The sequence below is a fragment of the Pinus tabuliformis genome, chromosome 5_1 (genome assembly GCF_031772625.1).
Source record: "Pinus tabuliformis cultivar Carrire ecotype Pingquan chromosome 5_1, CPIR1, whole genome shotgun sequence".
Classification (NCBI taxonomy): domain Eukaryota; kingdom Viridiplantae; phylum Streptophyta; class Pinopsida; order Pinales; family Pinaceae; genus Pinus; species Pinus tabuliformis.
The window spans coordinates 847,713,923-847,786,011 of NC_142305.1; the positions used below are offsets into that span (position 1 = coordinate 847,713,923).

General features: G+C 36.9%; 1 protein-coding gene and 1 pseudogene across 1 annotated transcript; both read left to right on the forward strand.

Annotated features, from left to right (window-relative positions):
* Positions 1-37,476: 37,476 nt before the first annotated feature.
* On the forward strand, positions 37,477-38,789 carry LOC149167511 (heat stress transcription factor B-4-like). The gene is made up of 2 exons (XM_089431546.1): positions 37,477-37,706; positions 38,075-38,789. Exons 1-2 carry the CDS (start codon positions 37,482-37,484, stop codon positions 38,579-38,581), a joined length of 732 nt encoding a protein of 243 aa, XP_089287672.1. The 5' UTR covers positions 37,477-37,481; the 3' UTR covers positions 38,582-38,789.
* A 1,857-nt stretch (positions 38,790-40,646) lies between these two features.
* LOC149167512 (high mobility group B protein 9-like) lies at positions 40,647-47,567 on the forward strand (annotated as a pseudogene).
* Positions 47,568-72,089: the final 24,522 nt, after the last annotated feature.

Consider the following 72,089-nt stretch of genomic DNA (forward strand, 5'->3'; position numbering starts at 1 on the left):
TGGTTCCTGTGGCAATAACCTTGTACTTATCTTGAATGTCTTTCACTACACACTGTGATTTAACAAATTCCACCTTCAAATCTTGGTCAGTAATAGTAGAAACAGAAATTAAATTCTTTTTAATATCAGGGACATACATCACATTATGAATCTGTTTCTCTTGCCCATTAGACAAATTCACACCTATTACTCCATAACCTTGAACTTTAAGTGCTCTGTTATCTCCTAGGCAAACATATGTTCCATCAATATTTTCATGATATTCATCAAACCACTCCTTATTACAAGACATATGGAGTGATGCACCCGAATCAATGAACCAAGCATTCTTATCATCATTATCCATAGACAATGCAGCATCAGAAACAAACAATTTAAGATTTTTAAATCCATCATTGATATCTTTGTCCACAAAATTTCCATTATGCCTTCTGTTTCTTTGCCTAGTCTCATTATATTTCCTTTTATAGCAATCTTTAGAATGATGCCCAGGTTTGCCACAATAATAACACTCATCATTTTTCTTTGGAAATTTAGACTGTATCATACCTCTTTGCTTTGCTTGAAACTTGCCTCCTTTGTTCTTGTCCCAAGGTTTGCCTCTGTATGGATATTTTCCCTTGGCCACCAATGCCAAATCTGAACTGCTAGAGCCCAAAAAATTCTTCATCCTCTCCTCCTCTTGTAGAAGAATTCCTGTCAATTCATCAAATGAAGGGGGTTTCTCTCTAGCTGCAAGACTTGAAACAAAAATGTGATAATCTTGCACTAAGCCATTTAATATGATGGTGACTAAGTCAGTATTAGACACCTTTTCACCAATATCTCCTAACTTATCACTTAAATCTTTGACACGAGATATAAAATTGCTTATATTTTCATTTGCTTCCATTTTTAGAGATAAAAGCTTAGTCTTCAAAAACAAGATTCGGTTTGTATTTGCTGTCTCATACAAACCCTTCAACATATCCCATGTTTCTTTTGATGTCTTGCAATCTCTGATGTGAGGAATAATGTTGTCCTTTACGGACATACGCAGCAGCACCTTTGCTCTTGTCTCCCTTCTCTCCCAATCTGGAATAGAACCCGCAACAGTGGGTTTGGGCTCATTCCCACTCACAATGGACCACAAACTATTTCCTTCTAAAATAGTCATTAACTTAAATTTCCAATTCACATAATTTTCTCCATCAAGTTTGGTGGATTCATTCATATAATTATCAAGCAACAAATTTGCCATGATGACAAACTTTCTCCAATCACCAAATTTTTTCTATCTTTCACAACTTCAATATTTCCTTATTTGTTTATCACATCCACTAATGATTCAAAGCAAAGCCAACAAAGACAAATTGATCATAATCAACCAGATGCTGTTTTCCTCCTCTCTTTTTTTCTGTTTTTTTTTACTGGAATACCACTTCAAATCAAAAACAGGTCCACACTGTTATACCCATCTTCAGCTTTTGAAACATCATTAACAGAATCGCCAATTAATTGAGCATAAACATAACAGATTTCAGATATTTAGCTGGCTGGACAGTTTATCCCAACATATTTACAAGAAGTTTTGAACCATAATGATCTAAATCGTTCAAATACCATCAAATAGTTTTCAAGTTTGCCTTACGACTTAGCAGATCCATATATGTCATATATATGAAGATTAACTGGCACAAAATTTATTTATATCGAGAGCAAAATATCACTGCAAATCGCATGCTAACAGAATGCATGGAACTTTTACAAATCCGACTTACTCAGAGTTTTTCCGGCATGCTTACCACACCAATACAGAGAGAGCTCCCAGCAGGCTCACATACTCAGCGCTCAACCTTCGCTCACAGCTCACCAATACTTACTGCGCTCACAACCTGGCTCTGATACCATGTAAAGGATCAGAGGCGCACAACACTCAAGCACAACACAGAACAAGAAACACATTCAAGACAGCTGAACGCTTGCTTCATTCACAGATCAAACAGATATATATACATGCTACAGAAGTTTCTGGAGATTATTAGAGTCGGTGGCTTGCTGGAGAAGTTTCCCCATTGTCAATGTGATGAACCCAACAGGCTCAACAAGATTTCTTTCATCGACTACTTGGAACCAGAACTGTAAATATCTTTTGCTTAAGGAGTTTTCGATTGAGGTAACTTATCTCCATTTTTTCAGAGAGTTCGATATTATCATATATGTGTTTTGCAATTGTGTTCTTCAAAGGTTACTCATATTTTATGTCATTTTGTTTGCAGGTATATGTACGGTCTCTGGTTATCATTTAGAGTCTGTTTATCCAAGAAAATTCTTGGCCATGATTATTCTACGCGGATATTTTTAGCATACACCTTGCTAATTACAAGGTGTTGATGAGTTTATAGTTTCCTTCTGTCCAAAATTTCTTTTTATATATTAAAGTTTTAGGGTTTAGCTCCTCGGGTTTTCCATTGTAATTATTTTATTTTGGAATTCCCCATGGCCACTTCTGTGGTTAAACTTGGTGTATAAGTTTATTTTGAAAGTTTAATTCCTTCTTCTCTCAACTCTTTGAAAAGATAGATTGAGTCTCATTTTTTCGGTAAATTCTTGGGTAACAATGTTGCTCCTTTCTTAGATTAACTTTTCATTTTATTCTTATTACTTTCCATAATATTACTTTCCCTAACCCTAACCCTCAGGGTATATTTGTGTATATTTCTTTTTAATTTAAATACTTTGATTCCAAAATTATGTTCTCGACTAAGTGTTCCTGCGCGAACAATTATAATCTCTCTATATACTATAGAAATGTATAGGTTCTTTCTATTATAATAACATTTTAAGATTTTTAATGCTATAAACATAAATATATATATATAATCCCTCTATATACTATAGAAATGTATAGGTTCTTTTTATTATAATAACATTTTAAGATTTTTAATCCTATAAACATAAATATATATACATATATATTATTGCGCTTACATTTTTCCTCCAGTTTTATTCTAGGAATTTTATACATGTTTTAAACCCTCTTTCTGTGACAATACTTTTATGTAAATGACTCTTTTACTTTTTGTTATCGGTTTAACATGAACTAAGTAATTATTTCAAATTGTGATATGCTCTATATGTAATTAATATGGTTTCAGACCACGTTGTTATTGAAATATTTCCATGTAATGACCCTATTTTATAAACATAAATATATATACATATATATTATTGCGCTTACATTTTTCCTTGAATCTTATTCTAGGAATTTTATACATGTTTTAAACCCTCTTTTTGTGACAATACTTTTATGTAAATGACTCTTTTACTTTTTGTTATTGGTTTAACATGAACTAAGTAATTCGTTCAAATTGTGATATGCTCTATATGTAATTGATATGGTTTCAGACTATGTTGTTATTGAAATATTTCCATGTAATGACCCTCTTTTGGGTACTGTTCACATTACATGAACTAAATAAGTTCACTTACAATTGAAGTATCATTTTGAAGTAGAATTACTAATTTGTATTTTATTTTTTTCCATAGGTATTCACATTCTCAAGTTGGAATTTTGGAACTTTTTTCTTCCTAGCAATACTTTGGAGATTTATTTCTGCTCAAGAAGACTTTAGATTCTTCATTCTAGTTTTGATCACCCTAAACCCATTGAATATACTCTTTGTGTGTTCATGATTATATCTTCAAGGAATTTCACTAGGCTTTTCTGTTATTTAACTTTTAAGTTGTGTATTGAAGTTGTTAAGTCTTTTCTTCCTTCTTGGAAGGTCTTTAGTCTACAGGATTCTACATATGACATTGTACATATTCATGGGTTCTTCTAACCCTCTTGTCAACTGTAACTTATTGACGTTAACATCAACCTACACTATTCTTTAAACATATTTATATTTTTGGTAAGAAAAAGTTGTTCATGATATGCTTCATATCTATAAATGTATCAGTTTTATCGTGTATGGCTATTCTTTTATTTCGTACATTGTGACATCTTTTATTGTTCTCTTTTTCTAGTTTTAGTTAAACAAGTTTTACTAACCTAATTCTACTGTAATTTCTCTACACTATAGACTTACAACTCTAGTTCCATTTTTGTATAAGTATAACTAGGTTAACTCTAAAACAAAGTTAACTAATATCAAATTTAGTACTAGTTTGTTATAAGAGTCATACTTTAGCCACATATGTTTTTCATAAATTCCCATTATGTTTGCTAGTATCAACATGTTTGGAACAAAATTCACTAGAATGATCTAGATTCTACCTTATTCTCAGTTTTCTATTTCAGTTTATTATTCTATACATGGAAGTACATGTTTTGTTTCCATTCCAATTAGGAAATAAATTATAGTAATTTTCTAAATTTTTATTTACTATATTCATATCCAAATATCATTGAGTGTAATTTCAATAAATCTTATAAGAAAGAAGATTTATTTTTAATTAATCTTACTCTATATTTTCACTTATATTAACCATCTACAATTCTTTTTTCTTTAATTGAAATGGAAGGAAAAAATTACTAAGTGAATGTACAATCTTTCCATCACATAAAATTTACAAATTTAGAGTTTAGAATATCGACTTGAGGATTTGAGTTCTAAAACAAATATAGGATCTCACCAAATCCACCCAACCATTGACACTTTGTCCTGCAATACATTCCCTTGAGAACAAGTATGCAATTTATTTTATTTTAGTCTTTTCTCTCTCCTTTTTCATAGTTCAACATTGTGTATTCTCTTTTCTAGTGAGAATACAAATGTACTTACCCCTTACCAACCATTTGGTATTTGGTCACAACCTCCACCTCTGTAACATACCCAATTTTATCATACAAAAAAAATGTATAGTAGGCTTACCAATAGTGCAATTCTCTTCAATTTATGTCCCCGTTTAACCTTAATCATTTTCTTCATTAAAATTGGTTTCTCATTTCCCCTTTGTTATAATTATTTCTCTATCCCTCACAAAAAATTTTCATACATAATTAGAGTGTTATCATTAATAAAAAGGTACATTTTAGCCTCATAGCCAAGACTCATGTAATAACCTTGTTCTCTATTAAATCATTAAACAAATGAAACTCATGTATTATAGTCCAATTCTACTCACATGCATATTTGTTTAATGTGATTTCGTATGGGGATTTTGAATGTGGTATATCATAATATTTGGATCCTATGTCGGATAAATTTTATTTCCCTTTATGTTTAATGTATCATGCATGTCCACCTGGCCTACGGATTAGTATCCATGTGACCTTGTTCACATGTTTTTTTTTTTCTCAGTAAAATTAAACTATTTCTATTAAGTAAAATATAGTACAATCCAGAGTGACAAGAAACCGGGCGACCGGAAATGATGAAACTATCAACCTCGGTCCCAGAGAAGGGGTGAACCATTCATGGAGCTACAGCAATTAACTTGAGAGCAGAAACTGACAATTACCCCATAGGGGCAGAATTATCAACACAATGTTTTTTCCCTTTATTTTTATTGACTTTTATCCAACCATCTTGGGTAGTGTGAGCTAAAACAACTTGAAGACTGGAGTTGTCTATCAGGGGGATCTCCTTATCTGATTCAGAAGAGGAGGTCCCATGGACGCGTTTCTGGGCAACTGCTGTGACAGTCATGTGCGCTGGAGTATCAGTGGACGGATCCATCGTCTGAGGCGCCTGGTCTGGTTCTGCATCACTCTCCTCATCTTCTGAGCTTGAGGAATCAGAACTCACTGTTGGCGGCAGAGGACAAGGGGTCCAACGTTTGGGTTTGGTCTTTGCAAAGTTGCCATTTTTCGATTTTGCAGGCAGCGATGGGCAAGAATTCTGCAGGTACCCTGTTAGGTGACAGTGGCGGCAGCGGAAGGCAGTGTTTTTGTAATCCAGGTTCTGGGTCCAAACAAATTCATTGATCTTGAGGATGATTTGGTCTGGAAGTCCTTTGCTTAAATCCAGCTCCACACATATTTTGGCATATGTGTGGAGACCTTTGGTTTCCCGCCAGAAATCTCCACTGATGAAACTGCCCAAGGTGTTGCCTATGGCTCTATATACAATAGTATGCCATAAGTGGGCAGGTAAATTTGGGAACCTGATCCATACAGGTGTCCTGGTAATGACGGCAGTTGCTGGATCAAAATCTGGGAACCAAGGGGTTAAGAAGAGCCCTGCATTTCCCATGAACCAAGGGCCTTCTTCTAAAGCCTTTTTATAATGCTTACTGTCGTCAAATAGAACAATGAAGTAACCTTTTGAACAGAAACTGATCTTACAATGATGAGTCCAGTTTGTATGGATCCATGCATAGAGATCCCGAGATCATGGCCACAGTCCGTTAAATCTGCAAATGATGGCTCTTTCTGCAAATTTTTTAAGTTGGGTTGCAAGATCATCATGGGTAATTTCAACAGAGGGGACTTCGTCTATCTTATCAACCAAAAAGGGCTTAGATTTATGGACCTCCGGGGGTTTGGGGTTCTCAGAGTGTACTGCATCTTTGTAAGAGAAAGGAGGAGCAGAGGATGATTGTCCCGCTGCACCTCCTCTCAGACGAAGGGTTACCACCAAAGAGCTGTTCTTGGAAATGTTGTAAGAAGAGAGGGGAAGAAGGTCTTCAAGTTGCTTGCCTTGAAAGAGGAGTCTCTGAAGGCCTGAAGGGATCCCAATCCGTCGTTCTAGCTCCAACTTGAGATCCAGCACTAGATCTGAAGAACTAACCCAATGCAGGATGGTTCTGCCTGAAGGCTGAGAAATTTGGATCTGAAAGGAGTCTAAGAAGAGCCTAGACCTAGTGTCAGGGCTTCTTGTGCTTCTGGGAGCAGATCTGCCATGGCGATTTTCCATCTGGGGTGTCCGATCTGCAGGAACTTGGCCAATCTATCTAATGTGAGCCCAATCTGAAGGAGACTTTTTGTTATCTGTCATCCAGAGTAGGGTTTGGTGCGGACTGTTCTGCTTATTGAGCATCATGGCAGATCTAAGTGTCTAACCACCTTCCATGGTCCGGATACCCGCTCCAGCTCTATAAATCGGCCCTGCAGAGGCCTCGTGTACTAGATTTGGTGTAAAGGGAGAATAAGTAAAGAATGGAGTTACCCTTATCGCAGATATGTTGCCTTGAGGTCTACTTGCTTCGGCTTCGTCCTTGATCAGTGTTTCCTCCCGCTTCACATCTGCCCCAGGGGTCTGGAAACTTCGATCTGGGCTACGCTTCTGGCCAATCTCCTTAACGACTGTAGTCCTGTGCATGCAGGAGGCAAAGACGATTTTTCCAAGGTCGATGAGGTGCGCTGCTTTGGGGCTGATCTGGATGAGCCCAACCGTAATGAACTCGCCTTGCCCATGGCCAGATCGGGCATCGTAGCCATCAGATGACAGAACCTTGCCCTGGACAGGTTGCGTACAGTCAATCAGACTCTGCCGAGGGTTTTTCTGGGTCCCAAGATCCTTTGCTGGGGCTCTCTGGAGGATCGACTTGTCCGAGGTCGTGCATGTGATGGGCTTCAAATCGCATGGGACTATGCATTCATCATTGCCAGGGGAGTTATGCTTCGGAATGAGTGTGCCGTGGCCGCTGTAGTGAAAGAAAAGCAAGTCTCCAGCATTGGCACGACATATCATAGCGAGAAGAGTCGCATGAATGTTCTCACTAGTGGGCTTCGGATCCATCCTGTCGCAACTCCTAGTTGGAACCCTACGATATCTCTGAGGGCCAGGGCCGCCATCCGAGTCAAGAGACTCAAATTCTCGCGCCGCAAAGTGGCTATTGCGTTCAACGTCGGTTTCTTCTCTGAAACTCCTTCCTTTGGTCTTCTTAGGGCCACCATCGCCGAGCTGGGAAGTACCTCCCGTTATGGTGGATTTCAATTTGGGCGTAGGAGTAGTAGGAACGGCGTCCGCATTGCCGTCATCCATCGCCGTATCATCGTCCATCAGATCATCTTCTTCTGGCTCGAAATCGACCGCCTCAACCTCTGTGCCAGCCATTCTTCCGCTCTTTTGTGCAAAACCCTTGAAATTGAAATTTCGACCTTGTTCACATGTTATTCACATGACAATGTACTAGTATATTCTAATGTGCCGATTCATTTCTTGTCAATAATCAATGTTTGTGATTATGAGGAGGTAACTATAGGTTATATTTCCCTTGCGGTAGCATTGTTTTGAGTTTCATATTATTATGCAACTGTATAGGAGCGCCATTCCAAAGGTTTTAATGTCACAAGGCTTCTTTTAGGCCATGGCTCAAATTTGTTGGCATTTCGGCTCGAGTTAACCCTCTAGTTCCAATACCCATGATTCTTGTCTATCTTGGAGAGTTCGCTCATTTCATTGCTTAGGTATATAACAAGTTAATTGCAATATTTAAGTAATTAATTACTCCCCATTTCACTTTCGCTACTCTAATTAATTTTACTAGTTTGATTTGCGGGATAAGGGCACCTTGGGCATTCCTATGAAGGGCTTTTGTTGGCTCTTTTTGTAAGTAGAGGTTTCAAACCTCTCTTTTGATCTGTTGCCTCCTATGAGGTTGACAAGTTGAGTGGCTAAACTTCTATGACTCAAATAATGGTTATATCTAAGCATAAGTGTCTAGGGATTTTATGGATACATTTTTACCTAGCTTTTTGATTTCTCTATTATAAATCTTTCGATTCTTAAAGTTGGAATAGGTATGGTGACCTTGTCTTCAGACAATGAAAATATAGTTGAGGTTTGTAATTTGTTTTTGTCACTTTCTTCTGTATACCCAATGAAGAGATAGGGTACGCCTATGGGGGTTTTACCATTCCTATTTTTCCTTCGATTTATTACCTACATGACCAATTAATATACATATATTCCAAGGACTGCCTCCAGTTTCTTTTTGAATGGATATTTTTTTCATGGGTTATGATTTTGATTTTTTTTCAATTTGTATTAGTGTATTTCATAATATAATTATGTTACTGATTGCAAGGGCATTGACTATACCCAGGGTTAGTTCGTTGGTTTGCTTCACCCTTTACAGGTAACGTTATTCTTTCTCTTAAGAGAATGTTCTTTTCAATTATTTATAAGGTTTTTATCAAGCATTGTTTTCACACTAGGTGTCTAATATGCACTTGACTGTGTGGAAACATAGCCATGGTTTTGGTGTTAATGTGATTTTGTATGAAATATTTTCCCTCATATTTTGTCCAAGGTTCTGACTTGTGGCATCATGATGATACCAGGTCATGTTTCTACCAAAATCATCTCATCAACACTACACTAGGATTCTAATTCTTTGAGGACATGAATGTAAAAACCCTAACAAGGGTTACTTTTCCTTGGAAAATTTTGTTGTAATGTAGCCTAGGATTTGTTTTTATGCTGGTCTTCACGATCACAGTTACTTTCTCATAGCAAAATAATTTTGTTTAAGTTTTTTCCATGCTCTGGCATGACTATATGAATGTAACCCTCGTTGGGTTTTGTTATATCCTTTACACAACTACCCCATGCAAGGGGGCAATAGCCCCCCCTTGTCAGTTTCATCGAGCACTGTCAGGGGGGTGGCTACCCCCCCTATCAAGGAGTGAGAAGGGAGGCGGTAGCCCCCCCTAAAGAGGGTTTAGGGCAGCACCCCGAGAAATATTTTGGACCCTATATTAGGTGGGTGGACCTAACTATGCATTTTTGCATGGATTTCACACATGGTTTTGGGCATGATGGTTTTCTATCCATGGTATTTTGTAGATCTGATCAAGAGAACTACGGTTATGTTCTAATCTAGGGTTAATGGATTGGGGTTTATGGATGCTTCGACATGTGTATATATGTATTGTAACATTGAAAGGAACATAATGAAAAATCAATCTCGTAGTCTCGGTTTTGGGATCTAGGGGAAAATATCTGTGTATATTTATTTTATGTTTTATGATCTCTCCATTGTTTATTTTCTATTTTTAGAATTCGTATGCAGATAATTTCTATGCAGGGTTAAAACCTACATTTGGTATCAGAGATTTATTGGCTTCAAGGGGACACCTTTGCTGCTGAGGGGTTTTTGGTCGAGCCTATGGTAGACCCCATTCAATGGGAGATTTGTAGGAACGATTCTTGTGGTGAAAGAGGTTGGCAAGCAGTGGAAAGATAGAGATCGAGAAATTTAATGGTCAAAATTTTGAGTTGTGAAAACTCGAGATGGAGGATCTGCTGGTGGATAAAGATCAGTGTATCGTGGTAGATTTGGGTACTAAACCAAAAGCAATGTCAGCTGAAGATTGGGTGAAGTTGGATCAGAAGGCAAAGAGAACAATATGATTATGTGTCACAGATTCAGTATTGCTGAATGTATTAGAAGAAGCCTCGGCGAAGGATTTTTGGGACAATTTAGGGACTTTGTACTAGTCTAGGTCAAACTGTTCCTACGGGAAAAGCTGTATAACCTGAGGATGAAATATGGAGACTTGGTGACAAAGCATCTAAATGCAATTAATACTGTGGTAAGCTAGTTATTATTTGTTGATAGTAAAATTTCAAATGAATATAGGTGCGTCGGTTTGTTGTGTTCTCTACCAGATTCGTGGGATAGTATAGTTGTTGCAATAGGTAACCACACAACTGCCTTGCAGTTTGATGAAATAGTCTCATCCTCTCTTTCGAAGGATATGAGATGGAAAAATATGGAGGGCCAGAATGGTGATGCTTTATCTGTACAAGGACGGTCCTAGAACAAAAACAAAAATAAGTCATCGGGTGGGAGATATAAATCTAGAGGGAGATTTAAATATCCAAGAAAACCTGCAAAGGTGTGCTAGAAATTTGAAAAGGAAGGGCACTTAAAAAGGGGTTGTAAATCTAAAGCTCATGAGAAATGAAAGGGATCTCATGAAGCTCCTTTTTCAGAGGTGAACACCACCTCAGATGAAGGTGGGGATGTGTACTTGGATTCTTCTTCAAGTACACATCTAGATCATAAGGCATGGTTGATTGACTTAGGTGAATCCTTTAACTTCACTCCCCTTAAAGAGTGCTTCTGTAAGTATGAGAAATATGATGGTGATGATGTCTTCTTAGGGGATGGAAGGAAGGCTAGAATCATTGGTCACGGAAAATTCAAGTTGAAGTTGCAAGGTGGAAGGATTAGAACACTTTCAGGTGTTCTTCACATTCCTGCATTCGCTAGAAATCTAATTTCTATAAGTAAGTTGAATGATGCAGGTGAAAAAACAATGCTGGAGAAATATACTTGCAAGATGGTTCAGGGAGCACTGGTATTTATCTAGGGAGTTTGGATTAGAACTTTGTACAAGCTTCAAAGTATCATTGTTATTGATGAGTGCAATAGTTCTGTGGTTCCTGAAAGTGGAAGAGAAAATCTAGTGGTCTCTAGATAAAAGACCATGTTAGGGGATCAAAGGCTTGGACATATTGGAGAGAAGGGCCTTAAAATACTTCATGGTAATGTTATGGTAGAAGGTATGTCTAATATCTCTCTGGATTTTTATTTATGTGAAAATTGTTTATATGGGAAGTAGAATCGGGTGAGTTTCCCCTCTGGTGGTAAGATGGTGAAACAAATATTAGAGCTTGTGCAGAGTGATGTATTTGAACCTGTATCAGTTCTATCACTGGGCAATTCTATGTATTATGTATCATTTATAGATGATCTCTCAGGGAATACATGGATATATTTCCTCAGGAAGAAATTTAAAGTCTTTGATAGGTTTAAAGAATTTAAAGCTCTACTGGAAAAAAAGATATAGAAGAAGATAAAGGTGTTGAGGACAGATAATAGTGGACAATTTTGCAAGCAGGAATTTGAAGAGTTATGTAAGAAGTGTGGTATAACACGACAAAATACTACTCCATACACACCAGAGCAAAATGGAGTTGCAGAAAGAATGAACAAGATGTTAATGGAAAGGGCAAGAAGCATGCTCAGTGGTGTTGGGTTAGGACAAGAATTTTTGGCAGAGGCAGTGGAGACTGCATGTTACCTGATCAACAGATCACCTTCATCAATGTTGGAGGATAAGACTCCACAAGAGGTAAGGACTAGTAAGAAACCTTCTCTTTCACATCTAAGGGTATTTGGATGTGGTTCATATGTACATTATCCAAAGGAGAAAAGAACAAAGTTTGATAGTAAATATGAAAAATGCATCTTTGTTGGGTATAAGGATGGTTGAAAAGGTTATAAGGTTTGGAACCCAGAAACAAGGAAGGTTGAGTACAACTAAGATTTAGTGTTTAGAGAGGTGAAAGATGTTATTAAACATAAAGTCCTACCAAAGGAACCTAAGAATATGGAGTTTGAGCTAAAGGAGGTAGAATCAGACTCTACAGTGGAAGAGGAACCAAAAGATGAAGAGCCACAAACTCCGGTTGTGAGAGATCAGTTCGAGAAAGAAGGCATCTAGAAGGTATAGTCCATATTCTTTCTATTCAAATTTGTCCTTATCTATTACTGATGATGATCCCAAAACTGTCAGGGAAGCAGTAGATTCAAAGGAAGGAAAACTCTAGAAAGAGGCCATGGTTGATGAAATGACATCTTTGCACAAAAATGAGGCTTCAGATCTGGTGGAGTTGTCATATGGAAGGAAACCCATTGGAAGCAAATGTGTATTTAAGAAGAAGATGAATGCAAAAGGAAAGGTGGAGAAATGCAAAGCTTGGTTGGTAGCAAAGGGTTACTTCGAGGTGCCGGGAATTGATTTTGGTGATATTTTTTCTGCTATTTCCAAGGTAGCTTCTATTAGATTACTTTTATCTGTTGTTGTTGCTTTTGATTTTGAGGTAGAACAGATGGTTGTGAAGACAACATTTCTTCACGAGGATCTGGAAGGAGAGATATACATGAAGAAACCTAAAGGCTTTATGGTGAAGGGTAAGAAAGAACTAGTATGCAATTTAAAAAAAGTCTCCTTATGGGTTAAAACAGTCACCAAGAATGTGGTATCAAAAATTTGATACATTTATAGGGGGACTTGGCTTCACCAAAAGAAAAGTAGATCATTGTGTGTATTTTAAAATAATTGGTTATCGTGTTATTTATCTGGTCTTGTATGTGGATGATATGTTTCTGGTTGGAAATGACAAAGAAATTATCCAAGATTTGAAGACCCAATTGTCCTCCAAATATGACATGAAAGGTCTTAGTACTGAAAACTATATTTTAGGCATGGAGATTAAACGAGATCGAGAAAAGAGGAAACTCTGGTTAAACTAGAAGAAGTATGTGGAGACAATACCGTAGAGGTTTAATATGCATGATAGTAAACCAGTGAAAGTTCCTATTCATGTACGTGTAAATTTATCTGCTGAAGAGTGTCCCAAGACATAAGAAGATGAAGAGGACATGTCCTATGTTCCATATGCAAGTGTAGTTCGTAGCCTGATGTATGCAATGGTCTGTACTAGACCAAACATTGCACATATAGTGGGAGCATTGAGCATGTTTATGCCAAAACCAGGGAAGGAGCATTGGACATTAGTAAAGCGGGTTTCCAAGTATTTTCATGGCCCTAGTGATTATGGTTTTTTCTACCAAGGAAGACTGGGATTGGACAGAGTTTTGGACATCTGTGGCTTTGTTGATGCAGACTAGGCTGGGGATATGGATTAGAGAAGATCTACAAGTGGGTATGTTTTTAACATATTTGGAGGTGAAATCAGTTGGATCAGTAAGAGACAAATTGTAGTGGCACTTTCAACTATAGAGATAGAATACATGGCAACCAATCATGCATGCAAGGAAAAAGTTTGGTTGCATATATTGTGTTCAAGTATGGGGTTTGTGCAATGAGCTATAAGGATAGACCATGACAACCAAAGTGAAATTTTCTTGGCAAGGTACCTTGCTTATCATTCAAAAACAAAGCACATTGATGTTTAGTATCACTTTGTGAGGGATATGGTTGAGGAAAAAAGGTGTTGTTGGTAAAGGTGGACACTTTCAAAAATACTATTGGTGCATTGACTAAGTTTGTGAGCACTGAGAATTTCTCTTGGTGTAGATAAACAATGGATGTTGTAGGGTTGGATCAATGAATAAGATATCCTATGGCCCCTTGTGGAAAAACAACAAGAAGTGGGATAATGTTGGGTTGTGTTGTATTCTTTCCATGACTACCCCACATGTGAGGGGGTGGTAGTCTACCCTGTACGTTGTGCCAAGTAATGTAGGGGGGTCACGAGGGCGGGGGGGTGGGCGGGAAGATGTCCCCCCTGTCGGGGGGTAAGCAGGGGCATGGTAGCCCCCCTGCATGGGGTCTGAGGCAGCGCCCCAAGAATTTTTTTTGGATCCTATATTAGGTGGGTGGACTTACCTATGCTTTTGTGCATGGATTTCACACATGGTTTTGGGCATGATGGTTTTCTGTCCATGATATTTTGTAGATCCGATCAAAGGAACTACGGTTATGTTCTAATCCAAGATTAATGGACTGGGGTTTATAGATGCTTTGGCATGTATATATATGTATTATAACATTAAAAGGAACATAATGAAAAATCAATCTGGTAGTCCCGGTTTTGGGAACAAGCATAGAATCTCTGTGTATAACGGTTTTATGTTTTATGCTCTCACCATTGTTTATTTTTTGTTTTTAGAATTTGTATGCAGGAAATTTCTTTATAAGATTAAAACCTACAACCATTATATATATATATATATATATATATGTGTTAATTGACAACCTTTCAACTATAAATACATGTTTCCTTACTGTCAAATGTTTCCTTAATTCTTGTGGCTCATATGGATTCTTCATAGATGTAAGTTACATAGCTTACATAATTAATATTCTGTTTTTTTATTACAATTAAGATAGAAACATTAATTCAATTTTTATCTTTCCTTTTCTTTTCGTTTACGTGCTTATATTGTGTGACTAATTAAGGAGTTCCATACGATTCGAGAAGGAAATATCTTGTTTTTTTTCGTATTGACATGTACATATAGTGACTATATAACTTATTATACACATCACAAATCACAAATTCAAATTAGGAAGCTTTAGTTCATGCTTATACTATACTCGATTATCTCCATTTGTGCTCGGAAATTGTATTATTGATATAGTTAATCAGTGATTGTAACCTTGTTTAGTTATGCTTATCGAATGTAATGGTTATGTTCCTATATTAATTATGTAATACTCTTCTTTGCGAAATATTAGTTTGCCTCATTTCTTTCTAGACATGAATTTCATATTTCTTTCACAATCACATATAGCTACCCATCCAAATGTAATGTTATTGGAGACTAAACTCGAAATTCTAGTTTAATAGTACAAGCACAAAATTATATAATCATACTTGGAATAAAATATTAACTTAGTTTAATGGAATATTCATGTTTCCTTACCCAAATAGAAAACTAATACCCAATCTTGTATTCATGTTTCTTCCATGAGAGTACATGTTTTTTTGCTCAATTCAGAGTAATATATTAGAATCTTATTCTCACTCTTATTATTTCTATGTAAGAAATTCTTTTACAATTTTGAATATTGGTTTTATAATATACATGTTTAAATTAATGAACCCATAAGGCTATTATACATTAAGTACAACACTCTTTCATAACATGCTTCTTTATAAAATACCCATAATTATTCACTATACAAGCTAGACTCATAAACAAAACAGATAGTTCTTAAGCTTTTCAAGAACAACATGGACATACCATATCTAGTTTAGTTTTTTTTCTCAACTCAGGTTACGAAAATTCAAACGATAGTTTATACTTTTATATGGGTAATTAAAATGTATAGCAATTCTCTCCTATCCATTTCAGACATTCATTTCATCAATACAAATTATTTCTTTCTATTATAAGCATCTCTTCAAAAATTCTTGCTAATCATCCTTTATATTTGGATTCCATCTTAAAATATTTCTGAAGTTTATAACTCGTATATGCAATCATATGATCTCAAAGCTATAACTTATACATGCATGTAAAGTACAATAAGAATATGATATCTAGTATATCACCATTTGTCTGTTAGATCTATTATTGATTAGACAAAAATTTTGTAATATAATATACATTAATTTCATGCATCATCTGCCAATATACAATTTGTAATAATTTAAATCCAATAGAAAAAAATTAAAGAGAATAAAAATTATGCCTAACCGTAATAAATTCATTACGAAATATTTAGGAGATGAGCACATTCCACCCAACCATTAACTGCCTCTGTTAGTTCCCCCTGTGCTAATATTTCTTTTCCCTCTAGAATCAACAACCTCTTTGATTCATAGGTGGTTTATTTTATAGGATTTTTCCTAGCATATTTTTATAAACATCATTTTTTAAAGACTCCCAATATTTTTCTTAGGTCTTTTTGTTTTAGTTTTTTTAGAAAAGGTTCTTTAGTTTTACTTTATAGGGCATCTTTCTCTCCCACAATGCTTAATTCCACCCCACTTAGTATTTATCTCTGACTAAGTGATTAACATAATGTTTCTCTCCCATTATGTTAATTTAATTTCTTTCAATTATATTCTCATAGAGATTTTTATAAGAATTTTAAGGAAGTTCCATCATGTGGATTTGTCCACCAACAACATTTTCCAAGCTAGAAAGAAGTCTTCTAAAATCTAGTGCCCTTCCCTAGATATTTCCAAGAAATGTAACTATTTTTTAACAATCTAGACACTTTGGAAATATTCAACTACTTCTTTTTTCATACCAGACCAATATAACTCTTTCCTCAAAGCTAAAACCATTTTTGGTATCCTATATTTTCTACAAAAGGTTTTTGAAGATGCTCATTTAAGATAAGTTATTTTATAGAAGCTTCATTTGGAATATAAATTATATTTTTGCAGGTCAACAATTTTTTTGAATTTTATTTATACTCACGCACTTCCCTTTGCTACAATTTTTGTTGAATCTTTACATACTCTTCATCTTTCTGTGCTGAAATTCGGATATGTTTAGAAAAATATATTTTAACACTACTCACAGAAATTTCAATTAGTTAATTCACATTTCTACTTAAAATATTTAATATTTTATTTTCCTTTACATTTATATGATTTATTTCAAACTCAAGGTCACTTATAAAAGGCCATCCATCAAGCTTGCCTAACATTCAAATCTGGTTGGCTGAAATTTTTTTAAGCTAATTTGGTCAGTAACAAGTGTGAACTTTTTACCCAACAATTCATTTCTCCACGTTTTTAAAGTGTGAATAACAATAACCAACTCTAAATCATATACAACATAAATCCTTTTGTTCCATTTTCAACTTCCTTGACTCATAAGCTACTACATAGTTTTCCTGCATTAGGACACCTCCTAATCCTTCAAGTCATACATCATTACAAACTAAAAAATCCTTTCTAGGATCTAAAAGTTTTAGAATAGGGTAACAATTAGTATATGTTTTAGTCTATCAAATATTTCTTGGCACTTAGCTGTCCATTCAAATTTTGATCCCTTTTTCTCAAAGGAAGTAATAGGATAGGCCAACTTTGAAAAAACTTCAATAAACCTTCTATAATACCCTATGATTCCCATGAAGGACTTGACATCTGACACGTCCTTAGGTATGTGCCAATTTAAAATGGCCTTAACCTTCTTTGGATCAACAGATAGACCTTCCTTTGAGATGATGTGACCCAAATATTGTATCTTGCCTTTATAGAACTCACATTCATTGAATTTTGATGTTCTCTTAAGGATTGTGGCATCATTTTTAGATGTTCTTCATGTTCTTCTTGATTCTTAGAATACACTATAATTTCACCTATAATGAGCAATCAAAATTTATCCAAGTACTTACTAAGCACAATGTTCATTAAACACATAAAAGTTGCAGGTGCATTAGTTAGACCGAATGATAAAACTACAAATTTGTAGTGTCCATATGTGGTTCTCAATGTTGTTTTGTGAATGTCTTCATCCTTTATCCCTAACTAATGATATCCTATTCTCAAATCAATATTTTTTAACAATTTTTCTCCTCTCACTTAATCAAATAGATCATCAATGCAGGGTAACATATATTTATTTCTAATAGTTACTTTATTCAATTGCATATAATCTATGCACATTCTGAATGTACCATCTTTATTTTTCACAAATAATATTGGGGTTCCCCAAGGTGAAACAATAGGTCTAATATAACCTTTATCAAGTATTTCATGTAATTTCATCTTCAATTCTAGTAGTTTTGGGATACTCATTCAATAAGGTGCCTTACACACTAGGGTACCTCCTATACTGAATCAATGGAAAATTCTATATCCCTTCATGGAGGTAATCCTGAAATTTCTTCCGAAAATACGTCATTGAACTCCTTGATCACAAGTAATTCATCTAATTTATGGTTTTCAATTTTTTGGACATTTCCTTCAATTTGAACAAAAAAGAGTTTACACCCTTTTTGTGCACTTATTTTCAGCTGTAGTGCTGAAATTTGTCTAACAAAAACAAGTCTTGTTATGCATTCTATTAGTTGTTCAGCTCCCTCCTCATTAATAGAAGTCACAATTTTCTTTAAATAGCTTATTACAACTATTTTCTTCTCTAAAAAGTCCATTCCTATCAGTAAGTCATATGAAGCTAGAGGAAGTATATTTAGTCTTAACTCAATTTTTTTCCTTTTAAGTTTACATGGAAATGTTCTTCATAATTGGTTACTCTTCTCTTTGTTCTTGTTGCCAACTGTACTAACCATGACCTTTTTAATTTTCAGATTACATTTTTCCACCACTTATGCATTAATATAACTGAGACTTTCTCCTAGATCGATTAAGATAAAGAAATTTTGGTTTAGTATGTGACCTTCAATTTCTATCATTATGGACTCATACTCCACTTGCCTATCTTCCAGAGCAACATTTATTCATGGAATGCTTCTTGCAATTTAATTTACTTTAGTGGCTTCATGAATATTTTGAACATTTTTTACAAATATGATATTGTGTGGACAATTTCTTATAATATGGGTTTCCCCACACCGCCAACATTTTTAAGGCTTTCTCTCTTTTGCAGTGACTACCCCTTTATTGTTTAACTCCATAGTAGTTGAACTAGTCTGTGATTGAGCAGGTTGAGGATGATTGTTTTGGCTAAGTCTCCTCCTTTGGTGATCTCTTCCAAAATTCTTCAAAAGAGAGGATTTTGTTTCTTTATTGTTCCCCCAAACTTATTTTTATCCTTATTTTTCCATGATTTTAATCCTTCACTTTTGTTTTTAAATTGTTGATAACACAAGCTTGCCTTTCTCACTACTTCATCCCTTATTTTAGGATTTTCAAATTCAGTCCTTTCTTTATAAGAAATTGGAAAACAATTCAAGAATCTTTGTACCTTGGATTTCTCTTGTTTGATATAAGGAACATATCATAATAAATTTGTGAATTTTGTAACAAATTCATCCATTGTTAGTTGTCCCAACCTTAAATCATGAAACTCCTTTGCACGATCATCATAGTACCTTTCAGTTAAGTAATTGGATTTAAATTGTTTCTGGAATTCTTCCCATGAAACAATTTTATGTTCTAGGCTATGCACTATTTTAGCCTCCTCTCACTATAATACGACTCTCCCTTGCAACTGATATATTCCTAATCTTGCTTTTAAATTACTGTCATACTCATAAACTTGAAAATACTTGGTAATGTTTAACAACCAAGACTTTGCATCCTTGAACTCCATATTTTTTTTAATTCTTTTGGAGAAGCTTTTCTCAGACTCATTTCCACTCTCAAAACTTTTTGTCTCTTAGACCATGATTTTTCCTCTTCAATGGATCTACCTTATCACCATCTACCTCTGTATCTGTAGGTTTTTGACTTGACTTTTCAATCAAATACTTTATCAATTTTTTCCTATTCTTCACTTGCCTTTAGCAAGTGTTCATGACCAGCTCTGATATTGACCAATTCTTGGTGTAAATCTCTTATTATTTCTAATAATTGAGTGGTTGAAGGTGTGTCTTCCCATCCTAGATTCACATGCACTTCTCCTCCCTCAGTAGGAGGATGATTTTAGGCTTCTACCATCTTATATTTTTATTTTGTCTCACTTATGTACTTTATTTTCAACAAAATAACACACATTAGTTTTGCAAACATTACATAATATATCATGACATAAGCATTCTATTTTGTGGTTGTGATTTGCCCTTAGGCCTAGCTCTGCAACCTACAACTTTGATACCATCTATAACATACCCAATTTCATCATACAAAATATATATATATATATATATATATATATATATATATGGCTTATTCTCTTCCGTTTATCTCCTAAGTATTCCTTAGGTTGTATGTAGCTACGATTGGGGGATTTCCTAGTTTGCCTTGCATTAATAACCAAATATTAAAATTTCCTTCCTTTGAACCTTAATATTTTTCTTCATTATAATTAGTTTCTCATTTCCCCTTTGTTATAATTATGTATGTATTGCTCATGGACAGTCTTCATACATATTCATAGTGTTATCATTAATAGAAAGGTAACTTTTAGCATCATAGCCAAAACTCATGTAATAACCTCGTTCTCTATTGAATCATTAAATATATGAATCATGTATTATAGTGTAGTTCCAAGTGCATGCATATTCTTTCACTTTTATTTTATATGGGGCTTTTGAATGGGATATATCATAATGTTTGGGTTCCATGTGGGATAATTTTTGTTTCCCTTTATGTTTAATGTATCACGCATGGTCCATATGACATATGGATCAATGTCCACGTGCCCTTGTTCACATGTTGTTCACATGACCATCATACTGATTTGTTTTAGTGTGGTGATTCATTTCTTGATCATCAACAGTTTTGATTATGAGGAGGTAGCCCTAGGTTTTATTTCCCTTGCGGCATCATTATTTTGAGTTTCATTTAGCTATGCGACTGTAAAGGAGCATCGCTTTATATCGCTCTAAGGGTTTTGTTGTCACAAGGTTTCTTTGAAGCCCTAGATCAAATCATTTGGATCTTTGGCTCTGGTTCACCCTCTGGTTCCAGTACCCATGATTCTTGTCTATCCTAGAGAGTGCGCTCGTTTTGTTGCTCAAGTACATAATACATTAATTGTAGTATTTCTCTAATTAATTTCTTCCATTTCACTTTCGCTATCGTGATTAATTTCACTGCTTTGATTTGTAGGGTAAGGGTGCCATGGGCATTCCTATAAAGGGTTCTCGCCCTTTTTTTTAAGTGAAGGGTTCAAACCTCTCTTTTGATATATTTCCTCCTATGATGAGGTTGCCAAGGTGAGTGGCCAAACTGTTGTGACTCAAAGAATGATTGCATCTAAGCATAACTGTCCATGGGTTCTATGGATACATTTTTACCCAGTCTTTTTCTTTCTCCATTACAGACCTTTCAATTCTCGGGGTTGGAATGGATATGGTGACCTTATCATCAAATAATGAAAATATAACTGAGGTTTCTAATTATATATTTCTTTTCCACTTTCTTCTATATACCCAGTCAAGAGATAGGGTACGACTATGATGGTTTTACAATTCCTCCTTTTCCTTTGATTTTTTGCATAGATGACCAATTAGTATACATATATTTTGAGGAGTGGCTCTAGTTTCTTTTCTAATGGAGAATTTTTCTCATCGTTTAAAATTTTCGTTTTATTTTTCCAATTTTTATTAGTGAATTTCATAATATAATTTTGTTACTAATTACAAGGGTTTCAACTATACCTAGGGTTATCTTGTTATTTTTCTTCACCTTTTATAGGTAATGTTATTCTTTCTCTTAACATAATGCTCTTTTCAATTCTTTATAAGGTTTTTATCATTGATGTTTTCACACTGGGTGTCTAATTTGCACTTAACTGTGTGGCAATCTAGGTATGGTTTTTTTGTTCATGAGATTATGTATGGAATATTTTCCCTCCCATTTTTTCGAAGGTTATGACTTATGGAGTCACGATGATACCAGGTCGGATTTCTACCAGAATCATCACATTAGCCCTATACCAGGGTTGTTGTTCTTTGAGGACATGAATGTCCAAACCCTACCCAAGGTTTCTTTTCCTCTGGACAATTTTCTAGTAATGTAGTTTACGATCTTTTTCATGCGACCCTTAACGACCACAATTTCTTTCTGATACCAAATATATATATATATATATATATATATATATATATATATATATATATATATATCGATTCACAGCATTTAAACTATAGATATTTGTTTCCTTACTATCAAATTCTACCTTATTTATTATGGCTCATATGGATTTCTCATAGATGTAGGCTACCAAATTAATATTTTGGGTTTTTATCAGAGTTTATATAGATATATTAGTTCGATGTTTGTCTTTCCCTTTTTCTCTTTTCTACATGCTTATATTGTTTGACTTATTAACGAGCTACATATAATTAGAGAAGGGAATATATTTTTTTTTCCTACTAGCATGTACCTATAGTGATTCTATAACTTATCTATACATGTCACTAATTCAAATTAGGAATACTTAGCCCAACCCTATTAAAGTTTTTTGCGACCCACTATTGTACTTGGTTATCTCCAAACATGTTGGGAAGTTGTGTTAATGATATAATTAATCAGTCAATGTACCCTTGTTTAGTTATGGTTATTGCATGTAATTGTTATGTTCCTATATTAATTATATAATACTCCTCTTTGCAAACTATTAGTTTCCTTCATTTCTTTCCAGACATGAATTTTACATTTCTTTCACAGTCACATCTTGTTACCCATCCAAATATAATGTTATTGGAGACTCAATTGGCAATTCCAGACATTTCTTTCACAGTCACATCTTGTTACCCATCCAAATATAATGTTATTGGAGACTCAATTGGCAATTCCAGTTTAATAGTACAAGCATATAATTATATAACTCATACTTGGAATAAAATAGTAAATTATTTTAGTAGAATACATTGGTATTTCATGTTTCCTTATCCAAATAGAGATAAAAATAATACCGAGTCTTGTATTCATCATATTAGTAGTCTATTCTTACTCTTATTATTTCTATGTAACAAATTCTTTTACAATCAATATTGATTTTATAATAATAGGTTTAAACTAAATAACCCATAAAGCTATTATACATTAAGTATATCAATCTCTTCTAAACTTCTTTATAAAATACACATAATTATTCACTATACAAGCTAGGCTCGCAAACAAAACAGATAGTTCTTAAGATTTTCAATAACAACAAAGATATACCATATCTAGTTTAGTTTATTTTTCTCAACTCATGTTACGGAAATTCAAAGGACAAATTATATATTAATACGACTAATTAAAACATAAAAAGATTCTTTTGTATCCATTCCAAGCATTCACTTTTATCAATACAAATTGTTTATTTCTATTATAAGCATCTCTTCATAAATTCTTGCTAATCATACTTTCTATTTGCATTCCGAGTTTATAACTTGTATATGCAGGGATATGAGTTGTACATGCATGCAAAATATAATAGGAATATAAATTCTAATCGATCACTATTCGACTATCAGATCCATTATTAATTGGAAAAAACTTTTGTAATATAATAAACATTAATTTCATGCATCATTTGTCGATCTGCAATTTGTAATAATCTAAATCCAATAGAAGCAACTCGAATAGATTTTTTTTTTCCTAAACATAATAGATTTCTTGGGGAATATTCAAGAACCGAGCACGTTCCACGTAACCATGAATTTTTTTTTTTCTTTGAAGAATATCCAAGAACCAAGCACATTCCACACAATCATGAACTCCGTGAGCTAATATCTCATTGCCCTCCAGAATCAACAAATTCTTTCATTTGGTGGTTTATTTTATAGAATCATTCCCGTCTTATTTTTAGCAGTGCCTTGCTTTACGCTTTGCGAGACTTTTGCCCGGGCCTTTCTATTTTAGTTTTTTTCGAAAAAAATTCTTTTATTTTTATTTAAAGCATGTCTTTCACTCCCACAATGCTTTATTCTATCTGACTTAGTATTTATCTTCGAATAAGTGATTAACATAATCTTTCTCTCCCATTATGTTAATTTAATTTCTTTTAATTATTTTGTCCTCCGTATTTTTAGAATACTTTTAGGGAAGCTCTATCATGTGGAATTGACCGCCAAGAACTTTTTCTAAGATGAAAAGGAGTCTTCTAAACTCTAGTTCTCTTTCCTGAATATTTCTAAGCAATTTATTTATTAACTCAATTAAAAATAAAATAATAATTACATGTCATATAAGTCCCGTCATAGCTTCCACAGTCATTCGATCTAATAATATTTCAATGTCTAAAAATAGTAAATGTTCAAAATGCGAAGTCATAAGGGTGTTACAATGTCATCCAATAGGTGGCAGGTAGTTACTAGCTCATTTATGAGCTCTACTTTCCACTCCCAAAGACAACATCTTGTCTTTTAGAGAAGTTATGGATCAATCATATCCACAATCATAATTAATTTAGTCATGCAAATTAGATGCCTAGGACTTAATGAATGGGTAATTAAGAACCATTATTAACTTGCAACCTTTCTCTTTTTCAGCAAGATGTAGCTTTTGTCCTAATTTCCGGACTCCTTATTTCTATTAACAACATAATAATAATAACAAATTTACAGTTATCCTTTATCAGTTTTATCACACTAATAAACTCTTTCCAAATAAGTATTTGAAGCTAAAGCACAACCACACTTAACCATATATACATATTTACAATATAAACTCCAAGTTAGGAGATATCCCATCATCCTCTTCACTCGAGAAGATAATGTCTACTAATTGTCTAGTGAGGATGGTGAGCTTGTAGTCTTTGTTATCTAACTTATCTTTCGTTTCCTTGATTCTAATCGCATTCTCCTATTGTATAGGATCACCATAAGTTAAGACTTTTCACATAAGGATTTTGGTGTGCTAGTAGATCTTGAAGGATTGCATATACCATGAAAACTGAGAGTGGGAAAAGGGAGTCATGTTTGGTATCCAACCTTCAGTAGCATTCTAGACCTGCAGGTCATGGATAAAATGTCATCTGCTTCAATATTTCTTTGCGAGCCAACTGAAGTATGATCTCCTCGGTTCAGATAAAAGCATTGAGTGCTTCAACTTAATACCTATGTTGAGAGAATGATAAAGACTTATTATCAAAATGAATGGACATTAAAAAAAAAAAAACTATGACTATGAATAACATTAAAGAAAACTTTATTAAAAACATCATTATTTATCCGAATAACAAAATAAATATGATCCAAAAAAATTAATAAACCATCCAAATCGAGAATAGCCACCACCCATATTATAAATAGCAAATATACATTCTATAAATAACAAATAATTTTTATAAAACATTAAGCAAGGATAATATATGGCAACTTTTTAAAACATTAACTAGTGTTAATATATGGCTTGTTCAATGCAAGGAGATGAGTCTACCTTTTCAATACCCTTGACATAATTATCAACCAATCAATTATTTTCGAGGATTCAAATGTCTTTTATTAGTTACAAAAGTTCAATCCTAAAAAGTAACGGTGGCTTATCCATTTGTTTATTTGTTGAATAAACATAATAAGTTATATGATTTTTAACTAATTATATAGATAAATCTATTTATTTTAAATAAAAGGTTTAAGGTTTCAATGTAATTAGTAATCATTATTAAAGGAATGATAAAGCTTTAATTTTTATAAAATATTTTATAATATTTTTAATAGTAATTATTAATTAAAGTTATAGTTTATTTCAAAAATAAATAAAAATAAATAAACTGTAAATTTTTGTGATTCATAATGTTGAGTGTCACACACTATTACAGATCTAATTTTTTTTTTATTTTACCATCATACAAATAAGCATATATATGTATATCATATGGAATTTCTTGCACCGCCCGACAAATTACAATAGACCACTATCCTGAGCATTACAATCAAAGTTTTTACTTAACATAATACAAACGTTATGATTTGAATACATCCACCCGCTCATGCGAGGGTTAATAATTTCCCCTATACCCATGATTTGGTAATGTTTATGCGCTGGGTAATTTTATTATGTGGCGAATTTCTAATATATGGTTTACAAAATCCAAGGTGTATTCCGGGTATAGTGAACGGTTCTCCTTCGTAAATGTTTTCTTTATGGCAATTACTATGTTATGTACTGCTTTATATCCCCGAGGGTGTTGATGTGGTGGTATTCTGACCGGCTCCGGCGCTCATCCAGCTGGTCTGCTGTGCGTCGACCATCTGGCTTGATGAACGGTCAGCCATCAAGCTGCCATGTGCCGTAGCGTGCCCGGTGCTCCAAACGCCATGCGGCCTGACTTCTCGAACTTGCCAATTCGCGGTTGTTTTTCCCAGTTTCTTTCCTACTGATCGGACGATGGTAACATGTTCGGCCAGATCGAGGGCTAATGTTGAGCCACGAGGCGGAGGAAGCATTGAAATATTTAAGAAGCGTTTCTCGTTTCGGCTTGTTTCTTGTTTCATTGTGGAACGACTGTGTGATGCTTACAACGTTGTGGCACTTTGCCATACCCTGAACCTTTCGTCTCCAGGTAATCGGTGCACAGCAGATTGCCGCTGCCATTCTTCCCGGTTTCAGGTATAATCACTCTTATTCAAGTCCCACTTCTCATCCTTCTTGTGTTTTGCCAAATGCAATCTTCGCGGCTCCAGATATGACTACACTCTCTGTTAAATTTTTTTTTTCTTTTCTCTCGGCGTTTTCATGTAAAGTTCTAAATTCATGGTTTTATTGTTGTGTTCAGGAGGGTGGTTCGAAGGCTAGCCAGCAATGTGGGGAGTCTGCTCCACTCCTCTGCCATCCAACCTCAGGTAAGAGCCATGCATTACCATATGACCTGTTTTTCACTTTTCCAAAGGTGATGGCTGAACCGATGTTCGCCTGAACAGGAAAGTCGAGGGTCCTGCTCTTGTATTTGGAGTCCCTCCGCCATACATCAAGGGTTTCCTCGCTGGAAAGTTTTTATGTCTCATTCCCATTTTGGGTGGCTACATTACATTTAGTTTTCTTTGCCCATACTCAGGCGGAACCACCGCCAAAGGCGTTGTACGCTGGGCTTAAGTTGTATAACTGTCTTTCATTATTTGGTTTACGCTCCTGAGCACAGACAATGCTTCTTGTTAAACGATGTTTATAGTATATATATAATGCTATTCCTTGGTTTGGTTTTAGTTACGAAATTGTTATTGTGACACAAGAATTAGTTTTTCTATGGTTAGTACTTTTCTAATAATGGTTCGGCAATAGAGCCCCTGCTGGTTAAGCACATGCTTAAGCTCAGCTATGGCGACACTTTCAGAGCCAGGACAAATTGTTAATATCTGTTGTGCGTGCATAATGTTAATGGTTCTTTTTTTTGTTCCACGGTGACAGGGATGTATCCGTCTGTAAATGTCTTATTCTGCATGCATATGTACCCGTCTGTAAATGTCTTATTCCGCATGCATATATATTTCAGTCAAATGTCTCAGTTATATAATGGCGGAGGAATGTTGTCGCTCCAGAGCATGTGTTTTATTCCGCCGACGATGTGTTCGGCCTTCACTTTTCTTTGGTAGAGGGTTTGGATAGTCCATTGTATTAATGCTATTATGATTCGAAATAGGAAGCTATTTATTCTGTATATGGCTATATTTCTTTTCGTTTTTCGCTTGCATTTGATCACAGAGAAGGGCTTTACCGTTTCCTTCTGTTTAATATTCTTGCTACCACCTGTGCTATAGAGTTTTTCAGTTTGATATGTTCTATGCTTGTATTCTTGACTGAAAGATACAGATTCTGTCTCTGCCGGTTGCACAGAAACTATATTTTTTTTTAAAATAAATGAATAGATTGCTTTTCCATTATTTTTATTTGCTTACAAAAGACCATAAAAGGATTCCCTAGTTAAAAGGCTTAGTAAGCCATACCTATTTAGCAGCAAACTTGTTCGTAATGCTTGTCAACCTCCTGTCCGTAGGAAGATCCTTCTCGATCTTCCACCCCCAAGCACTTCTGCAGATCCTCTTGTCTGCAATCTCACTGGCTATGCCAGGTCTCGCAATCTGATCCTAACCAGACGTAGCGGATTCAGGAAATCTCTTCCTTTCAACCATGCTATCTGGTCACTACCAGACATAGCATCTTCCCCATTCCTGCCATCTGATCCTAACCAGACTTGGCATTTTCCCCCTTTTTCCTCCTGGGGTCTCAACTGCCTCATGAAGGTAGTTAGGTTTTTTTATTTAACTACCTCAACAGTTATTAACCACAATTAATCATATACTCAAATTAAATAGTGATGACACAATTAATTATCATAATAGTTAACAACACTAACAACAGAGTTTTTATACTTATCAAACAGAGTTTTAGCTCACAGTTAAATTTACTATTTTACCAACATTAACACTTCACGAGGAGCATTACATCTCCCCCTCCTGAAGTTCTACATCGTCCCGATGTTGCTGTTCATCCAAAAACAGTCTGGGATAAGCTTCCCTCATACTCTGCTCATCCTCCCAGGTGACCTCATCAGGCCCAAAGTGCTGCCATTGCACTTTAACCTGGTTGATGACCCTTTTCCGCAGCTCGACTCTTCTCCGATCTAGTATGTTCACTGGCTCGACCATGAACTCTCCTTCCGGTTCCACCTGAAACACATAGTATTCAGATTAGCTGCTTACTAACATTCTATTTTAGTTTACGTTTATTAACAGCCTTTTCTTACCTGAATGTCCTGCCAACTTATTATGTGCCTAGGGTCATAAACATATTTCTTTAAAACTGATACATGGAAGACATTATGGACCCAGATATGGCTGGGTAGGGCTAGTTGATAAGCTACCGGCCCCACTCGCGCTAAAATCTGGAAGGGCCCATAGAAGCGAGGTGCCAATTTGGCACAAGCATTCCATTGGAGAGTACTTTTCCTAGCTCGGATTCTGACATACACATGCTCACCCACGTGATATTCTTTAAATGTTCTCTTCCGATCTGCAAAATTTTTCTGTCTGTCCTGAGCTATTTTTAAATTAGCCCGGACCCTCTTGACCATGACTTCCATCTCTTCCAACATCTCAGGACCCAGCAAGAGTTTGTCCTCTGGTCCACCCCAACTGGATGGTGTACGGCATTTTCGGCCGTAAAGCACTTCGAATGGACTCATCCTCAAGGATGCATGATATCCATTGTTATAAGAAAACTCTACAAGGTGTAAATACTCCTCCCATCGGGTAGGTTGTTGCATCACATAAGATCTCAGCATGTCTTCCACCACTTGATTCACCCGCTCAGTCTGCCCGTCAGTCTACGGATGATAAGCGGTGCTGAAGTTCAATTGAGTTCCCAGACCTTCAAACAAGGTCCTCCAAAAAACTGATGTGAATTTAACATCGCGATCGGATATTATTGTTTTTGGCAGCCCATGAAGTTTAAATATATTCTGCATAAAAACATTTGCGATTTGAGCCGCACGATATGTGGATTGAACCAGTATGAAGTGATCTGACTTACTGAGTTTGTCTACTACAACCATTATAGAGTCATTGTTCCTTTTGGATTTTGGAAATCCCGTAATAAAGTCCATGGTAATGGTCTCCCATTTCCATTCTGGTATGGGTAATGGCTGTAGTAAACCCGCAGGGTGCTGATGTTCAGCCTTAACCTGTTGACATTCTAAGCATCGCGCCAGATATTCTACCACATCCCTCTTGATGCCTGGCCAGTGGTACTCCTTCCGAAGCGAGGTGATTAATTTTTGGTAGCCCGGATGTCCCGCATAAGGACTTTTATGATATTCATCCAAAATCTTTTCTTTAATATTGCTCTGATTGTGTACATAAATTCTCTTCTGGTAACACAGAATTCCGACTGCATTCAAATTGTACCCTTGTTGTATTATGTGGGTATTTAAATCCTGCACCAGCTGCTTCTTTTGTAGGTAAATCCGATCTTGTGCAGCAGCCTCTTCAATTTCTTTGTCAAGGGTGGACCGTCCTTCACTAATACCAATTTCATAAATGCAATGCACTTTTCGGCTCAGTGCAATAGCTACCCTATTTTCTTTTCCTTTCAGGTGCTTAATTTCAAAATCGAAATTTCCCAAAAAGTCCACCCATCTCGCTTGTCTAGCATTTAAGGTTGGTTGACTAAAGTAGCTAGTCAAACTATGGTGATCGGTCATCAGCAGGAATTTTCTTCCCACTAAATAATGGTGCCACATTTTCAGCGCATGAACTACCGTGGTTAATTCCAGATCATAGGCAGAATACTTTTGCTCATGTTCTTTCAACTTTCTGGATTCATATGCAATCACCTTACCTTCCTGCATTAACACCCCACCTACGCCCTATTTACTTGAATCTGTGAAAACTACATATTCTTTTTCTGGATCTGCAACACTCAGCACAGGTGCGGTGGTGGGCAGGTGTTTGAGCTGTTCAAAGCTCCGTTGACAATCTCTTGTCCACTTAAATACTTTTCCCTTCTTTTGCAAGGAGGTGATAGGGTATGCAACCCTGGAAAAACCTTCTACAAACCGTCGGTAATATCCAGCCAGCCCCATGAAGGATCGGATATCTGCTACGTCCTTGGGTATTGGCCATTCCATTATAGTTTCGATCTTTTCGGCGTCCATAGCTATACCTTCTTTTGTAATGATATGTCCCAAATACTGGATCTGTTCTTTATAAAAATCACATTTGCTAAATTTACCGTATAGCTGATGCTCCCGTAGTGTCTGTAACACTATTCTAAGATGCTCCTCATGCTCTTTAATATTCCGGGAGTGTATAAGTATATCATCAATAAAGACTAACATGAATTTGTCTAGGTACTGATGAAATACACTGTTCATCAAGCACATAAATGTCGCAGGTGCATTAGTCAACCCGAAAGGCAGTACCACAAACTTGTAGTGTCCATAACGAGTACGAAAAGTTGTTTTGGCTATGTCCTCATCCCTAATTCTGATTTGATGATAGCCCGACCTCAAGTCAATCTTTGAAAAGATTGTCGCCCCCTTCACCTGATCAAACAACTCATCAATGCGGGGTAGTGGATATTTGTTTTTAACTGTCAATTTGTTCAGCTGTCTATAATCTATGCACATACGAAGAGTTCCATCCTTTTTCCTAACAAACAACACAGGAGCCCCCCAAGGGGATACACTGGGACGGATATACTTCTTATCCAACAACTCTTGCAGCTGCATCTTTAACTCAGTTAATTATGGCACACTCATCCGATAGGGTGCTCGGGATACTGGGGCTGCACCGGGTACCAATTCAATGGTGAAGTCCAAATCTCTTTTGGGCGGCAGCCCTGGTATTTCTTCTGGAAATACATCTGCAAAATCTTGCACTACCGGTATATTTTCCACAGACGCAATTTTATCTTCAGACCCAGCATACCCTACTTGTATTGCATATATTTGGCATTTCTTCCGGACACTTTTAGCTAGCTGTGAGGCCGTAATTGGCCGGATCTGCACCGGTTTTTGGATGCCTTGAATTTCTTTTTCCACTCCCAGTTCATCTCGGTAAGAAATTGTTTTTGTCTTACAGTTAATTACAGACCATCGCTTTTCCAACCAGTCCATTCCTATCAGCACATCATATGATCCAAGAGGGAGTACATTCAATTCTGTTATTATTGTCTGACCAGCTAACCTTAGTGGACAGTTGCTGACCTTAGTCAGTACTCGTCTTTTGGCCCCAGTGGCCAGCTGTACTAACCAAGGATTTTTAAACTTAATAGTTTGCAAACTACAGCTTTCCACAACTTTGGGACTTACATAGCTTAAAGTAGCTCCTGGGTCTACTAAAATAGAAACAGTTCGATCAAAGATCTTACCTTCAAACTCTATCATTGTTGGTTGGTAATCGGCTTGTCGATCCTCAAGTGCTGCATTTATTCTGGGCATGGATCGGGCCACATCTCCCACCGTAGAAGCTTCGTAAATCTGGGACAACTGATCACTTTCCTTCCGATGAGGACAATTTTTAATATAATGGGGTCCGCCACAACCCCAACACTGAACCGGTGGCCTAGCTGAGCCTTCATTATCCATCCTAACCTGTTGTTCACTATATTTAGATTCAGCAGGTGGCTTAAATCTGATCTGACTTCTTGATGGGTTTTTAGTGCTGGCCCCTTTCGAGAATCCTTTGTGAAAGCTGCTGCGAGTTCCCTTAGCTCCCACAGTCATTCTGCTGCTCTTTTTATCTGCCCAGCGCTTCCCAGAATTTTCTCCTTTTTGTTTGCTCTGCTGGTAACATAGTCTAGCCTTCCGAATCGCTTCATCCATCGTCTTCGGATTATCAAACTCAATTCTTTCTCGCATTGCCAGGGGTAGGCTGCTAACAAACCGCTGCACCTTAGCCTTCTCCTCTCGAATGTACGGTACATAGCGAAGCAGGGATGTAAATTTAGTTATGAACTCATCTATGGTTTGCTGCCCAAGCCGCAGATCATGGAATTCTCGTGCTTTTTCATCATAGAAGCGTTCTGTCAGGTATTTTTCCTTAAAGTATCTTTGAAAAGTCTCCCAAGTCACATCTTTCTCACTCACCCCCCACACCATCTAGACCTCTTCCCACAATAATGTGGCCTTGGCCTGCAGCTGGAATATAGCCAGCCGTGCCTTAAGATGGTGATCATACTCGTACACTTGGAAATAATTATTCATATTGATTAGCCATGCCCCTGCAGCTTCTTCTGATTCCCCATCGAAATGAGGTGGTTTAATCTTCCGAAACTCCCCTTATAATTCTATTCGCGGTCTTTTTGGAGTTTGATATTCAGAAGCGTTAACAGACTTCTCTCCTCGCGTCTCCACACTTTCCTCTGCTTCCTCCTGTTCAGTGTGATAGCTTTGTTCATCTGTTACTCGTGTCTATTCAGGCCTAGGATGAGACTGCTGTTGATGTTGTTTATCAGATAAACTTTTCAGAATCCTCTCTTGTTCCATGTTTAATCTTGCGTTGTCCTCACGCAAACGGGCCATTTTTTCCTTCAGCTCCTGGACTATCCTCAATATTGTCAAATCAGTATTGCGGCCTTCTGCTCCCAGTTGTACCCATAACTCAGGATAACCCTGAGGATGAGCAACATTATCTGGTTGATCCAAATTTCCATGACGAGCGCTACTTGCTCTCCTCATTCCGCTGTTACCTGTACAAGATTAGCTCATTCAACAGATGTAATTGTATATTTCAGTATACTCTTAACTTGTTTGCCATGACACTATTTATGCATTGCTGTTTTATTAAAATTTACCCGAGGTCACAGAGTTGTAAACCTTGGCTCTGATACCAATTTGTCACACACCATTACAGATCTAATTTTTTTTATTTTTTATTTTACCATCATACAAATAAGCATATATATGTATATCATATGGAATTTCTTGCACCGCCCGACAAATTACAATAGACCACTATCCTGAGCAATACAATCAAAGTTTTTACTTAACATAATACAAACGTTATGATTTGAATACATCCACCCGCTCATGCGAGGGTTAATAATTTCCCCTATACCCATGATTTGGTAATGTTTATGCGCTGGGTAATTTTATTATGTGGCGAATTTCTAATATATGGTTTACAAAATCCAAGGTATATTCCAGGTACAGTGAACGGTTCTCCTTCATAAATGTTTTCTTTATGGCAATTACTATGTTATGTACTGCTTTATATCCCTGAGGGTGTTGATGCGGTGGTATTCTGACCAGCTCCGACGCTCATCCAACTGGTCTGCTATGCGTCGACCATCTGGGTTGATGAACGGTTAGCCATCAAGCTGCCATGTGTCGTAGCGTGCCCGGTGCTCCAAACGCCATGCGGCCTGACTTCTCGAACTTGCCAATTCGCGGTTGTTTTTCTCGGTTTCTTTCCTGCTGATCGGACGATGGTAACAGGTTCGGCCAGATTGAGGGCTAATGTTGAGCCACGAGGCAGAGGAAGCATTGAAATATTTAAGAAGCGTTTCTCCTTTCGGCTTGTTTCTTGTTTCATTGTGGAACGACTGTGTGATGCTTACAGCGTTGTGGCGCTTTGCCATACCCTGAACCTTTCGTCTCCAGGTAATCGGTGCACAGCAGAATGCTGTTGCCATTCTTCCCGGTTTCAGGTATAATCACTCTTATTCAAGTCCCGCTTCTCATCCTTCTTGTGTTTTGCCAGATGCAATCTTCGCGGCTCCAGATATGACTACAGTCTCTGTTAATTTGTTTTTTTCTTTTCTCTCGGCGTTTTCATGTAAAGTTCTAAATTCATGGTTTTATTGTTGTGTTCAGGAGGGTGGTTCGACGGCTAGCCAGCAATGTGGGGAGTCTGCTCCACTCCTCTGCCATCCAACCTCAGGTAAGAGCCATGCGTTACCATAGGACCTGTTTTTCACTTTTCCAAAGGTGATGGTTGAACCGCTGTTCACCTGAACAGGAAAGTCAAGGGTCCTGCTCTTATATTTGGAGTCCCTCCACCATACATCAAGGGTTTCCTCGCTGGAAAGTTTTTATGTCTCATTCCCATTTTGGGTGGCTACATTACATTTAGTTTTCTTTGCCCATACTCAGGCGGAACCACCGCCAAAGGCGATGTACGCCGGGCTTAAGTTGTATAACTGTCTTTCATTATTTGGTTTACGCTCCTGAGCACAGACAATGCTTCTTGTTAAACGATGTTTACAGTATATATATAATACTATTCCTTGGTTTGGTTTTAGTTACGAAATTGTTATTGTGACACAGGAATTAGTTTTTCTATGGTTAGTACTTTTCTAATAATGGTTCGGTAATAGAGCCCCTGCTGGCTAAGCACATGCTTAAGCTCAGCTATGGTGACACTTTCAGAGCCGGGACAAATTGTTAATATCTGTTGTGCGTGCATAATGTTAATGGTTCTTTTTTTTGTTCCACAGTGACAGGGATGTATCCGTCTGTAAATGTCTTATTCCGCATGCATATATATTTCAGTCAAATGTCTCAGTTATATAATGGCGGAGGAATGTTGTCGCTCCAGAGCTTGTGTTTTATTTCGCCGACGATGTGTTCGGCTTGCACTTTTCTTTGGTAGAGGGTTTGGATAGTCCATTGTATTAATGCTATTATGATTCGGAATAGGAAGCTATTTATTCTGTATATGGCTAGATTTCTTTTCGTTTTTCGCTTGCATTTGATTACAGAGAAGGGTTTTACCGTTTCCTTCTGTTTAATATTCTTGCTACCACCTGTGCTACAGATTTTTTCAGTTCGATATGTTCTATGCTTGTATTCTTGACTGAAAGATACAGATTCTGTCTCTGCCGGTTGCACAGAAACTAGATTTTTTTTTAAAGAAATGAATAGATTTCTTTTCCATTATTTTTATTCGCTTACAAAAGACCATAAAAGGATTCCACAGTTAAAATGCTTAGTAAGCCATACCTGTTTAGCAGCAAACCTGTTCGTAATGCTTGTCAACCTCCCGTCCGTAGGAAGATCCTTCTCGATCTTCCACCCCCAAGCACTTCTGCAGATCCTCTTGTCTGCAATCTCACTGGCTATGCCAGGTCTCGCTATCTGATCCTAACCAGACATAGCGGATTCAGGAAATCTCTTCCTTTCAACCATGCTATCTGGTCACTACCAGACATAGCATCTTCCCCATTCCTGCCATCTGATCCTAACCAGACTTGGCATTTCCCCCCTTTTTCCTCCTCGGGTCTCAACTGCCTCATGAAGGTAGTTAGGTTTTTTTATTTAACTACCTCAACAGTTATTAACCACAATTAATCATATACTCAAATTAAATAGTGATGACACAATTAATTGTCATAATAATTAACAACACTAACAACAGAGTTTTTATACTTATCAAACAGAGTTTTAGCTCACAGTAAAATTTACTATTTTACCAAGATTAACACTTCACGAGGAGCATTACGTTGAGATAGAATGATTCTGGAAAATTATATATTAATTTTTTTTTGGGTATTCTAACGAGGTTAAGGAGTTGTCCCCTGGAAGGTTATGGAAACTCCGGTCTTATTTAGAGAAAATCGGGCAAGGATTTTTGTAAATCCAAGTTATAGTTGTTAAACTTCAAAATTTTAGCTAGACATTTTTGATGGTGCTGAATCCATTTCCACCATAAAAACACTGCCTCTACAAGATTTTTTGAAATTTTTTTGCCCCCACTTTTGGCTGTCGAGGGAATTCCTCTGCCTCGTTAGAGGACTCCAGTTTTTTTATCTTGATAATGAATTCACTTAGAAGTTCTAAAGGTGTGGCAAAATATGAGATGTGATTTTCCAAAGCATTATATCTTAGAAATGAAGACCATATGAATGTGTGTTATTAGTAAGTCTTGGTATTGACCCATGATAACAAAGCTTATTGAGATTAAAAATCTAAGTGATAATGTAGAGGTAAATCTTTATGGTTATATTCTTACATATTTTTTAATATGTATTTAACTCATATTAATTTTTTTTATAATTAATAAAATAATAATGATAATAACAATACGAGGAAATTATAATTTAACTATTAATAATTATTAGGTTGATGCTAAATACTTAACGTTCATAGAATATGTAAGAATATTCATAGTGATATTTATATATAAGGTTAAAATTTATCTCCAAGTTAATTACACATTTTAAATTAATTTATTTCAAATTAAGTAATTAATAAACATGTCATATTAAATATAAACCATGGTATTGATCCATAATATTATAACAAAATGAAAATAATTCTGTTTAAAAATATCATTACATGTTTTTTAAAATATAACTCATGCTTGTTAAATTTTATAATTTATTAAAATATATTAAAATAAATGTACTTTATTCACCACATTTATATGGCTACAGTACTACAACGCTCTAATATTCATCCTTTCATAAGAGAGAGCGGATTGTATAAGCTCTCGGCCAATATTCATCATTTCACAAGAGAGAGGAGCAGATTGCAGATTCTATAGGCTGTCGTTTTGTAGATAGTGTAAACAAACTCCATGAGGTTGGATGGGAAAGTATATTCTATGGACTGTCGTTTTGTATAAACAAACATTATGAGGATTGACTCAAGTTACACTACACTTCGAGAAATACCTTCATTCCTTCGTTTCAGGGTATACGAACCTGCAGAATGGCTAGGTTTCATTGGTTACATTTCGAAAATTAGAAATCTGCAACCATCAAACTTCAATGCAATTGATAGAAATCAGAAAACTTGAAGCGTCAAACTTCAATGCAACTGTTCGAAATCGCTAAGGAAGAACAATATAGTCCGTGCCTGTTTGGAAGACAGTACCCGATAATGAGTGTCAACACTTCAGAATTATGACAAATTTGTCTGCAACTGTCACGTGATTTGTACTGTTTTTTGGTGTACCACATGACCTTCTTCAATTCTCGTCTTGAATAGAAGATACCATGGACAAAGAAGGAGATCACTCGCTCGCTCACTGTCACACTATAAATACTGTTAGCAGGACTGCTACACATCAAGAAGCTGCCAACGCCAGTACAATCGCAATGGAAGAGAGTTGTGATAGGGAGACAGGGAGGCTCGTGGCCGCCCCTTTTCTGGTGAAGACGTATCGTTTCGTGGATGATCCCTCTACAGACCGCATTGTTTCATGGGGAAAGCATAACAACACTTTCGTGGTATGGCGCCCCAAAGAATTCTCCACGTCTATACTGCCGAGTTATTTCAACCATACCAATTTCGCTAGCTTCATTCGACAGCTCAATACTTATGTAAGTATTCTTTCAATTTAATGTAACTCATCATTAATGCAAGCAAACCCAAAATGTGGGTGTGTTAATGTAGTTTTTCAGGAAGAAAAAGCGAGATTATATTATATCAGAAATATAGTTTTAATGTAGTTGATAAGGTTGGTGATTGAGATTTTATGTTTTTAGTGTTGAGGTTTCCAATTATCAAGCCTTATTTATTTTGAGGACAAATGAATGATGAAAATCTGATGAACGGAGATCAGATTTTTATTGGTAATAAAAATAAATTGAATTGTAATCCACGATTCCAATTTTCTACGGGATTTGAAAGAAAAATTCAATACAGAAGCCTCGATTTTGAAAAATATTTTTTAAATTCAATGATGCAGGGATTTCGAAAGGTAGTTCGAGGGCGCTCCGAGTTTGCGCACGAGTTATTCAGGAAGGGCCAGAAGCAACTCCTCTCTCATATCCAGAGAAGAAAGTCCTGCACTACGTCTGCAACGAAGGCATCTCGAATGGTGGAGCATGCTAAAACGTTATCACTAATCCCTACCTCACCATCCACACCACCACACTCCGGCGTTCCGGCGGCGGCCGCTTCTCTGTCGGAGGAGAACGAGATACTAAAAAGAAATAATTCGTTGCTGTTATCGGAGATTGCCCGCCTCCAGAATATATGCGCAGCCATATCACGCTCTTTATTGGGCACAACACCCGGAATGCTCCTGGACAGATTGCCTTCCTTCATCGACCTGAACAAATCAAAAGTACTCGACAACGCCATGAATAGAAAAATGGACAGCTTGCAGAGTCGTAGTAGCTGTTTCATGACAGATGTTGCAGAGGAGAGCAATACGAACCCTCCAGAACTGTTTGGAGTCCGTCTTTGTTAGGAAAAGAGGGTGCCTTTATGTTACTTTACTGTTTCACTGTTTGATTGGATGAATAATATATTTTTCCAGTCTTCTTGGTTCATTGAGCCTTTTGTCTCTCCGACATGTGGCTTTGATGCTTCTCTGATTAATGTTATCGACCGTATAAAATAGATCCGATAGAATAGTCACAGCCATTTCCAACGGGACAGGCGCTGTTTATCGACGCCACAATTTATTGGGTGGATAGTTTTTAATTTTTGGTAGAATATTATGTAAGAATTTCTTTTCAAGAAATGTAATTTTAGAAGTGTTTGAATTTTTTTTAATGTAAAAATGAATTGAAATTTTTTAATGGTAAAAATGAATTGTATTTTTTTAATGGTGAAAATAAATTTAATAACTTATGAATAAATTTAATATTTAAAATTTTGTAGCTCCCTAATTCAACTTTCCAATCCAATTAATTTTCTCAAAATCATACTAAAATTTCCATTTTATGATGAAAATTGTATCCTGATTCACCTAGACTTGCATGCAGTCTTCTGATCTCTAGCGAACGGAAACGCCACCATGGCAGGATACATTTCCTATGTTAATTGGTTTTGATATTTTTATTGCCTATTTGATATTTATTGCAATGTTACGGATCAATTCAATTGTTTTAAAGCCAATTTCGAGAGCCCACAAAGCCTGCTATAGGAGCAGATCCGTACAGGATCCTTAACTTTCATCAAATTTAATAAAAAAATCTAAAACAGGCCAAATAATTCTCGACTTTGATAAAATTTAATAAGATAAATTTAATTTAAATAAATGATAATAATTATCAGCATGTAAATAATAATAAATAAATAAAATTTTAAACAAAACGCCAAACATTTTAGATAATTTTTTTAAATTTTATCAAAATAAAAAAAGATTTATAATAATATTCTTTATCATTTACTAATTCACATTAAAAAAAACTTATTTTTAAATGGTTTAAATATAAAAAGAATATAGGTAAAAAAACCAATATTATTAAATGTAATGTTCATATCCGTAATCTATATTTTAGTTTTTGCTGCAATGCATGGTATGAAATCACGTGTATTGATATAATTTTTCAAATGTCTCTCTATTATTAGTCCTTGCCATTTGGCAATGGCTAGGGACTATAGTAATCGAAAATGATGCAATTAGCATTACTTGAGCTATTTTGCCCTGTTTTTTAGTCCCTGCTCTTGATTTAAAATCAAAGTTTTTTAACATGGATGGATTTACCATCTTATTTGGCCTCTTACCAAGGTGGGGAGGCAAAACCATATCTATTTGCTCTGCATTTTGACGCATTTTGAAACTGGTTGCTTGCAATTTGAAATTGTTGAACTAATGCTTACATTAGTCGATAACATTAAATTCTAGCTCATAAATGCTAGCTCATAAGGGTATTAGTATAAGATGAAATTCAGACCATGCCTTGACACCATGCCTGCCGTGACGTGTCAAAATTGCCTATGTGTTAAAATTGTAAAATTGTAATTTGCATGAGACCAACCGACCTTGTATCATTTACTTGCCTGCAGATATTGTATAGAGCCTTCTTAAGCTTATATCGTTGAATAAAGAAGGGCTTAACCAGGTTCCAGGGCTTAACCAACAATCGAGGTTCCAGGGTAAAGGAGCGCTGGTAGAGGAGAGCTATGCAACAGCAGAACAGGGAGAGCTATTAACCATCACAATAAACTGTCAACAATCGCTGCAACTAGAAACAACTTAGCCGTCCTTGCTATTACTTATAATCTGGACCTACGATTTTGGAAGGAAACTCACCCACCATTGTCAGGTCACCAAAGAACGGAGGGCTCTTTCAACAGGCTGACAGCTTGGTCTCCATCCTGTCTAGACTTTGCTTGGCCTTAACGCATCCCTGGACTTCTTCATGACTGAACTAGGCTTTGAGTCAGAATTTGCTTGGCCTTAACACGTCTTTGGTCTTCTTCATGAATATACAACTACCCAAAGTCTTGGGCGTTGAGTCAGAAGTTGCAGCAGAGAACTACTTGAACTGCTTGCTTTGGTGCTGGTGGATATGTATCTATAGATGGTGTTGGAGTTGCTGGTTCTACTGAAATTGGAACAACGACAACTAGCTCTGAAACGAGATATGGAACTGTATGATATGGATATGCTCGAGCTAAAGGATCTACTGCTACGGGGTATGGCTATGGATCTTTGGCTTAATCAACAGCTTCACCAACAGCATAATGAACAGAGTCAAAAGCTTAATCCACTTACTAAATGGCTTAAACAACCGGATCAACAACTGGAACTGATAGATCTGTGGGTGGATCTACTACATCTCATCACGAAGGTCATAATCAATAGAATAAGCCGCTGCTTCAAGTGATGCATCTCGATCACGAAGGTCATAATCAATAGAATAAGTCGCTGCTTCAAGTGCTACTGGTGGTACTTATGCTGAACGAACAGAATAACTCGCTGAATTGATAGTGTGAAAAACTATGTGTTTGTGTTTGGCAATTGAGTTTCTTCAAGGCAATTGTTCTCTGGTTACACCTCTCTGTCAGGCAGGATGCACGTGTAGCACATGCAAATACAAATTTTATAAATTACAACTACACATAGCATAGTAATCATCGTACACAAAAAACTATGTGGGACCCACCATGAGGGCTATGTGTCACATCGTTCCAGTTATCAAAACTCTGCCCTCCTTAACCTCAACATTATTCATTCCTTAGCCTTGTGCTGTCCTTGAGGGCCGCCTTAACCTTGGCCTTGTTCATTCCGCGGTGGAGTCCATGTCTCTGCAGCGTATGTTGCATATATTGTTAGCCTTTTCAAAAACTAGTACATTTTCTCAATTGGTGTTCTAATGCAGTGGTTTTCAAATTTCCGCTTATTTTGTAATCATTGATTAGACAGGATATCATAATATTTTCATTACCAATTAACTGTCTGAGAAATTTTTTTTGAGAGTTCGATCTTCAACTTATTTAAATCATAAAAATAAGAATTTCGGACGGCATCGAAAATATTGGGGTTCGATCATTGAATTTTTATGAATACCAGAGCTATAGCTTGTTTTGTTTAAAATTTCCCTGATTGCAACCCAGGTTTTGAAATTCAATATCTCTATATCGCGTATATAAATATGATTTATCTATCTTGTCATTTTGTTTGACAGAATACTTATTTTCTATCTGAAAGTTTATGTTACAAGTTTTGACCTTGCGATAGTGATGCTCAATTATGTATATCTTTTTGGGCTCATCAAATTTCATAGTTTCTTTTCTTTGAAGTGCATACAGTGGACAAAGGGTATTTCAAGTGGCACAATGGCAAACTGTAAGAATTTTTTTTTCCTTTGCTTTTTAATTTACATGCCGTCTCTCTGACTTTGAAATTTTACTATGGCATCATGGAGAAATGGCAGAGTCAGTACCCTCTGCAAAAGGTGAGTTTCTCCTTTAATTTTTGTTCTTTATCCTTTTGTCCCTTTATTTATGTTAAGGGTTTATAAAATTTTGTTTTCCCCTTTTTCATATATTTTCATTGTTTGAGCATTCAAATGCTACCCCTTGCATTGCAAGTTCAACTTTCTCTTTTGCAAACCATAGGTGGGTTTTTTCTTTCGTGGATTTCTTGTACGGAGCAACGGCCTCTATTTGCTTTTGTTTCAGCCATTCATTCCCTACCATTGCAGAGCAGAGCAAAGCAAAGCAAAGAATATAAAGATTTGAAGCCTTGGAGGTAGAGCAAATAGAGTTGAAGGCTCGGGGGCAGTGGATTGTTGACCAATTTATCGAAGATGGTGGGGTTTGTAGTCATCTTGGTCTCGGATCCATGGCTCAAAATTTTGTTCCAAGGAAACCAAATGGATCTAGTGTATAATTAGATCAATTGCGTAATCGATCATGTTGAGGCTTTGCCCTGATCATCTTAACTTTATCAATGCGTAGTTTATCCATATGAAAACCAACACGGGGACTGTCAGAGTTGCGGATTTGGCGTCACTGGACTTTATTTGCATTACAACAACCTTGGAGGGGAGATACCCAAAGATATTTGTAACTTAACTGAGTTGTTGGACCTTTATCTTAATGTCAATGGGCTCTCTGGTCCCATTCCCAAGGAGCTAGGAGCCATGTCCACCTTGTAAGGTATACACTCTACCTCAAACACACAGAGTCTACATTTGTGTCTTTTTTTAACATAAACAAGTAGGAAAGCATTTGTTTTGTTGGGCTAACTAAGATTGAAACAAACACATATTTGCATTTGTAGCACTCCAGCTGCGCTGCAACAATTTGACAAGGTCTACACCTATGGAGTTGGGGTCTCTAAAGAAGGTCAATGTTCTTGCCGTGAAAAACAACCATTTAAATGGTGCAATACCAGCATCATTGGGAGTGCTAACCCTGCTGACAAGGCTGGACCTCAGCTTCAACTCACTTTTTGGGCCCATACCAACTCCTCAAGGTGACATGTATCTTATGCCCTGCACATCTACGATTAACAATATTATCTAAAATTTGTTTTGCTCAAATAACACATTTAAACAAGGGGAAAAAATTGTATGGCCTTGGCTTAGCAATGATATATCTTCGTTTTGTTGTTTACTTGGGACACTATAGGATTACTAGTAGCACAAACCTATTTAAAACTAGGTCTAAGGGTCTGATATTTTGACTTTGTACATCTCAAGTTCCACAATTTGATAGGTTAGCCATTTTTGTGAATTCAAGTTATACATCTGCAAGCTTCACAAACTTGATGTGCAATTCATATGAAAGGCACCCTCATAATCACCAGAGTTTAAATGGGTTTGTGCTTTCACCAGAGTTTAAATGGGTTTGTGCTAGTGTCCCTATTCAATGCCACTAATATACAATCTAGATTCAATGCATCCTTACATGTACAGTCAATAACACAAAAACAGAGTTAGTAGAACACCTCACCCTCAATTTGATGCATCTTCAAGCTTCGCAACTTCAAGGCTTTGCATATCACATCAGAGTTTTCCAAGTTTAAGTGGATCTGTGCTATGCAACCTCAATGTTGTGCATATCACATCAGAGTCACCCAAGTTTAATTGGATCTGTGCTAGTGTCCACACTCAATAAAGCCAATGCACTATTTAGATTTAAGACACTGTTACACAGTCATGCATAAATGAGTTGATGGGTCATTACATCCTCTATTTGAACACGAGAATTTATGGTGCATATCACAATTTAGATGGGTCTATGACAGTGTACATATTGGATGCACCCAATGCAACATCTAGATTTAATACAACTTTACCCATATATAAGTTTATAACACACTTAAGAACAGACAAACATAGAAAATCGATAGGTTTGAATCTGTGAATGTAAGGTTGGTTCTGGTAAAATGGTGCACATTGGAATCACCTGTGTTTAGGCTGTTAGAGTCCATATTCAATATATCCAATGCACCATTACATATATAGGCACATACAAACATGAATATTTGATAGAACTCTACACCTACAATTTGAAACTTTGAATGTAAGATTTCCTTCTAATGTGGGATGCATATTAAATTCATCTAACTCACATGACCTTTACATTACTATTGTCCATAGTCAATGTACCATAGATACAATGCATTGTTACAGATATTAGCCCACACAAATGCAAAATGTTGATGAACTGTCCTTCTGTTACCCAAGCTGTTGACCCCCGTTTTTCTGGCTACAATTATAATGTTTGAATGTAAGGATTGTTTCCAATGTATTTTTATGCCAAAAATGGGCTGATATATTATGGTTTCTCTTGCATGTTGCAGGTTTTAAATGTATGCAAGAAGGATTCATGTATGGAAAAAATTCAAAGCTCTGTGGAGAAGATTTTGTTGGGCTTGCAATGTGTAGTGGAAATTCTCCATTAATAAGGCCAGAAACTTTTGTCTCACGGGCACCAAATCTAACTACCAAATCTCCTGGAGACTTCTCTGTGCCTCCGTTGCAGAAAATTCCTGAATCTGTAGATTTCTCAAGAAGTTGCCAAAATTTCTCCAAAACGTTTAAAACCCCAAGCATTGCCATTGTTGTGGCTACGATTGCTTTGATAGGTGGAGGAATCCTGGCAACCGTTTTCACATTCTCATGGTTTCAAAGATGAAAACAGAAGATTAGCAGTGCTTACGAGACAACAGACAGGACTAAGTATCGATAATTCGAAAGATTATGGAAGGAAATCTATCACTCCATTGATTATTCTAGAGTACTTGAATGGTTGGAATCCTTTGGCACATGATGGAACAGGATGTGAATGCTTCCAGAACTCTAGATTTATCAGTTTGTGGTAGGAGTCAAAGGGTAGGATTTATCTTTCTAAATAACTTGACAGAAGAACTGGTCAAGTAAATATTGCCAAATATTTCACAGTTTACATGTTAAAGACTAATGAGATTAGCAAAATTTTTTAAATTTTAAAATAAATTTCCATCCTGCAAGAATACAACTTATATTTCTCGAAGCACAAAAAAAGACACCATACAACTTTGCATTACTAGGTCACCGAGCATATTTTCTTTAGCACCCATTGTATCTGGAGAGTTCCAACTCTTTTCTAAATGTGCCTATGTTAGCAGTGAGCACAATACTAAATTGCTTAATCTGATTTGTAATCGACAATTCAACTAGGTGCAGTTTTATTGAATCTTCACTAAAGTTTTCTTGGTATTTCCTTTTCCACTTGAAGGAGATGCCAAATAATTGCATGTGGTCCCATGTGCTTTTCCCTACTTGTTTAATCATCCACTTATCACCAAGTATAGCTCATGGGTCCTTCCAATGAAGGCTAGTGATGAAGAGTGAGATGTACTCATATGCTATCAAGTCTTAGAATCTTTGTGCTGCCTTACATTCCCACACCTAGTGCTAAAGGGGTAGTCTATTCATGTAGCATTCTTCCCTCCCTCGCTGGAATCCAGTGACCTAACAATTTAAATTTCTGACCAATCCAGAACTATAGTTGATTTTCCGAGCATTTGGGTTGCTTTAAAATGCCAGGGTTCTGAAACTCATGGAACTTTGATTGTGTGAAACTCAGGCTACCCCACTTGAAAGTCAAGTAGATGTTATTTCATGTTTGTAGGACTACACTTTTTGAGCCATGATTGGAATGAAGAAAACTGATTACTTTCTTTCTTGTTTTATTCTTCATGTGTTGGTGTAATCTTGTGGATTCCTTGATTTTCCTGATTTGTTCAATTTATTTTTCTTTATAACCAAATCACTGGAAAACCCTGGAGGCTTCACCACCATTGATGGGTGGTAATCAGGGAAAATTTCCGGTGCCCAAGTGCCAAGCACCTCACTTCGCAGAGATTAAGAGATTGAACCTGTAACTTCCCCAATTTAGGATATATATCTCATGTCTGGCTTGTGACTAGTTTCAGCCAATCCTCAGGGTTGATTTTATTCCCTTTAATTACTAATAGGGATTGATTAATCCTCCTGTTCTTCCTGTGTTTGGCAGGTCATTACAGATAGGAAATTGAAGGATATAACAGCAATATTCAATTTCCCACCAACAACAACCAATGCTTCTTTTGTCCTGCGCAAACGCTATATTAGCTTACTTTATCATTATGAGCAAGTTTACTTCTTTGGGGCACAAGGTTAGCCATTACGCCCACCAGGTAGTTTGAGCTTGCATTGTGTTTCTCATGTCCTCTTGTTTCCTACCACATGTGCTGAAGGTATTCTCATATTTTCTGTTGTATTTTTCAGCTGCTTTGCCTACTCCAAGTCCTGTGTCTCACTTGAAGAATATTAATGAACCTGCCATTACACTCTCTATTGAAGCTAAACCTCCGCTTAAGAAAAGAAAGAGATGTTTCCACCTAACCTCAGCACAATCATTCTTCAACAGAATTTGAAGTGTTGTCTGACTTGATAACTTGATCTTGCAATTTGTTAGGTATGCTTGTTAGATTAACTAGGCTTGATCCTTGACTTGGTGATATCTACTAAGATATCCTTCCTTTTTCTTTATTGGCAGTTGATCCTATGTCATCCATGGGTCATCCCATGACTGGAGTTATTGATGGGAAATTTGAGAATGCTTATCTTATCACTGTGATGGTTGGTTCAGAGAAATTAAGAGGGGTTTTGTATGAGATGCCGGCAGGGTTTTCTGGAGAACAATTTTTGCAAGCACCTAGTTGCATGAACAATTCTTATAATGGGGATACAGCTTTAGGGGTTCCTCCTCGTCAACTTTGTAGGAGGAAGGATGAACTGAAAAAGAGGGATCCCAAACATCCTAAGCCAAATAGGAGTGGTTACAATTTTTTCTTTGCTAAGCAACATACAAAATTGAAAGCATTGCATTTCAGGCAAGGATAGGGAGATCAACAAAATGATTGGAGACTCGTGGAATAAATTGACTAATGAAGCGAAAGCTGTAAGATACAAGTGAATTTCATTTTTGTGGCTATTTATTTAGTCTTCATTGTTGCCGGTAACAAACTGAAAATAAAATGAGTTTTGTCTTTCTTAGTATGTTGTGCTGACAATATCTGATAGATGTAGGTTTACTAGGAGCTTAGATTGAAGGATAAAGAAAGGTACAAAATTGAAATGGAAGAATACAGAGAGAGACAAAAGGTGCTTTCCCAGGATAAGGGAATATTAGTTTCTAGAAATGAAGGCTCAAATCAAGGGCTTGAAGATCATACCGAAGTGCAGATGCAAGACCGAGGAGTGCCACTTACAACAAATGAACGTTCAAATCAAGCACTGGATAATAAATCTAACCTGTTAAATAACTATCCTGACCAGAATCTTTCCTTACAAGTGGGAATACAAGACAATGGTTTTAAAGTGGCACAATTATCTAATAAGTCTCGCATGGTTGGTGCGGATATGTCTATAAAACAAGAGTCTTTGGTGGGAACCAAAATGCCTAATGAACATGAAAACAACCATGGAAATGACTGTAAGAATATGGTTTTAGAACCATAACTTAGAAAAACTGATGACACAGATAAATCAACTGTCGACCACAGAATTTTTGGCTAGAGGTGTGATGCACTAACAATGTTGTATTTATAGTCTCAGGTCTCCAACCTGAAGGTTGACTATTTTTGTTTTGGATTTGGTGTATAGTATATAAGGTCACAAGTGTAACTTACCTGGTTAAAGCAACTAGGATGAGGGACCAGTATTGATGCACAGATCATCAAAGAAACTCTAAATTCATGACTCTTGTTTTTTCTGATTAATGCTTTCCAAAGTCCATTTTGGGAAGATGATATGTAACATCGCAGACTCTTAGAATCTGATGATGCAGAGCTAGGACTTTTCTCTTTGAGATAACATGCTCAAGATAATCTTTTGACAGGATTTGGCCAGGCTTGATTAATTTTCTAATATTTGGAGTGCAAGTAATTGGATTATAAGGGATCGAGGATTAAAGGCAGCCTGCATGTACTTCTAAACTTCGGCTCTGGTTTTGACTGTAGACTTGGTTTTGGTGGAGCGTTGTTGGATCTCTTATATGTTTGGGAGCATTCTGAAAGTAACGACTTGGTGGAGCCTTGTTGGATCTCTTATATGTTTGGGAGCATTCTACAAGTAACTACCATGGAGGTTGCTATCTGATCTTAACTTTTTAGTCTGTCCAAATTGGGCAAGGACTTGCTGCCTCTGCAGCCCTTCTTGTTTTCTTAGTTAACAAAAGAAGTTCAATTTCTTCATTAAGGATATCTTAAATAAGTACTAATCAGTAGAACTAGGATGAGTGAACATGATACATATGTTTTTCTCTTAAGTTTATTTTTAATATTAAATATTTATTTACTATATATATATAAATTATTTGAAAGAATTTATATGTATTATTTTAAAATTTTATTTAATGATTCAGATTTATTTAAATAGAAATAGAAATAAAATTGTCTAAAATATTATTTTTTAATAAAAAATTTAAAGAAATATTTGTATTTTTTTTGAATTTTTAACTAATTTAGATTTATTTTAATTTTAAATCTATCAAACACAAATCAAGAACAAATCTCTTTTTACTCAAAAAAAAATAAAAATTACATCATGAGAGTTGAGAGTGAAAATGCATCTAAACTTATTTAATTATTAATAATTATAATTATAATTATAATTATTAATTTTATATTTTATTTTATTTTGTTTTGTTTTTACTTTTTATTTTTATGTAATTTAACCAAGTTAGAATATTTTATTGATAATTATAATTAACAATTATTTTATTTTGTTCTAGTCAAATTGTTTACATGACATTACATGACATTATAACATTTCTACCATATTAATAGATGAAATGGTTTCTTGACCATAATCCACCAAGACAATTTTCTAGTAAGATTGTGATTTTTTGTTGTTTAAATACAATTTTGATGATGATGATGATTGTTAACGTCCACTGAGACCAAACTTTGGTCTATCAGACCTAAAGAAACAAGTTATTTAGTTTGATTTAAGATTTTATTCCTATGCTCAAAAAGCTTGGAGAGAAGCCTCCCAAGCTCACTATAATTTTGACATCGTAGAAGGCTAGGGAGGTCAGTATTGCAACAAAGATTATGAAACTAATATCTAATGTGGTTGTACGCGGGACACTCTAAGAGGAAGTGGATTTCATCCTCAATGTTGCTATTCTCATAGAGATGGCAGATCCTTTCCATCCATGGTGTTTTAGGCACCTCCCAATGACCTGTTTCACTATGGAGCTCATGAGAGTTCGTTCTAATCTTCGCTATACTAATTTTCCTCTTTGAGCTAGTAAAAATGGAGAGATATTTTTCATCTTCTAGGGTGTGGTTGATGACCTTCTTATAATAACTTAATTTTCTTTTAACTGCTAAATCTTTCTCACACCACATTTTTTCTTTGAACTTAGAAGTAACAATATTTTTAATGTTATTAATGTTTTGCAATGCATCATTCTCGTTGATCTCCCAATGGTTTAAGCAGGCACTCGTGTCTTTATACCACCCCCATTTCAACCTTAGGTGGTTTTGGCTGGAATTTAAAGCTAGCTTAGGAAGTCTATGATCTCCTATGTTATTGAGCTTGTGCTTGTATAACAGAAGCCTAGTCATAGCTAGGCCCTTGATTGGGGAAAGACCTACTTCTACAAGGAGAATAGGATAGGGTGTATTGCTTTTAATTTTTAGGTTATACGTTATAAAGCGCTTCTAGATAGGCTCAATCTTTCTCAAGGATTCTCTAGAGATACTGCAACCCCAAACCTCACATCCATATAAGATATATGAGTTTTAAAAAATTGTATTGGATTTTGAATAAATTCACCCAAAAAAATTCTCCTAAAAGAACCATTTCATCTATTAATTAGACTATGAGAACTTCATTCATAATCTTCATAAAAGATGTCATAACTTTCAATTATTAATCCATTTATCAATTATAGTGTTTTATTATAATTATAGTGTTTAATTCCTCACTTATTTATTTATTGTATATGGACATTTTCATATATATTGTTTACTGTAATTATTGTTAAAGTATTTAATGGGTCTTTCAAATAGAACATATTTGTATTTTCATTTATTAAATCATTAATATATAGTTATATTTTATATTAATTATTTTAATGGACCACACACATAATTTGTATAACAAATTAACTATGTTATTTTCTATTGTTCTTAATTGATTTTAAAAATATTATTAAATTATAAATTGTTTATGAGAAAATTCTTTGGGTAAAATGATAATTATAATTTCTGTTTAATGCATTAAAAACTATTGAATTAAATATTATATGTAAATATCACTTGAACCTGTAACTTACTAAATCATTCATTTTTTGTAGTTGGGTTTGATTATGTTAAAGTAGCTTTTGAGAAAAATATTATGAAAGGGGTAGTTATAGTTCTCGGAAATGCATTGTGAATGCTCTAAAGGCTCATAAAAATCTATTTCAAGTTCCCTCCTTCATGTGAGAACCACCTAGATAAAGACACCTAATAGAATGGTCATTGAGCCACCTCTTCATATGCACATGTAATAGTTTTCCTCGCCTTCAAGCTAAAATTTAGTATTTAGGGGATATTTAGAAGTGAAAGAGAAAGTATTTTCAATGAATCTCCCTCCCAACATTGGCATTATCCACTGAAAAGATCTCACTCGTTGCTACGTAGGTTTTAACCATGTTTGGTAGAAATAATTAACTCCATTTTGTAATGACATAGGCATTCAATTTTCTGTTTGTGGTTTTCCCTTAGGCCTAGCTTTCCAACATACAACTCTAATACCATCTATAACATACTGAGTTTCATCATACAAAAAAAATCTATATTAGGCTTACCAATAGTATTATTCTCTTCAATTTATCTCCTAAGTAATCCTTAGGTTGTATGTAGCTACGATTGGTAGATTTCCTAGTTTCCTTACATTAATAACAAAATATTAAAATGGCATTCCTTTCAACCTTAATCTTTTTCTTCATTATAATTGGGTTCTCATTTCCCTTTGTTATAATTATTCCGTTATCCCTCATGGAAATTCTTCATACATATTTATAGTGTTATCATTAATAAAAAGGTACCTTTTAGCTTCATAGCCAAAACTCAAGTAATAAATCCATTCTCTATTAAATCATTAAACATATGAAACTCATGTATGATAGTCTAGTTCCAAGTGCATGCATATCTGTTTAATTTGATTTTATATGAGGCTTTTGAATGTGGTATATCATAATATTTGGATCCCATGTGGGATAATTTTTGTTTCCCTTTATGTTTAATGTATCATGCATGGTCCATATGACATATGGATCAGTGCCCATGTGACCTTGTTCACATGTTTTTCACAAGACCATTATACTAATTTGTTTAACGTGGTGATTCATTTGTTGATCATCAATAGTTGTGATTATGAGGAGGTAGCCCTAGGTCATATTTCCCTTGTGGCATCATTATTTTGAGTTTCATTTGGTTATGCAACTATAGAGGAGTGTCTCTCCAAGGGTTTTGATGTCATAGGGTTTCTTCCAAGCCCTAGCTTGAATCTTTTGGCTCTTTGGCTATGGTTAACCCTATGGTTCCAGTACCCATGATTCTTGTCTACCCTAGAGAGTTCGTTTGTTTCATTTCTCAAGTATATAAAATGTTAATTCCAATATTCTCTAATAAATTTCTTCCAATTTCACTTTCACTACTCTAATTAGTTTTATTGGTTTGATTTGTAGGGTAAGGGCACCATTGACATTCCTATGAAGGGTTTCTGCTAGCCCTTTTTGTAAGTTGAGGGTTCAAGCCTCTCTTTTGATATGTTTCCTCCTATGAGGTTGCCAAGGCCAGTGGCCAAAATTTTGTGACTCAAAGAATGATTATATCTAAGCATAAGTGTCCATGGGTTTTATGGATACATTTTTACCAAGTCTTCTGATTTCTCTATTACAGACCTTTTAGTTCCTCCGGTTGGAATGGATATGGTGAACTTATCATCGGATAACGAAAATATAAATGAGGTTTCTAATAATATTTTTTCTTCCACTTTATTCTATATACCCAGTCAACATATATGGTACAACTATGAGGTTTTACCATTCCTCCTTTTCCTTTGATTTTTAGATAGATGACAAATTAGTATACATATATTCTGAGGAGTGGCTCCAGTTTGTTTTGTAATGGAGACTTTTTCTCATGGCTTAATATTTTTGTTTCCTTTTTCCAAATTTTTTTAGTGCATTTCATAATATAATTTTGTTACTAATTACAAGCGTTCCAACTATACCCAGGGTTAGCTTGTTGGTTTACTTCACCCTTTACAAGTAATGTTATTATTTCTCTTAGCATAATGTTCTCTTCGAATCTTTATAAGGTTTTTATCATTGATGCTTTCACGCTAGGTGTTTAATATGCACTTAACTGTGTGGAAATGCAAGTGTGATTTTTTCATTCATGTGATTATGTATCAAATATTTTCCTTCTCATTTTGTCCAAGGTTCTCACTTATGGCATCATGATGCTACTGGATCAGATTTTTACAAGAAAAGTCTCATTAGCCCTACACCATGGTTCTTGTTCTTTGAGGACATGATTGTCCAAACCCTACCAAGGGCTTCTTTTCCTTTGGACGATTTTGTGGTAAGGTGGTTTAGGATTTTTCTCATGTGGCCCTTGACATAGACAATTACTTTCTGGTACCAAAAGGAATTGATTTAAGTTCGTCCCATGTTCGTTGTGCAACTATATGAATGTAACCCCTTTCTATATATATATATATATATATATATATATATATATATATATATATATATATATATATATATATATATATATATATATATACACACACATATTTATAGTGTCGATTCACAACATTTAAACTACAAATATTTGTTTCCTTAATATAAAATGTTTCCTTATTTCACTAGTAGAAAATGGTGAAATTAGTGACTAAGTCACTAAAAAAGTTAGTCACCACAACTTTTTCAAGTGAAATACTACAAAAAATTAGAAATATTAAGAGACCCAACTAAAAATGACTAACATAAATGACTAATTTAGTCTCGAGTTAAAATATACTACTAGCTAATAAGTAATACTACTGAAAATGACTAACGTGAATGGCTAATTTAGTCTAGGAACAAAAATATGACTACTTAACAAGAACTAAAATAATATGAATTAGTCATTTATGTTAGTCATTTTAATTGTGTCACTTCAACAATCTAAACTTATGAGTGATAGGGGATTCAAAAGCTTTCATAGAGTGGATGAAAGTTTATACTTCCTTATACAGTTCCTTATTGGACGAGAGGGTGATTAGAATTATGGAGCTTATTAGAATCTTTAGGGTTATATCATTTGATCAAATTCACAAGGAATTAAATTCAAATGTTAAAAAATTATCGAAAATGAGAGTGGGCCAACACCTCCTTTTGCAACACGACATGATCACCTATCCCAGGCCACACCTGCCCTTAAGATGACCAGATTTTTACCTATGGAGTTTCAAATTAGTGACCTTAACACCACGTAATGCCTTAACAATACACCCTGTCATCATCTATTATATTCCCCATGGACATAAATTACCACTAATTATTTTAGATAATTTACTTCTATTTACATGACTTATAAATTTTAATTGGTTGATGAGCATAATCTCCCATCCCTACTTTAATCCATTGTATATGGAAAGCCTTAATTACACCAAAGGTGTCCCTTTTTGAAATTGGTTAGGCTAAGAATTGTCTAATACCCTTTTTATCTGCATTTGACATTTGTCCTAATTTACCCATGACATCTGTCTGATTCTCACAATTGCCATTTTTATCATCTGAATTCTATTGTTGAGCATTGTTTGGAGACTTGCTCATGTTTGTCTCACAAATTCTTGATATATCTAGTTTATTGGTTGTTGGATATACTCTTGTTGTTATAATAGTAGTTGCTAGTTTTACCACAGACCTCGTCCAAATTACCCCAACAAATTATGGATTTAGCACGATAAAAATAATGGAATAAGAGAAAAAAAATATGTAAACCTATGGAAAACAACAATCGTCCATAAAAATTATACAACTCTTTTAAAAATCTCTAACAAACTTGAAAATATAAAAAATATATATATAATAAAAAAAATAGCATAAATCTTTTTATTAAAAAATACTAAAAAACATTCTTTATGTTAAAATATTTTACACAATTTCTTTAAAAAATGTGCATTTATTTTAAATACTTGAATATCTAAATCACCTATTAGCTTACCTAGTTAACAAAAAACACCATTAATATTTGAATGTAAAATTTATACATATTTTACAAAATCAATATTCATTTCTACAAAAATACATTAAATCTCATCCAATTTCATCTATAGTATATTATCATATCCAATCTCATTTAAAATATATTATCATAACATACTATATTAAAAGTTAAATATTATGGAAATTCATAAAAAATTATAATTATGTTATAATTCCCTCCCGCCTCCAAAGCTTCCATAGGTTCTGTGCCCATCATTAATAATAATATAAGATATAAAAGTTAAATATTATTTAAATTCTTAACAAGCTACAGTTATATTATAATTCCCTCTCGCCTCCAAAGCTTCCACAGGCCCTATGCCCACCATTAAAATTACCCAAGAGATTATTTTTAAGGATTCTACATAGTGTGCAGTATGCAAAGGGCGAATTTGAAGTGGGAACCAAAGTAAGACATGGGCACGGATGACTTGGAGTATGAGCAGGATCAATCCTATGGGTAAAGCTCTCATTGGGTTTAGAATTCTGGTGGCACATCGGATGGGAGAGGTGGAAATATTAATGGGTTTTCTTCATGGGGTATTTTGGGAACATCAAATAATAGTAATAATGAATTTTTTGGGCTTGAAATAAGCTCTGGAAATATCATGGGAAATATTACTAGTATTTCCCCAATTCAAGGAGAAGCTTTTGTTGGTGGTGGTTCTTTTGTTATAATTCCTGTCCATGAAGTAGGTAATGTCAATGGTAGTGGTAGAGGGACAAGAACTTTTAGGTCTCTCTTGTAGGGACATTCACAGCTTCGTTTTCAACAACTCAGCAAGCTCAAGATGAAATAAGCTCCAGTCCTACAAATAGTGGAATGACTCTTTCTAGCAGACTAGACGAGGGAAATGATGTTCAGGGGAACAAATTATCGCCTGCGAGGGCAGAGGATGATTGCGATACTCTTATATCTGAAGCAAGAGAGTGATACTTGGAGTGGTGGTTTGTAACTTATATCACACAACTTTTACTAGCTAAAGCTCAACTTTATTAAAGGTATGATTTTCAAGTCATTCAATAATTCCATGTAAAACATGAAATAAATACTAGCTCAAATATTTTCCTATTCCCACAAGCAAAAGTTATTTACAAATTGGGCAATTTTATTGGTCACCTTAGTTTTCATTATTGTGGAATACTACTACTACAGTGAATAGGTTGCAGCGATGATAAACATATCAAGTTATTTTTTAATGAATGATGCTAATTCTCTACTGTTAAGGTATTTTGAGGTAATTTTTAAGCAAATTTTACATGTCATTAGATCAATGCATCTTTATTTGCAAAACTTTTGAAGCACAGAAATTGACAATCAAAACAACATATTGTTGTGAATGTGGCAATATAATTCAGTCATGAGAAATGACAATAGAAAATGATAGCAACAGAATGGTGATAATTCTTTGATTTCAGTTCAAAATCTAGTTTTTATAAACTTTCCAGTATCAGAAATTGAATATAAGCAACTATGCTACTTAAATGATCCCATACAACAATTCTAAGCATGAAATTTTTCAAGGCCTCCTTAAGAAGTTTTTCTTTTGATCAATGGAATGAACTATGAATTCTTGTAGCCTGGTTCAATCATCTCTATAATTATTTTATGGAATATGAATTACTTTCTTAGGACTTTCTATCAATATCAATTAAAGAAAGCGAAAATAAATATTTTATGTGAATGTAGCAAGATGGAATCTCATCATATGAACTATTGAACTCCAAGCCTTTAACATAAATATCTTTTTAGGTAAGCATTCTTCTACAAAATTTAGTTTCCTGGACTCACTTAGAATTATAATCTGTGTACGAAAGATCTTATATGGAACTACACTTCAACACAACTTGTGGTGTTTGGGAAAGTCAGACTTTAAACTACCTTCTTCCTAACCTCAACACCTGTAGAACACAAGCCTTTACCCTCATGTACAATTAGATACTGAATAGTCCATTATACTCCAAAACATTCTTAGTTGTTGTTAAGTGATGGATTACTATTTCCTCCTGTTAAATTCTACACCAGTTTAAAAGGGGCATCTTCTTTGATAACCTTTCTTGTCTCTTGAAGAACATGCTGGAAATAATACTGAGAGGGGGGGATGAATCAGTATTAGCAAGTTAATAATGTTTCATTTCATGTTCTGATTCATATATGCTACTTCAGTTAATGAAACTTGCATGTATATGAAATTGTATATAAGGCAACTAGCGTATACCCTGTAAACTTATAATTTAGTTAATTCTTCATAAGTTGATCTTTAATCTGTGCATTAGAACCATATAAACAGTAACTAGGAGTAGTAAAAACAGAACAGATAATCACACACATGAACACAAGATATAAGGTGGAAACCCAATGTGGGTGAAAACCACCTACGACAATTATCTCTATCTTTATTTTAATAAGAAACTTCTTTTTACAATATTTTGTACTCATGCAGTCGTATACCAGTATGCAGGCTTCTACTTGCAGAAGGCTACAACCTTCTCTCATTTTCCAACTTCTCTTGGAAGGGAGCTACAACCCCATAGCTCTTGTGCTAGCTGATGTACTAGTACGTAGGTTGATGAGCCCCAGAAATGGGTAACTTATTAGGCTCATTTTTCCTATTTTTCTCCATAAATCCACTATTCTTCATAGTTTATGCATGCTTTTAAGTATATTTATGTTAATTGGATGAATGAGTATAGTCACTTGACCATGAAGGCTAATACGTGTTTATTGCAGATTTTTAGACAACTTTTGGATCAAGGTCAAGCGTTTATGAGCCATTTGACAGCCAAATACGAGGGAACAAGGCTGAGGATTCGTAGGAAGGGTGTCTCATGTACCAAATGGCCCTTCTTTGAGTTCTCCACCATCAGCTCAGAGTTCAGCAGCCCACCAAAGTTGATTTCCAAGGGCAGCCGAGCAGCTTTTGTGAAGTGGCTGAGTACTTGCAGTTTTGAGTAGCCAAGCCCCTTGAATTAAGGAGGTCTGTTGGAGGTCCTCGTAGTGCATAAGTAGTAAGGCTTCCAGCCTTCGTAGTTTAATTTTTGAACATTTTGTATTTTGCACTTTAGTGCTACTCTGCCTTTCAGCTCATTTTGCATCTTCTATTGTAAAACATTTTTTTTGTGACATGGTTATTTTCTGAGTAATGGAAATCAGTTTCAGTTCACATCAGCTTGAGCTTCTTCTTATGAGCCTATAGCTCTTGGGGTTGGGTCCAACCCAAGTGATAGGTCTTCCTCTGTGTACTGTTATATGTTTTTGCTGTCTTCATAAAATAATTTCTACTAGTAGATTAAAATCTTGCTTGCTTACCTAGGTCATTTTTGATGATTAAAAAAGATTTCATGTTTCAAAGTGATTTGATAGGTTGGTAACAGAAAAGATCTTCAGAAAAGGCCATCAAGCAACCCTGGATCTCACCTCTCCCTCCTCGGGACCATAAGCTGAGACCAAGGTGTCCTTGCTGCCACAAAAACACTATTCTTACTTCTTCATGCAATTGCTAGTGTTAGTTTCTCAGCTGCAAAAGTTGATACCAGATGCGATTACATGCTTAGATCCATTCTTCCTTGGTTTTCATAGTTATTTTACATGATTTTCTACCAATGAATTTCTATTCATCATGGTTGCTGGTTCCTAGGTCAAAGTAGGTTAGAATAGCTAGATATTTTGTTTGCATGGTCTTTGTTTGGTCAGTTTCAAGAAATAGTGTGCAGAACACCTGTGATACCTCCCTGCCTACCCTTCCTCCATCAGTGCAACCTACTCCATCCCCTAACTCAGATTCTTGCCCTTCATTTGCCACATTTTCTCACTTTGACCTAATTTCCATATTTTTGTGCAACATTGCTTTATCCATCCTTGAACAAATCCAACCATCCTCATCACTTCTCAGCTTCATTTGCCAGGTCTTAGACCTCTCCACATCCTCATCGAACCTCCATCTCCACTTTTCCACCTTTCTTCCACCATCAACCCTTCAAAATCCCCTTTCGGAACATCCGGTAGAACCCTTGTGGACTTCCTGTAGAAGATCACGTGAGCGGTTTTTCGAGGTCTGAACACTGTGAAACTCTCTGGAAGGGTGTTAGGGACCCCTTAGGCCCTCTTTTTACCTTCCCGATATCCTGCAAGTGCCTACCCCATTTCCTTTTTCCAATCAACCTCTGCACAGTTAAAGACATTTAAAGCACATGCACATATGATTTTTACAAAATCACTCAAAAATACAAAAAGATGTTCCTTTTCATATTTCACTTCAGAAGTAGCTTAGACACATGCACTTTACCTCCCCAAGAGTCAATGGCATCCCTTTCTATAGGTAATCCTCTCTTTTTTTTTTGCACCAGTAGGGGTAGTCAGTAAAACTAGGGTTTGCTAGGGTTTGCATTTCCTTTCAGCTTTCAGCCTCTTTCTGCAAGTATATTAGCTTCCTTTGAGTTACCTTCATCCATCACAGTTAAAAGCTTCTTCTAAGAGCTCATAGAAGTTGGCTTAAGCTCCTAGCAGACTTGTGCCAACTGATCCAGTGATAGCCTGCGACCAGAGCTAGTACTTGTGCATATAGCACCATCGCTTCCAAGTTTGTTACGGATTACCAGGTTGATAAAAGTAAAGAAGGGAGTCCTAGGAGTTGCAACATTATTGCTGCAATACTAGAGCCCACCATCTTTTTGGCGTCGTTGCCGGGGAAGTGTTAGAGTATTTGTGATTGCTACTTTTCTTCTATTTTCTACTTCAATCTTCTGTTACGTAGTTTATTTCAGCAAGCATAGAGTAGTTGTCATTTCCCTCCTACAATTTCATTTCTGAAAAAGTAGATTAGACATTTCCTGCTTTCATTTCATTTCAGCAAGAATAGATTAGGTATTTCCCACTTTCATATATTAGCATTTCAATTCCGCAATTTCAATTCTGCAAGCGTAGCTTAGCAGTTCATTTCTGCAATTTCATTTCAGCAACATAGATTTGTCATTTCCTGCTTTCATTTCAATTCTACATTTTCATTTTAGCAAGATATATTATAGTTAGTTGCAGTTCAATCTCTTTCAGTTTTGCAGTTACAAGCAGAAAAAACACCAAAACTCCACCAAAAATATTCCATTTCATGCCTCGTAGGAACAGAGACAATAGAGGGAAATTCTTACCCAACACCCCCACCACATCACTGAGTTACCCTTCTCTCTTCTTTAGTGGCAGTGATCTAGAAGAACCTATAGGTGAACCTCTAGAGATGTATGAAGATCCTATAACAGAAGAAGAGCAAGAAAACATTCCTCTGAGATCATGGTTGAACATAGAAATGGTATAGGAGATGAGGAGAGAATAGAAGGTGCCTTTCCCATCCGAGAGACCAATGGGGACATGAAAATGAAAAACATAAGTCCCTCAACCTTACCTCACTTCCATTGATTGACCACTGAAGACCCTGATACCTTCCTGTTTGATTTTCCTGTCCTTTGTCGAACTTATGACTATGTAAAAGATGAGCAAAAGTTGAAACTCTTTCCCTCTACCCTCAAGGATGCAGCACTACACTGGTTCATCGGGTTACCTGAAAACAGTATCACAACTTGGGCTCAGATGCAGCAAGCCTTTAACAACAAATACCGGGACTACTGTAGGTCAAAGGAAACGAAGGGAAAGATCTTTCGAACGACCATGGGAAGTGATGAGTCTTTAGAAGACTATGAAGAAAGGTTCTAAATTAGCTATAAAAGGGCCAGGTGCACACTTGACCCCAAATCTCTAAAGTTGGTTCTGCTCCGAGGAGTCCCTGAAGACCTTCTAGATACCCTCCATTCGCTAGCTGGAGGAGACATCTACCAACTACCTTATGAGGACATAAAGACTGTGTTTAGAAACCACTCTAGGGTAGCCTAGAAAAGAGGTAGGGGGAATCCACTTTTAGCTAGTGCCACCTTCTCCAAGCATGAGTTTGCAAATCAGATGGAAGACCTCAAAAGTGAGATGAGACAGACCATTTCCATGCAACTAGATACTTTCCGAATCCAACAGAAGAAAGAGGAAGCTGAGAAGGCTTTGGCCATCTTTTGTCCTAGATGTACAAGGAAGCATCCTAAGAACGAATGTCCATTACACTCAGTGGAGGTATGCTTCATTTGTGAGGAAGACCACCCCACAAACCAGTGCCCAACCTTACCCAAACTTAAATCCATGTACCAAGGGGCTGAAGGAGCCACTGAACCACTCTACTTCCTCAACCAAAGGAGGCCACATGGATCCAGACCTTACCAACAGGGGATGCATGGGACATCCCAAACTTATTACAACCCCAACCAATCCGCTCACATGCCTTCTTGGGTCCCCCCTGCTCATCCTTCCTGGTCCGCACCTCCTCCTTGGTCTTATCCATCTCAATACCATATTCAACCTGCAGCTCATTCATTTCACTCTCAGTTTAGCAACAACCTCAGTCGAATGCACCTCAACCGGGGTGCAGGCCCTAATAGAACTCTCCTCCTACTATTTTGCCTCCACCGCTTGTTCAACCACAACCATTACCTCGTGCTCCTCCAAGACAACCCTAGATGCCTGCTCAACCGAACCCGAACCCCAACAATAGACAGGCCCAGCAGGTATACACTGGAGAGATGACATGCCCTACCTATGTTGTGGAGATTCAGGAGATCAACCTTTGATCTGGAAAGGTCCTTCCAGATCGCCAACCTCCTCCCATAAAGGATGAGGAAGGGAAATAGGAAAGTGAACCCAAATCAATTCCACCCTTTCCTGAGAGACTAACAGTAGCCACACAGCTAAACCCAGAGGAGACTGAACTTCTGGGAAAACTTAAACAGTTGTGTGTGAAAATCCCACTTCTCTATGCCATAAAAGATGTACCAATTTATAACAAATTGATCAAGGAGAAGTGTTTTAGGCACCCAGGCAGGCGCAATAGAGATGCCCCGACTATCAATGTCATAGGACAACTGTCCATTCTGATGTTGGGGCAAATAATCTGTCCAAAATATTTGGATCCTAAGAGTCTTGTAGTTGATGTCCACATCAATGGCACCGTAATCCCCCACACCCTGATCGATCTAGGGGCTGCCATTAATGTGATGACCAGAGGCACTATGCTCAAACTCAACCTTCATAGTTCCTTAAGAAAGACCTCGATAGTGCTGCAGTTAGTAGACTGCTCCACTATGACTCCCGAAGGGATTGTGGAGGATGTCCTAGTCTCTGTTGATTCTTGGAAGTACCTTGCGGACTTTTTGGTCCTTCAGCCAAAGGCAAAACTCACTGGATACACCCATATTTTGGGAATGCATTGGTTATATAATGCAGATTCTTACATCAGTTGTCGAGCTGGGAGCATGACCATCAAGAATGGGCCTATGTCCAAACAGCTAAGCCTATATCCTCCTGCCCAACCTCTGCTAGAGCATGACTTACCTCTCTGGTTGGAGGAGTAAGATGAGGATGAAGTATACTCTGTACCAGTGTGCACAGTGGAAGCCACCCAGGGAGGTCCACAAACCAAGGATGACCTAATTTAGAATTTTATTCAAAATCGACCTCCTGGTGTGCTGCCATTGGAGGAGTTGGTGGAAGGTACCCAAGCCAGCACTTTAGTGGACCTCTATGTGGCTGATCCGACCTCTCCCTGAGTAAAGAATGTGCAATTTGGCCTTGAAAGACCCTTGAAGATCATCTCATCCTTATCTCCCTCTTAGGAGAAGGAGTTGTGTAGCTTATTGAACCGCCATTTGGATGCTTTCACTTGGAGCTATAGGAGATGAAAGGAGTCCATCCGTCAGTCTGTACCCATCACATTTACATTAAAGAGGATTTTAAACAAGTCAAGCAACCTATGAGGAGAATGAATCCAGCCCTTAAGGACATTGTTAAAGAAGAATTGCAAAAGTTGTTGGATGCAGGATTCATCTACCCCATCTCGGACAGCGAATGGGTTTCTCCTCTGGTGCTTGTGCCCAAGAAAAATGGGAAGTGGAGAATCTGTGTAGATTATCAAGAACTTAACAAAGCCACCAAGAAGGACCATTTCCCTTTGCCTTTCATAGATCAAGTGCTAGATGGGCTGGCAGGGAAGAAGTTCTTTTCTTTCCTAGATGGGTTTAGCGGGTATAATCAGATCGAAATTAGCCTAGAAGACCAAGATAAGACCACTTTCACTTGTCCATGGGGTAACTTTTCCTACCAATTCCTTCCCTTTGGGCTATACAATGCTCTTACCACTTTCCAGAGAGTAGTACTGAGCATATTTGCTGAGCTGGTTCATGATTCGGTAGAAATCTGTATGGATGACTTTACTCCTTATGGGTCCAACTTCCAAGAAGCATTGACTAACCTCGGAAAAGTTTTTACCAAGTGTACTGAAATGAAACTGTCCCTCAATCTTGAAAAATGTGAATTCCTGATGACTGAACGGACTGTGCTAGGTCATACAATCTCTCAGCAAGGATTACAGGTGGATGCTAACAAAATTGCTATCATCCAAAAGGTTCCACCTCCTCAAAAGGTAAGAGATGTTTGGAGTTTTTTAGGCTTAGAAGGATACTATAGAAGATTCATTAAAGATTTTAGTAAGCTAGCCTCACCATTGTTTGGTATTTTTGGGAAAGATGTTGAGTTTAAATGGACTGACAACTGCCAAGAGGCTCTAGATGAGTTGAAAGATAAGCCGGTAACTACCCCAATCCTGAGAGGTCCCAACTGGGCCCTACCTTTCCACATCCACACTGGTGCCTCGAACAAAGCCATAGGGGTAGACTTAGGACAATTTGAAGAGAAGCTACCATATGCCATATACTTTGTCAGCAAAAACCTATCCAAGGCAGAATTAAACTATACTGTGAACGAGAAAGAGCTCCTAGCTGTAATCCATTCCCTAAACAAGTTCAGACACTACATCACTGGTTATCAAACATTTGTACACACTGATCATGCTGGGATAAGGTATTTGATGAATAAACCTGAGGTGAATGCTCGTATCATTATATGGTTACTTTTATTGCAGCAATTTGACTTAACCATTGTTGACAAGCCAGGAAAGGAAAATGTTGCTGTTGATTTTCTGTCTACATTAGATTCGCCTGCAGGTGAAGAAGGGACGGTGGATGACCAGATGCCAGATGAACACCTGTTTTCTATTTCAGTACTCTCTCCATGTTTTTTTCATATAGAAAACTACTTAGTCTCAGCACAGTTCCCTCCACACCTATCCTCAAAAGAGAAGACCAGAATTGTGAGGAAAAGTGCCCCCTTTACTTGGATTGGGGGCAACTTGTTTAAACTCGGCCCAGATCGGATCCTGACGCATTGTGTTAGGGAGGCGGAAGTTTTTGACATTCTCCTAACCTGTCACGATGGACCCTGTGGAGGCCACTTTGCAGCAAAAACGACTACCTTCAAAATTCTACAGGCAGGCTACTATTGGCCCACTCTTCATCAAGATGTCAGAAGATACATCGGCCAATGTGATCAATGTCAAAGGATGGGGAAACCGACTCCGAGGGATGAAATGTCCCTCCAACCTCAAGTGATTGTCGAGCCATTTGATAAGTGGGGCAATGATTTTTGTGGGTCCTGTCAACCCTCCTTGAAAGCAAAAGTCTTACATCATTGTCTGCACAGACTACCTAAAAAAGTGGGTAGAAACAAAGGAAATCAAGGTAGCGACAGAAGAAAAAGTGGTTGAGTTTTTAAGGGAAAGTATTTTCTACAAGTTTGGCTACCCAAGAGAATTAGTCACAGATCAAGGAAGTCAATTCACCTCTAACTTGATTGAAGAACTGCTCGCTCATCACAAGATCAAGCACAAAACTTCCACCCCTTATCATCCGCAAGTAAATGGGCAGGTGGAAGTCACTAATATGGCTTTAGAAGAGATTTTGACTAAAGTGGTGAGAAACAGCAGAAAGGATTAGGCATATCGCTTGGTTGAGGCCACCTGGGCCTACAACAACACTTGGAAAACCACAACAGCTTTCACACCTTATGAGCTCGTCTACGAGAAGAAGGCTTTGCTATCCATAGAGTTCGAGTACAACACATTAATGTTGGCAGCTCAGTTGGACCTGGATCTCAGCCATTTGTAACAAGAAAGGTTACTACATCTGAATGGATTAGATGAATAGAGAATGCAGGCCCTCCTCCACTCAGAAGTAGTTCAACTCTAGAGAAAGATATGGCATGACCAGCACCTTAATGAAAAACAATTTCAACCAGGAGATTGGGCGTTGTTATATGACTCAAGATACAAGAATTTCAAAGGGAAGCTAAGGACAAGGTGGCTGGGATCATATGCAGTGGAGAAATGCAACGAAAATGGTTCAATCCTTATCAGGACCATTGATGAATAAGCCATCCCCATGCTCATCAATAGGCATCGATTGAAAATCTACAGGAAGCCCCTTTCCAAGCAGGTGTTCATTGAAACTCTGGATAAATCAGTGCTAGTAGTGGAGCAGGGCCCTGTCTCTACTCCACCCACACCTTGATCATCAAAAAAAAAAAAGAGAAAAAAAGAAAGAACATAAAAGAAAAAAAAGGTCCTTGGGTGAAAACCTATTAGAAGCACCCGGGGCAGACAGTGAGGGTGAAAACCTCCTGGAGGTGCCCTAGTTGTCTCACCAAAAAGAAAAGAAAAGAACAAATAGGCCTAATTTCTGTTCAATAATTGCAGGTTGTAGGGAAGACATTGTAGGTTAGGAGGGTCCTGCAAAACAAGGAAAGAGGTCAGCAACAAGTTGCAAGCATCCCTCACAGACACTTCCTCCATGACCACTCCCCTTTCCTAGGATTTGATCACATTCAGGTTAAGGTTTCACCTTCTACAGGAAATTCTGGGCCTTCTACTAGAAGTTCCATGTCTTCTATAGGAAGATCCTGTAGAACCCTTAGACAGGCCAAAATTGATCTTGGAAGGGAATCCAAAGGTTGGAATCTACCTGCTAGGCCTGCAAACACCCCTTTTTCCATCCATCACCACATGTCACCGTGTTTCATCTCTTTACACCTCCATTGTGCCCATCCTATTATTTGTTCCTGCACAGTCACAAAAAAAAACATTGTTCTCTTCATACTGCCAGCAAAACCTTTTATTGACAAATCAAGAGCAGTTTTTTTCACTTACCATACCTATCAATCTCCATTTGGACTCCTCGTTAGCTGAATCCCTCGACAACAGTATAGCCCTACTCATGTTAGCTTGCATCCCAGGAGGAGAAGCAGCTATAGAACATCCTACAGGAATCTTGTAGTAGCCGATCCGTTTAGGAGACATACTCTGGAGACAAGGACAGCCAAAAACGACAAAGGAAACATGCAAAACATGTGAATGCAGTCGTAGCAAACAAAGGAATGGGTTCCAAAACCTGTGCATGCAGCATCAACGAAGGAAGGAATGGGTTCTAACACCCACGCACGAAGTAGCAGTGAACGAAGGAGTGGTTCCAAGACCTGAAATTTGCATAACGCGGCCGTGACCACGCAGGTAAGTGTCTAAACTCATTCGTCAATTGCATAAACTATATTTTAAGAGTTGCATGCATATGGAAATGGTTTGGATTGAATGGAATCGGTGGCCAGTCAACTGGCCACCCTCGGCCAGTTACATAGCCTCGTGGGATCCGAACGAGCCAGCTACATTCAAAATTTCTGATGAGGTGTGCAGCCAACACGTGTGGAGTGTCCATTCAGGAAGAAATCGTCAGGACTGGTAGTGGTGGTGGCGGTTAACGGCAGATGGGAGGTGATGGTAGTCAGAAACACGCAGAGAAATTATGGCCGTGACGTTGGATCAACGGTTCGGTCTAGCCACCTCATTCCCTCACCACGAATCACACCGCAGTTAATAGATGCTCAACTGAAACTCACACCACCTTCTATTCATTTTACACTTGCAACGTCCTCTACTGAAGTACGCATCCTACGCTTCCAAAAACTATTAACCAGTTGACCTCCACCAGTTTTTCTACCTATTTTCGAGAATCTCCCATGTATCGGGCTCGCTCAGAGGCACAGAGACATTCTACAGGAACCAGGGGGTCTTCTACAAGAAACCCTGCACAGCTTTCCGAAGCAGAGAAGCTTGGGATTTTTCTTCGTAGAATTTGGAGCTTCAAATGAGGTAGGCTCGAAAAACTCCTCTATGCATGGTATGATTTGAAAAGGTGGTGAATTGAACAGTATCAGATTGGGGAATCAGAGAAAAATTTTCCTGGGAATTGGAAGTAAAACATTTGCTTGTGTGTTGCACTGGGTTTCTCAGTTGTTTCTGCATTAAGATTCTGCTCCACGTTCCTATTTTTAAAATTCTCCTGTAGGGAAGATATGCAACTGTGGGGGCTAGCCTGTGTATGAAAAATTTTGAATTTTTGTATCTGTATGTGTGCTAAGAAGAAAAATTGAGCCCTGTACTCTGTCTGTAGAAACAAAATTCTTCATTTCATAAACAAACAGCTGAGTTCTGGGCAAAAGAAATCTTGAAAACCAGGGAATAGTTGCTAATTAATATTGGATACTCGAGAAATCCCTTCTTCAGTCCAGGGTGGAAACCATAAACAACATTCTTTTTTCTGATCAAAGCATAAAAAAGAGCACTCTCACCATGCCAGGGGGATTCATAAGGAAAGAACCCTCGGACCCCAGCAAACTGCATGAGCATCTTGAGGTGGTGGACCTTTTCATCCGAGCCAATTGGATGTCATTCTTTGACAAAATTCGGGGTCATGATGAGGAGATAACGGAGGAATTTTTAATGTCCCTAATACCTCAATCAAAGATATAGGCGACAGTTAGTTTTAGAGTTTTGACGCTAGAATTTACCCCTGAGCTCATCAGTCATGTTACTGGTCTACCATTAGGGCTCCCTTGGAGCAAAGAAGAGAGGTCATTGGGCAAAGTTTCCAAGAAAAATTCTTCTTACTCGAGGAACATCCCATAGAAAACAAAAATGGGGTTAGAAGAACCAGCTTGCCTCCTCTCTGGAGTGAGGTCAGTTTCCAAATTATGAAGTACATTACATGTGAAGGGAGGTTTAGCATTGTCTACGGTTATCATTTCAGGTTTCTGTGTGAACTACGACATGGAATTGATTTACCTCTAGACAATAAACTGAACATCCCCTATTTTCTTCTTCAGTCACTAATTGAATTTGGTACAAAATCAAATGAAGGGATCATAGATCAGTTGGCCATCATGGGCTCATCAGGCTATTAGTGGAAGATGCCCTGCACACCTACATTGTCCCCATATCTTGGAAAATCGTCCGAAACATGTCCTGGGATGATGATATTATAATTATGGTCGAAGGCATCACCTCATCTAGCAGTGAGGAGGGAGAACACACTGAAGAAGGTAAGAAAACCAATGGTGAAGGAACACAGGACATTCAAGCAAAATAAGGAAAGAAATAAAAAGGGGGAAAGGGCTAGATTGTTGAGCCTAAAACAGAGGAAGAAAGAACAACACAAGCACCAAGGGAAAAGAGAATGCAGAGGAGAGCAGAGAAGGCAAAAAAACTCCAAATGAAGGTTGTCATAGCCAAAGCAGACACACAGAAACAAAAGGGAAATACACATCCTGAAAAGGCCGTAATACAGACAAAAATAGTTGACATAGGGACTTCTAAAGGAAGTACGAAAAAAGAACAACAAAAGGAGAAATCACCTAAAATATTGGCAAGGGAGGCAACAGTTGGGCTTGTTTCCTTAAGCACACCTCCAAAACAAAAAGGGAAGAGAAAGAGGAAAACCTCCATGTACTTTAAAGCAAGGAGGAGCACACGGATCAAAGTGGGCAGACCCAGCCACAGTCAAAGGAGCCAATTGTCATTAAGGACACAACACCTAAACCAAAAGAAGGGTCTCCTTCAAAGATATTTGTCACCTATGAATGAGGAAGCCCAAAAACCTCCACCTGGAGAGAGAGAATTAAGATGATGGACTCAAAGACAGTGCTATAGGAAGCTGAGAAATCTCTACAGGAAACTCGGGCTAAGCTAAAAGAGACCAAGAAATTGGAGGAAAATGTGGCCAAACAATCACAAGAAGAAGAAAATACAGAGGAAATATTGGAACCAAGCCCTCAGCCTAGCTTGGGCTCATACTATAACCTGTTAGAAGCCGGGAAAATAATTCCCTAGAAATTTGCAGTGCCACTCTTCTTTGCACTGGAAGAAGAAAGAATTAGGACTCACACTTGGATGAGGATTGCCAAGTCCAAGGGTGTGGCAGACATAGGCCACTTGGAAGAACAATTCAAGGAGTCAAGGAAAGAATTGGCCATGGTGAATCATGTGGGAAGCAGTCAAAGGGAAAAACTACAGGAAGAGAACGAGCTGTTGAAACAGCAGCTACTGCTACAAGGACGTTATAAGGAAGAAAAGCCCTCCATTCTAGGAGAACAACAGCAACAGGAAAAGCCTCTAGTAGACAAAGAAACCTCTAATGAATAGCAGAGAGTGGATGGGTTGCAGGCTGAGGTTGAGGTGCTAACAAAATAGCTACAGGAGAAGGAGTCACATGTAGCAGATGAAATACAGTCTCTAAAGCAACAGGTACAAGAGAAGGAAGCCCAACTAGCCTGCATGGCCAGCTGGGCAGTAGAGGCCTTACAGTGTAGGCAACCTGCCAAGTCATATGCCTTATATCTTAAATATCAATGGTTGCAGTTCTAGATTAACACCTTGACCTAAAGGGGCACCATTCCATTTCAAAATTACCATCAATTCATGACTTTGTGTGGCAGTAGCTCAGTAGAAGATAAGGCCAAGTTATTTGAATTCTATTTACACAACTTGGCCCTTCCAAACATGGCTCTGTGGGACCCCAATGCTACATTGGGAGATGTGCAAGTTATGGCCATGGCCTCTTGGTTAAATCATGAGGAAAAGAGGGTAGCAGAGATTCAAAATATTATGAATAGAGAGCTAAGTGAACCATTCATTATCAAGGTAGAACCAAAGGATACATCAACTTTAATATATGCCCATCAACACCTGGCCAACAACCCTCACGTTTTACCAGATTACATTGAAAGAAAAGCTCAAGCCATTGCTCACTTTTAGGACATGGAAAGACTATTGGGGGATAACTGCATTCATGCTTGCACAAGGAGGTGGAACGCACTACCTCACAGTCTGAAAATAAGAGAATACCACTCCCCAGCCAGGATGAGGGAGCCCTTGGTGTTATAAGGAAAAGTGTCTATATAGAACTGCTCTATCCCACTAAGTTGTGACAGTTGCCTTAGAAACAAACAGAGAAAAGCTACTTTCTTTTTTCCTTTATGAATTATATATAGAGAGGAACAAAAAGACCAACCTCTGTCTTGCGCTAATCTCCCGGTTTGATCCCTCTCTTCTTTGATAGTCCTCAGCTACCTGCTCCCTTGCATGCCCAGCTTCACAGAGTACCTGTAAGATCACAGAAGCATAGCACTATACAAAGACATGGATCTATAATCATAAACAATCTAGGATCAGATGTAAATTGACCATACAAATGTAGCAAGCATCAATGACACAAAAGCATGGAGGAAAACTTGAATAGCTTTTATTGATAAACAAGAAAAGAGCCAAGAGGAGTTACAACCAGTGGTTCTGACCCAGCATCCACCTCCCAGCAAAGAAGCCCCTCTTCACCTCAAACAAAGCTTAGATCACCCAACAATCTGATGTTTGTCTCAAGAAACCAACAACAATTCCTTACAATATGCAAAATTCCAGCCTCTCGATCTCTGGGATGAGGGATCCATATATAGATATCTGTAAGTGGGATGAGTCAGCTTGTGATTTGATTAGTGTCTCCTCTCTGATAGTTCTTGCTTCCACTTGGAGACTGATGGCCTCTTACTCATCCTTGGTCGAATTCAGTGAGGCAAGTGTCACAGGAGAAGATTCTAGAAGCTTCCATTGCCTCTCCACCTCGCGGAATGACACTGCCATTTTTCATTTCTCGCCCATCGCACCCCACAGAAGGGACTTTTGAAATGAAACACTCCCTCACAATGTATTTGGGTGACATGCAATGCACTTAGCCAGTGGAGCAGCTGCAATGATCCTGTTTTGACGAATTCTGAGCAGTTTCTCATGGAGAACTTCTGGGAGAAGCTGTAATCTGTTGACCTTGTTCCTCTAGGGGTTAGAACAACACGTTTAGGGACTTAGGAGCCCTTGATTTATGGAGATTTCATGCTTAGGGTTGTAGGGCCCAAAAATATCTATAACACTTGGCAAGTGTACCCCTCTATAAACAGTCAATGAAAAATCTGTAGGCAAACTGGATCAGCCTAAAGTTCAGTCCTCCCTTGCTTTTGGGATTGCTGGAAGGAGTCAAAGAAGAAGAGGAATGCAGGTAGTGGGAGGAAGTAGAGAGAAAAGCAGGATTTCATGACCGAGAAAAAGACATCACCTCGGAGGCCTGGGATGTGAGAGAGGCAGTCAAACCAATCAAAGATGATGAGCTGGATTAGTTGCTCAAAGGATGAGAAACCCATTTAGTAGGGGGGTGATGATGAGCCCCAAAAATGGGTAACTTATTGGGCTCATTTTGCCTATTATTGTCCATAAATCCAACATTCTTCATATTTTACGCATGCTTTTGAGTATATTTATGTTAATTGGATGAATGAGAATAGTCACTTGACCATGAAGGCTAACACATGTTTATTGTAGATTTTTGGACAACTTTTGGACCAAGGTCAAGCATTTATGAGCCATTTGACAACCAAATAGGAGGGAGCAAGGCTAAGGATTCATAGTAAGGGTGTCTCCTGCACCAAATGGCCCTTCCTCGAGTTCTCTACCATTAGCTCGAAGTTCAGCATCCCACCGAAGTTGATTTCCAAGGGCAGCCGAGCAGCTTTTTTGAAGTGGATGAGTACTTGCAGTTTTGAGCAGCCAAGCTCCTTGAATTAAGGAGGACTGTTGGAGGTCCTTGCAGTGCATAAGTAGGAAGGATTGCGGCCTTCGTAGTTTACTTTTTGAACATTTTGTATTTTTCACTTCAGTGCTGCTCTGCCTTTCAGCTCATTTTGGAGCTTCTGTTGCAAAACATTTTTTTGTGACATGGTTATTTTCTAAGTAATGGAAATCAGTTTCAGTTCGCATCAGCTCTGAGCTTCTTCTTATGAGCTTGTAGCTCTTCAGGTTGGGCCCAACCCAAGTGCTAGGTCTTCCTCTGTGTACTGTTATATGTTTTTGATGTCTTCATAAAATAATTTCTGCTAGTAGATTAAAATCTTGCTTGGTTACCTAGGTAATTTTTTATGATTAAAAAAGCTTTTCATGTTTTAGAGTGATTTGATAGGTTCGTAAAAGAAAATATCTTCGAAAAAGGCCATCAAGCAACCTTGGATCTCAGCTCTCCCTCCTCGGGACCATGAGCTGAGACCAAGGTGTCCTTACTGCAACAAAAACACTGTTCTTGGTTCTTCATACAATTGCTAGTGTTAGTTTCTTAGTTGAAAAAGTTGACACCAGATGAAATTACATGCTTAGATCCATTCTTGCTTGGTTTTCATAGTTATTTTACATGATTTTCTACCAATGAATTTCTATTTATCATGGTTGCTGGTTCCTAGGTAAAACGTAGCTTAGAATAGCTAGATATTTGGTTTGCATGGTCTTTGATTGGTCAGTTTCAAGAAATAGTGTGCAAAACACCTGTGATACCTCCCTGCCTACCCTTCCTCCATCAGCGCAACCTACTCCATCCCCTAACTCGGATTCTTA

Bases quoted from the DNA above. Each gene is read 5' to 3' on its own strand.
- LOC149167511 (XM_089431546.1), top strand. From the start codon at position 37,482: ATGGAAGAGAGTTGTGATAGGGAGACAGGGAGGCTCGTGGCCGCCCCT. The intron at 37,707-38,074 runs GTAAGTATTCTT...TCAATGATGCAG, and splicing joins TTCGACAGCTCAATACTTAT to GGATTTCGAAAGGTAGTTCG.